Raw genomic sequence first — 63,895 nt, forward strand, 5'->3', positions numbered from 1 at the left:
TACTGTGCACCTGTATGGTGCCGCAGTGCTCACTGCCATAACATCGACACTGCCATAAACAGCGCCCTGCGCACAGTTAACGGATGCCTGCGTCCCACACCATTGGACAATTTTGCCATTCTCGCTGGCATCCAACCCGCTGAGCTTCGTCGCGAAGAAGCCACTCTGTTTCTTGGCCGACGGGCACTAGAGCCAAACCATCTTCTCCACCACAAGATCTCTGCTCCCCCAAACCAGCACCCCCGTCGACTGAAATCAAGACACCCATTTGTACCAGTCGCTCAACTTCTGATCAACGAATCAGATGAACTTCATCTTGCGGCTACTTGGGCGGACTATAAATGGAATTCTGAATGGAAGTCAAGTACCACCAGACTCCATTCGTTCATCCCCGACGCCGACACATGCCCCATCGGCCTGACACTACAAAGACAAGCATTAGTGCGCTCAACCGTCTTCGTACGGGCGTTGGGCTTTTCCGCTCAACCATGCACCAATGGGGAATCGGCCTCTTCCTCCTCCTGTGATTGTGGTGCCGAGGAACAGACCGCAGACCACATCATCAATGATTGTACCATCTTCAAACCACTTAACGGAGTGGAAGGTCTGCGTGTCGTGGATGATGAAACTAAAGACTGGCTGCTCTCTAGTAGCCTTCCAGTGTAGTCCGGGAACATCTTGAGTCTGGGGCGGTAAAAAGAAAGAGTAGACCCTCGGCCCAAGAGGCTTGCACGACGACGACGACGACGAATCACACGGTTAATAGGTCTACCCGCTTATTAAGCCCAACTTGGTCCATTCTGGAATTACTGAAGGTATAGGAGTGGTAGAAAATTGCCCCCCGCTTAGTAAGCCAAAATCACCTGGTCCCTATGTGGCCTTAATAAGCGGGGACGACCGTATTGGAATTGATATTACTTTGCAAAGTGTTTTGCGCAAAATCATGTACTTCCGAAACATTTGGGTCGCCAAGATTTCGAACGATTATTTTTTGGGTCGCACCAAAAAGTATTTGCGGACCCCTGCCATAAACCACATGCTGTCAAAATTTTATTATTTACTAAATTAATACAAAGACAGGCAAGACACAACAATACCATAGGGTTGAGCATTACAACAGTATATTTTTTACATATTTACAAGTAGTTTAACAGTCATCAGTCATTCAAAACGTTTGCTCGTAAAATCGGACAGTTTATGAAAAATAAATTTGATGTGGACGTTTTTCCTATTTATAAAACATTTAAAATTAGTTCGTATTTTCAACTAAAGTCCCAGACGCCTTCGCCTCTCTGTTCAAATGTCGTATACAGGTTTACAAGTCCGAGTGATTCGGCATTGACGTACATCGGTATGTTCACCAGACATTTGACCACGAGAGTACGAGAGCATTTGAACTTTAGGGCTTAAAGAAAAGTGCCATCAAAGACCATATCATGGAGTGTTCTTTTTGCACAGATGGAAAATTCTCTACAGACTCTTACACAAAGGCAAATCCCAATTTGACACAAAAATTCAGGAAGCGCTGTTAATCAAACGCTACAACCCAAATTTAAACAAACAATTATTTGAGGGAAGCGCCTCTATTCTTCGCAACATTTACTATTTGTATCACGCACCCCATGGTGCAAATTCCTTTGTAACTTCATCATGCAGTTGCCTTTTTCTTAATGTAATTTGTTTCCTGTCTGTCTGTATGTTTTTCACACTATTGCTTTTAATCGTTGCGTGTTTCTTGATGCTTATAGTTAGTTGTTTAGTTAGTTAGTTACGGTAGTTACTTTCAAGAAGTTGAAATTTATTGTATTTTATAAATATTTGCAGATTCCTGATGAGGGCTTAAGTTAAGCCGAAAACGTTTGACTGTTAAACTATTTGTAAATATGTAAAAAAATATACTGTTGTAATGCTCAACCCTGTGGTATTGTTGTGTCTTGCCTGTCTTTGTTATAAAAAAGCAAACTCTCTCCCGAAACTAAATTAATACAAATCTAGCAACCGCTTGAAAGTGAAGTTTTTCATAAAGGTCAACTCTAAAAAAAAACAATAATAGTACAAAACAGGCAACCGCTCGAAAGTAAAGTTGTTCATAGAAGTCAACTCTAAAAAAAATAATCAAGAAAATGAAATATCTTCTGACAGGTGTCAAACCCATAGCAATGCTTGATATGAACGGCTAGGTTACATGTCTTGTAATACCAACAAATTTATTTTCACACGGGTCAGTTCAATCTTAAACAGCTAAAAGTCGATTTGGATTAGCTAGCAGCTAGATCATCTTCAGTTAAGCTATAATCTTAACTAAAGATGATCGAGCTGCTAGTTGATCGAAATCAATTTTTAGCTGTTTAAGATTGAACTGACCCGACGTGACCCGTGTGAAAATAAATTCGTTTGTACTAAAAAAGATAATAATCATACTTTGCAACTAGTATGACAACATAGGCTTACAGTTCACTGCAATTAGACATGAGTTATATTTGTCCATTCCAGAGAAAATTGTAATTTGAGCAAGTACAGTTTCCATCAATGTGCATGGATTTTGATCAACTTGTATGAATTTTTTTGTATCAAAATTTAACAAAGAAATATAAGTAAAACGATTTCAAACCACCGTTGGAGGGCGATCGAGTGGTAGGTGAAGTCAACGGAAAGATAAAACGTGAAAACAACCAAAACGAAGCCAAGACAACATCTAAACTCAACTTGGTAACTCTAGACAAGCTTGTTCAAAAGCATGACTCATGGAAGCAAATAACCAATGTTAATGCGCAATCTACTTGAAGAGGCGATGGTGACTGAATAAATCTCTTACCATCCGAGACACATAAACTCAAAGTTTAAAAAGCAACAAAAGAATAAAGTTTTCACTGAAGAAGGTGCCATTAAAAAAATAACTCAGTCCGCCCCGATAACTCAGTTGGTTAGCGCGTGACTTCTGGTACGAAGAAGTTCGACTCTCGGATTGTGCGCTTGAGCAACGCAGATTAAGGAATGCTCTCCATTCAGCGGCATCTAATGGATGGAATAATTCCCTAGCAACAAGACTTCAACAATCGGAAACTTCACTCTGTCAATCTCGGTGACCGAGCCTGCGTCAGTGATTCAAAGCCTCTACAAGTATGCGAAACTGTCAGGATTAAGCTCTGCAGGAAGCTTTCCAAGTCTGAGGATAAAAATTCAATCAATCAATCAAATCATGAGGTAGTCAAGAAATAGAACCCATGTTTAAATGATCTCATGAATTTTAACACGACGCGCATACAAATCCATACATTTAGAAATATTTGCAACTAAAAGCTCAAGATCTGAATGACTTGTCACGAGATCAAAAAGTGAGGCTCAGTTTGGACATTCAATAATTTCGGAAAACGTATTCGGAAATTCAGAAAACAACTTAATTCCAGTTGAAATCGGATTGTTTCTTCTTATATAAGAGCGTTACCATAGCTGTCAGTACAATGAGCACTCATTATATAACAGCAAATATTGCGTTTCTCTACTATTCCTTTACGTTTGGCTGCCGACAAAATTTTGGTTCTTTCTGTCATTGTTGTACAAATATTGCAGACGGACGCTATGGTCTATAATACTGTAGCGTTGAATAGTTAAATTTCAAGCTTTTAAATTCTTGTAAGTGATTTGTTTGTATTTTGCACAAGTTGGTTCCCAGTTCCTGAATCCAACGCTCATTTTATCGCAGCAATGATTTGACAATGTTATTTACAAAATGTGCCTGTTACTATTCAACTTTTGGCGGAATGTGAGCAAACGGTATGCTTTTTTGCTTTTTTGTTTGTATCACGACAACAAAAGCAGTAGGAACAGTTAGAAACAGAAAAAGAAACACCAGCAATAGGCTACGTACGTAAATAGAACCTGACAACTTTATGTTTATGTGTTGCGAGCATATTTGTTGTAGTAGGCTATGCCAGCTCCAACCTTACAACGGAATAGTTTTGCAGCTTTAATACCATGATCATTGATTAATGCCGTGGCAAAGTCACATCTACACCACGTTATTTATGGCAAGCCATGCACATAAACAGTAGCGTTGAAAGGAGGAGGGGGGTCAGGGGGTACTTTTGGTTTCGGGCCTCGTATGTTCTGTCGATACGAAACAAATCTTTTGAAATGTTTTTTTATCGAACAGCCGAACCATTTGGTTTTGTTGAATTTTGTAGTGTTTGTCTACAATAAACTTATGATATTAATAATACACTGATACAAGCTGTCTGCAAGTAATTTACAATAATCGATATAAAGGTATAAGTAGGCTATTAGATACTTTAAGTAAATATTATAAGTAGGTTTTTAGATATTATAATAACTTTTTTAGGCTTATAATAACTTTTAGATATTATAAGTAGGCTATAGGCTATTAGACTTTTAGAAATAGACTTTTAGTTGTCGAAGAAAAATTTTCAAGATAGTTTTCTTTCAAACAGGTTTACTAGCTATTAATTAGAGAAGTGTGATTAACCAATGCAATCGGAAATAAGCTATAAAAAGCAGTTGACTGATCATTGCAACACGATCACAACCAACAAATGAAGCATTTTGCATTTTGTCTGTCCGTGCAATTACGACTACCTAATTATTTGAACAAATCATTGGTAACATCTTTGTCAGTGTCAACAGCTTCACTTAGTGCCCGGATATAATCTGCACGTGCCAAATATAGGCAAACATTCGGCTGGGCTACTACAGTATTTCTTTCTTTAGTGAATCAGAATCGTGGTAGGCCAGGCCTACAGGTATGAGTCAAACCTGACAAGTTGAAACTAAATTTTTGGACAAAATGAAAGTACGAAAGATTGAAATGAAAAAGAAAAATTGAAAAAGCGTTTCAAAGTGAAATGAACTTCTTCACAAGAAATAATGCGAACCAAAATAAAAGAAAGAAACTTTGCCTGTAATCGGAAAATATTTTGCAATACAATTATTTCAAACCGTCATAACACACAACTTTCCTTGCCCTATTGCAGTCACTTTAATGGAATACACTTTGCTAATCGTTGTTGAATTCTCGAGGGCTGTACATGCTCATGCACCAATAATTCTACATGCTCATGTACCTTACCTGATTAGCTAGATTTTCTATCCGACTGGCTTTTGCTGTAATTAAGCAACTTTAGTTTTTATTGAAGTTACGGTCATTCATCTACGCCATGCCAAACGAAAAGAATAAACTCAGTTCTTTTATTGCCGCAATGCAAAACCAAACACGTTGTAGCAGCAAAAACCACGAAAAACAGTTTAAAAATTTGGACTACTATATATGTCAATTGTATGGACACAAAATGTGAAAGATGTGTAAGATAAATAAGTCTTAGAGAATAAAAACTTTCAATTTTTTTTCAAATACTTTCTTTTTTGTCGTAGAAACTACTAGTCATTTTTTATTTTGTGCCTGTTGTCATGAGTACGCTGCAAATTATAAATGCAACCAGTAACGTTTACGAAAGAGCCAAAAGGCCTGAGAAATTGAAGAAAGCCCAGCGTATCTTTTTTTCAACGGTGTCTTGTTTTTGGGACAAGGAAATGTCGTTGGTATTGGGGCCATGTTAGACTCTCAACAGCCTCGAATGCACAACGGCAAAAATCTGAAAGCACAGAAAGAAGATTTTCAGTGGCTATGATAGTTACTACTAAATATATGTGGTTACTCTATGTCAGAGGTCACCAAACTACAGCCCGCGGGCCGGAACCGGCCCGCGAACTGATTTCATCCGGCCCGCCACGTGCTGCGGAAATAACAGCTGCACTACAACTGTTAAGGAAAAAAAGCTACCAAACTTTTTGTAAAGGACTGACGTTGCTGTTGAGCTACCATCACATTGCACCTTTATCATTAGGCCACCAGAAATGGGGACAGCCTAGGCCAAATTTGGAAAGATGTATTGTTTTTTCAAGAGCACGATGCCCTGTAGTGCATCACAGCAGGGGATAAATTTTCCAGCAACCTTTCGATTTTCATTACAACTTTGCTATTCCAACGCTGACTTTGTTATTTATTGTGCTCAATTCAAGTCAATGGAGATTCTAAATAGTTGTATAGCCTATCTATTCGCAATTTGCATCCGGCCTGCAGCTGTTAATCTCGCAGCAATCCGGCCCTCAGAGAAAAAAGTTTGGTGACCCCTGCTCTATGTCATGCTATGAAGCGTTATTACGAGACACAACCGCTTGCTCTGGGAGGTGTCGAACAGGCGTCCATCGAGCACCGCACATGCGCTGTCACCACTCGACCATAGGGTCAGCTACCGTTTAAAGTCATCCGTAACTCAGCTCCTAGCTTGAGTTTCTTTTTTGTTTGACTAAAAGCATTAAACATGGCGATTTGAAGTAGCCGGATACTGTAACACTTTGAGATACTGCACGACAAAGGGAACATTGGAAGAATTTACGAACTGAGCATCTAGTTCATCAAAGGCCGCATCGGCTATGATACTGTAGTTGTAGTAGTGACGTTTTTAATTTAATAATTATGAAAATGCATTTTGTGCATGGCTTTATTAACTTGCGTGCGACTTATATGTAATGGATTATAGTCTGCAATCGTAAGGTAAAAATTCTGTTTCAGAAAACTTTATTAATTTCATTTCAGGCTTGCAATGTTGGACTTGCATCAATGCAAAGAACAGCTTCGACTGTTTGCACAACGGGAAACTGCAAGCGTGCATGAAAAAGGAGGTTGCTATAAATATTCTTTCACATTTGTATGAATTTTAAGTCATTTTGTCACACATCAACCCAACGCGATGACGATGAGGCATTTTTCCATGCTAGTACCTTGTTTAAAGTTTGTTGCGAACATTCATAAGACAAATAAAAAGAACCTATAAGTATATTTATCTTAACCCTCTGTCTACCGTGGGGTCCAATGGACCCCAAAACAAATTTCGCTCTGCAATTTCTCAGGACATATAGCAGATGCGATATTGATATGCCTTGACTTTTTACAGCTTTGCTTGATCTTTAGGACAATATAATAATTATTGATCTCAAACAAAATTTGGTAGCATAGAAAAAAATAATAGCATTTTGTACCGGGGAGTCCGATGGACCCCAAGCCTACTGCATTCGAAGTAATCTTGTATTACAACAGCACTAAAAGAGGAGTCGACACTATTGGCAGAATGTTTAGGAAATACACTTCCAAAAGAATGACGAGAAGATGGCCGATAGCTATATTTTACAGTACAATATGATCGATGTCACTGCTGTCAATGCTTTGTGATATGGCATCAAGATTACAAAGCGAAAATAGCAGCACAACATTGAAGCATGTATGCATGAAACAGAAGAAAATTTTAGATCCAACCAGGAAAAGAGCTTTCTGGATTACCAACTTCGACTTCAATATCAACAAGACATTTAAATCCGCAACAAAATAAAAGAAACAGCTGTTGAAGATCAGGCGCCAAATCAAAGAAGGCTATAGATGCTATCTTTGCGAAAGACACAAAGACCAAAAATGCAGACAAGTCTGTGCTACTTGCAAAATCAACGTTTGCCAAGAACATTCGCAATTCTTTTGCAGTGAATGCGATAATATATAAACTCACAATATTTCACGTGAACTAATATGTAAGCCTAATATGCCTTTTTTAGCCAAATCTCTCAATAGTTTTACCATTGCTCAAGAAAAGACCAATTTCGTATCAGTTTGGTTTGTGCATGGGCTACTGTATGATTTCTTTGTAAAATTTCGAGTATTTTTGTTTTTTCTACAGTGTTTATAAGTTATGATTTCTGTAGTCTGTTACGCCCCTTCCTATTGAGCTTTAATTTCATCCTCGGAGCTGATTTTTTTTTGTCCGAAACAAGTACTTTGAAATTTGGGGTCCGATGGACCCCAACAGTAAAACTTGCATTTTTTTTCGGTAGACAGAGGGTTAAGGAAACGCTTGAACAATGTTGAGAAATTATTGTATGCTATTCCTGAAGAGGACATCATGTGATGTCGAAAACGTTTGATGTGAAATTTGTTTCAATCTATTTTTGTTTTCTGTAAATGTTAAAAGTAAACCTAAATATGTTAAACCTGATTACGTTATTCGGCTTCGTATGCCTATGGTAGAACAAGACAACTTCTTTACCGAAACCCTAACATTTGAATGAAAATGATAACAGCAATTTTAACAAAAATAAATTTAAGTTTATTTAGCAATAAATGCCTACAAATCAATTTATTATATTGTCGTTGTCATGCATTATATCAAAAACCTAACGTTATTTTATTTATTCATTTGAGTTTAGAAAGCATGCCAAAACGAAATAAGAAGAGAAGCCACTGGTTTCCAAATAATAAAGAGATGCGCCCAAGAAGAATCTTGCACTAATAATCGAATTCAAGCATGGTCAATTCTGTCAAAAAGTGTTTATTTCCAGTTTATTTCATGATATCGATTGTTTTAGTCAGATGTAGGCTACAAAACTCTCATAAAAAAAAACTTTCAAGACTGCAATTGGATTTAGAAAAACAATTGTAAATAGGCTGCAAGCAATGTTAAAATGAATCCTGTAAGCCAGGGGTCACCAACCTTTTTTGCATGCGGGCCACTTTGACACTAAGGAGAGCTGTGGCGGGCCACACTAATAAAATGTTAGGTAGGTTGACTCTTATGCTAAAAAAGAACGCATTTCCTACCCAGTATCCAGCGTTACATGTTGTTCATATTTATGTTAGAATACCGCAGCAACAAAATTGATCGAACAACGCTACTGCCAGGCCAAGCTCCTTTTACAACACTTTTGACTTTTTTTTTAACAATGCCTAATAAACGAGGCCACTTGTTTTGCGCACTTATAGCGAGGCGAGCGGTTTCATCAGAATATTCATCGCCAAGCAAGAGTGGTGTTGTCACTTCGCTTCACAAAAGATATCTTGCAATTAACAATTTTAGTAAACAAGGAAATGTTTGACACATCGCAATACAGGTAACAATAGTGACCTACAAACATATCAGCGAAAAATAGGCTCCAATAACAGGGAAAAAGAAGCCAGGCACCATGAAACAAATGCTTGTAGAAATCACCCAAAAATCGTAATTCTATCTATCGTAATTCATGAACAATCTTCCCTCTAAAAAAGCAATGAGTTGGTTTTTCATCCTTTTTGTGAGAGTCTATAAAACCGTCTTTCTTTTGTTATAGACAACTGTCACTTGCGATGCTTATCAGCGTGGCAAGAATTTGTGGATTAACAACATTTTGCAGAACTTGTTTCGGCATAAAGATATACTAAAATTGGAACGATACAGAGAAGATTGCGCAAGGATGACACGCGAAATCGTGAAGCGTTCCATATTTCTTTAAAAAATAAAGAAAAAAAAAAACATTTTGCAGTACTAAGCTAAATATTTTCATAATATAATCAGAAAAAGTCTTTAAATTTATATATAATATTTTGCCAATTTATTATAAATTGAGTTAGCACACCGATCTATTTTGCCAACATAAACTTGCATAAAGAGAACACTGGTCGTGAAACACCATAACGGTGAAACGCACATTAGTGTTTACATGACATAGTGTGGCTGGACATCGCATTGGAATAGCTTTGAGCAACCCCCACCTATAGAACTATATTCTGATTGGTCGGTCGGTGGAATCGTATGCAAAGCGAAAATATGCTTCCCGGAAAGCATTTTTTGCCTTCGTGCTCTTTAACTCCTCAAGAACAGTAATTTTGGTTATACTTGTACGCTGATACTTCCGCGGGCCGCAGCGATACAGCGTGGCGGGCCGCATGCGGCCCGCGGGCCGCCATTTGGTGACCTCTGCTGTAAGCTACCAGGGACAGAACCTTTGTCGGAAAAGTCAAGTGCAAACAATTAAAACTGTAAACCAGCTTGGTGGCTTAGTGGTTAGTGCGCTGCCTCTGAATCGGTAGGCATGGGTTCGATACCCTGTCGGGTCATACCAAGGACTTTTTAAAATTGGTACTGAATTTAATTCCTGCTTAATATTGAGCAATGGAATGGATTCGGGTAATAATGTACTTAGTTGCGCCTCTATACAGCTGCATTGACGCTTTGTAAAGCACTGAGGAGCAACGCATTCTGCCATGGATAGGCTACAGCGCTATATAAAAACAAGCATGCGTAGGGTGAATTTGCTTCTAAGCTAAAAACAAAGGCTTCCAGGGTTTTATTAGAAATGAGCCATTAATCTAACGCATTCTCAAAAGAGGTTCCGTCAACACGTCAAAAGATTTTAATGTATATCACATAATAGTGGTTTTGTCTATACATAGATGAACTTACTTAGCAACGTACGCAGGAGCGATGACAACAATTATTAAGTAACAAGAAGTTTCCAAAGAAAGCTACAACATTTACAACCTACAACAACGATAATTTGATGCCTAAAAGTGCAAAACTGATTTGCATAGTCTTACACAAAATCAAGAAATGGCAAAAATGTATCAAAGCACATTACTAAGCAATAATATTCCATCAAAATATTTTACATTCATTACGGGAATGTTTAATTAAGCTTAATGATGGGTCAACTTACTGCATGAAATTGAAACGATTGAGTGAATAAATGCATTGCAGCAAGAAGAACAATGAAAAGTTGGGCTAAAAAATTGTTTGATCTACAGTACAATTGTGAAACAATAAAAACATACTTCGATTTGCGACATACAAGCAATGCTATATGGCCAAATACATCATTAGTGAACATGAATAGTGAGAACAAGCAAATGAAAAAAAAAAATCAATAAAAAATACAAATAGACATTAACTTCCGTCAAAAATACGTAGCTGAATAAATTTTTGAGCATTGGAGGGTTGATAATACAGGTGAGATTATTTATTGAACCATTTGTAAGTTAAAGCTCATGGAGAAAAAATACTTGAAATAAGTTTAGTAAACTACTTAAACAACAAGCTGAAAAACCTGGTTAGCAGGTGACTGGTTAGTATTTGTGTGATTGTATCAAGCAGTCCTAAAGTGATTTCATTTCCGGTTAACTTTATTTAACACTGTTAACCCTAAACCTAGTTACACCGGTTAATGCCAACCCTAACCGAAACGTAAAAACGACAAGTTTTGACGTTTTTGTTAGTAATTTAATGTTGGTTAAGGTTAATTCGTCACAGAACAACAATATGATCCAAGCATTGCAAACATAAAAATTATAGAAATGACCATGTGATAAAATGCCTTGGCTGGCACAATGAGACAATGCTAAAATAAAACATCGTTATTTTGCGACAAACAATGCAAAACTTAAATCTTAAAAACAAACTAAAATTCATTTAATCCTAGATTTACGTAGGAAAACTCACAGCAAAATCTTCACTCATTTAAGTTGTTTTCATGTAAAACAATATCTTTTATAGTTCACAATGTACAGTAAATACCAACGACCTGTTTTAGCCTGAAGCTGCGAGTTGAAAAGGAAGGAAAGAATCGCAACATCATCAACAACAGTGCCTCGCCGACGTTGAATTTGCAATCATTTAAAGAGAGAACAACGTGGTGCAATTGCGCTTCAAAGACGCCATTTTCATAAGTAGATTGAGTCCAAAAATCAACTACCGTGCTGAAAGGGAAGAATTACGTCACCTAATTTATTAATCAACTGATTCGACAAAGTTTTACAATGACATCGCCTGACAACACATAAACTCAACAAACAGCAACCATAAACCAAAGAAAAGAACCGCATAAAACAACAACACACTGACTCTAACACCATTTGTTAAAGCACAATAGCAGTGAACTGTGTTCTGAAAGCTAGTGCAATTTGCTCTTACCACAGAGAACTCGCAGCATCAGTCTACAATCTACATCATTAAGTAAGCAACGATGATGCTGCTAAAAGCGAAACTCAATCTATTGCAATATCAGTTAGCTTAAACACAAAACAAAACTACAATACGATATTACTTTTATAAGATTAAAAGCTATCATCAATACAAAATACATAATGAGTAAAAGTAGAATTGTAATTTTTTTTTATCATAATCAACAAAAAAGTAAAAATTTTGACATATATATTGTTCAATTTGTGCAAAAAGACATCATTGAATACTACAATTTCTCTAAACAGACAGTTGCTCAGCGCAATTGCCAATAAGACGCAGCAATTCTGTAACAATTTCATTGTTGTTTTTTCGAGTTGACAAACATTGTTGGATGCTCAATGATTTTTGAAAATAATCCATGGCTTCTTTGTATTTATTTGTGTTTAAGCAACAGCGACCAATCTCGTGTAGAGTCACAGCCACACTTTCATCGTTTTCCTCATCTATTGACACTCGCTTTGTGATTTCCAGTGATTTTTGAAAATAATCCATGGCTTCTTTGTATTTATTTGTGTTTAAGCAACAGTTACCGATTTTGTGTAGAGTCACAGACACACTTTCATCACTTTTCTCATCTATTGACACTCGCTTTTTGATTTCCAGTGATTTTTGAAAATAATCCATGGCTTCTTTATATTTGTTTGTGTTTAAGCAACAGCTACCAATCTGGCCAAGAGTCACAGCCACACTTTTATCGTTTTCCTCATCTACTGACACTCGCTTTTTGATTTCCAGTGATTTTTGAAAATAATCCATGGCTTCTTTATATTTATTTGTGTTTAAGCAACAGCGACCAATCTGGCCAAGAGTCATCGCCACACTTTCATCGTTTTCCTCATCTATTGACACTCGCTTTGTGATTTCCAGTGATTTTTGAAAATAATCCATGGCTTCTTTGTATTTATTTGTGCTTAAGCAACAGACACCAATCACGTGTAGAGTCACAGCCACACTTTTATCACTTTCCTCATCTATTGACACTCGCTTTGTGATTTCCAGTGATTTTTGAAAATAATCCATGGCTTCTTTGTATTTATTTGTGTTTAAGCAACAGCGACCAATCTCGTGTAGAGTCACAGCCACACTTTCATCGTTTTCCTCATCTATTGACACTCGCTTTGTGATTTCCAGTGATTTTTGAAAATAATCCATGGCTTCTTTGTATTTATTTGTGTTTAAGCAACAGTTACCGATCTCGTGTAGAGTCATGGACACACTTTCATCACTTTTCTCATCTATTGACACTCGCTTTTTGATTTCCAGTGATTTTTGAAAATAATCCATGGCTTCTTTATATTTGTTTGTGTTTAAGCAACAGCTACCAATCTGGCCAAGAGTCACAGCCACACTTTTATCGTTTTCCTCATCTACTGACACTCGCTTTTTGATTTCCAGTGATTTTTGAAAATAATCCATGGCTTCTTTATATTTATTTGTGTTTAAGCAACAGCGACCAATCTGGCCAAGAGTCATCGCCACACTTTCATCGTTTTCCTCATCTATTGACACTCGCTTTGTGATTTCCAGTGATTTTTGAAAATAATCCATGGCTTCTTTGTATTTATTTGTGCTTAAGCAACAGACACCAATCACGTGTAGAGTCACAGCCACACTTTTATCACTTTCCTCATCTATTGACACTCGCTTTGTGATTTCCAGTGATTTTTGAAAATAATCCATGGCTTCTTTGTATTTATTTGTGTTTAAGCAACAGCGACCAATCTCGTGTAGAGTCACAGCCACACTTTCATCGTTTTCCTCATCTATTGACACTCGCTTTGTGATTTCCAGTGATTTTTGAAAATAATCCATGGCTTCTTTGTATTTATTTGTGTTTAAGCAACAGTTACCGATTTTGTGTAGAGTCACAGACACACTTTCATCACTTTTCTCATCTATTGACACTCGCTTTGTGATTTTCAGTGATTTTTGAAAATAATCCATGGCTTCTTTATATTTATTTGTGTTTAAGCAACAGCTACCAATCTTGCCAAGAGTCACAGCCACACTTTCATCGTTTTCCTCATCTATTGACACTCGCTTTGTGATTTCCAGTGATTTTTGAAAATAATCCATGGCTTCTTTATATTTATTTGTGTTTAAGCAACAGCGACCAATCTCGTGTAGAGTCACAGCCACACTTTTATCACTTTCCTCATCTATTGACACTCGCTTTGTGATTTCCAGTGATTTTTGAAAATAATCCATGGCTTCTTTATATTTATTTGTGTTTAAGCAACAGCGACCAATCTCGTGTAGAGTCACAGCCACACTTTTATCACTTTCCTCATCTATTGACACTCGCTTTGTGATTTCCAGTGATTTTTGAAAATAATCCATGGCTTCTTTGTATTTATTTGTGTTTAAGCAACAGTTACCGATTTTGTGTAGAGTCACAGACACACTTTCATCACTTTTCTCATCTATTGACACTCGCTTTTTGATTTCCAGTGATTTTTGAAAATAATCCATGGCTTCTTTATATTTATTTGTGTTTAAGCAACAGCTACCAATCTTGCCAAGAGTCACAGCCACACTTTCATCGTTTTCCTCATCTATTGACACTCGCTTTGTGATTTCCAGTGATTTTTGAAAATAATCCATGGCTTCTTTGTATTTATTTGTGTTTGAGCAACAGACACCAATCTCGTGTAGAGTCACAGCCACACTTTTATCACTTTCCTCATCTATTGACACTCGCTTTGTGATTTCCAGTGATTTTTGAAAATAATCCATGGCTTCTTTGTATTTATTTGTGTTTAAGCAACAGCTACCAATCTCGTGTAGAGTCACAGCCACACTTTCATCGTTTTCCTCATCTATTGACACTCGCTTTGTGATTTCCAGTGATTTTTGAAAATAATCCATGGCTTCTTTGTATTTATTTGTGTTTAAGCAACAAACACCAATCTCGTGTAGAGTCACAGCCACACTTTTATCACTTTCCTCATCTATTGACACTCGCTTTGTGATTTCCAGTGATTTTTGAAAATAATCCATGGCTTCTTTGTATTTATTTGTGTTTAAGCAACAGTTACCGATTTTGTGTAGAGTCACAGCCACACTTTCATCGTTTTCCTCATCTATTGACACTCGCTTTTTGATTTCCAGTGATTTTTGAAAATAATCCATGGCTTCTTTGTATTTATTTGTGCTTAAGCAACAGCTACCAATCTGGCCAAGAGTCACAGCCACACTTTTATCACTTTCCTCATCTATTGACACTCGCTTTTTGATTTCCAGTGATTTTTGAAAATAATCCATGGCTTCTTTGTATTTATTTGTGTTTAAGCAACAGCGACCAATATCGTGTAGAGTCACAGCCACACTTTCATTACTTTCCTCATCTATTGACACTCGCTTTTTGATTTCCAGTGATTTTTGCAAATAAATCATGGTTTCTTTGTATTGACTCGTTTCTAAGAAACAACGACCAAGCTCTTGAAGTGTACCAGCAACACTTTGCAAATTTGAATCCTTTGTTTGCTCTTCCTCAATTTTCAACAGATGCGTGTACGTTTTAATGGCATCTTCATATTGTTGTGCATTGTAATAATCGTCCGCCATTATTTTAATAACTCGCATTCTTCTGGATTCTACTGTAGTATCATTTGTTGCTGCATTTTCAGCCAACATCAGATATTTTTTGCCATAATCCAATGATTCTCTATGATGCTTGTTGTTGTGTAAAATTTCACATATGTTTAAAAATATATCAATTTCTTCTTTGAATTGCATTTCATTGGTTTCAATTTGAGTTTGTTCAACATTTCTGTTTATTCGTTTCAAATTCTCTTCTAATGAACGAAGACTCGTTTCAAAATCCATCAGTCTTTCATCAGAAGTTGGATTGTTAACAAATATTTTCATTAGATTTAAAGCTCGATGTTTTAACTTGAGAAAGTCGCAAATTTGAACATTTAGCAAAGTTATGTTTGGATAAAAATGTAACTTTCTCATTTCAAATTGTTTACAGATGTCACATTGCAGAGAGTATGCAACTTGAAAGAAATTGATGCAACTCCTTTCTCCAATAATTCCAACCAAAGAAGTTATATCGTTAGTCGAAGAGTTGCTCGAATTTGTGCTTTCTAAGAAGTCGATTTGCCTCTTGTTCTTCATGTAAACTCTCAATCGTATCTCACAAGCAGTAGCGATTGCAGTTGACAATTTTTGTTTTGAGTACTTGCTGATGACGTGTTGTTCCTGAAGTTTAGCGACAATATCAAAACAAGAATTTGCTGAAATGTTGTGTAGTTTTTTCAATGCTGATAAAAACAATGTTATACTTCGATACACAACTCGCTTATGGTTAAAATCGTTTTTATCGTAAGATGTTGAAAGACTTGGTTTAGTAGCAAAGTTTTCCAAATCTTCTTTGATTTGTTTGATGATGCTATCTCGAAAAGATTTGTCTGAAGTGGAATGATGTAATAATTTTTGCACTCCATCAAAGAATTCATCGTATATTGCTTTTTCTCCAGCAACAAAAACAGTTTCAGTGAGAATATCACCAAGGTGATACCCATTTTTCAATGATTCACTGGTGGTTAGGTAATGCAGCATTTCAGTGACCGGCTTTATGAGCTCAGTCTTCCAAGGTTTGTTTTTGGTGAGTTGTTGTCGACCCAAAGGAAATTTGCAAGCATGCGGCATCATGCCATCAAAAGACACTCCCCTGGTTGTGATAGCATCAAAAAACCAATACTTACCTGACTTACTTTTTAAACAGTCAATATCTACACTTGGTAATATGGTTTCTTGTAAGTTGATTATAATTATTTGATACACAACTGTAAACCAACGGAAGTATTCCAAAATATTTTCATAATTATCAAAATTTTGGCAATCCTCTTTTAAAACAATAACGTTTTCAAAGTCCGAGAAAGGAGTGATTTCCTTTCTCGCCAAAGATCCCATTCCTACGACAGCATAGCCGCAAGGTGGTTTTCCCATTACGGATTCGCAATAGTCACTGATGTCTTTCATGATTGATGTATATTCATCACTTATCATGTCTTGAATGGATTTGATGTTTTCTGTTTTTTCAACTTCTAGTCGGTGCAATGCATCATCTTCAACAACGTTTGGAATTTGTTTCACTTCAAGCAAAAGCCTGTCTACCGATTCTCTTAATTTTGTGAAGCTTGTCTTCACATCTCTTGCTTTTTCAATCAAATCTGCATCTTTCTTTTCTGCATTAGCTTGATGAAGAATATGTGAGCACAATGTTTTTAAATCAGTTTCTATTCCAACCACATTATCAGGTTTTCGCGCAATGGAAGCATTCAATAGAGCTGCACTTTGTATCAAGCTTATTTTATGTGGAGTCTTTTTTTGGTAAAGCAGTCCTAATTGATGTAGAATATTTGCTGATTTTGAAATGTCTATTTCCTTTCCATTAGAAAAGCAAGCTTTAAGGGCCTCAGCAAGTTCCAATTTTTCTGCTTTGGACATTGTTTCATTCGCACTTACCTAAAACACATGCTCAATATTGACAAGTATTTTTTATCATTTTTGACCAATTATTTTCTAATGCATTAAAAACATTTTTTAAAGTTACGTAGCATGCAATCCTGAAATGAACAGCAAGTCTGCTTTCGTTAGCTGTTGACATCATTTTGTTTGTGTTTGTTCATAGTGCAACCTAATACTCAACAAAAAATTATCATATCTCAATATGTTTTGTGAATGTAAGTTATGTAAAAGCGTGTGAACTGTGAAGTCTAACGCAATGGGAAAACTGCATTAAAGCATTCTTTATAAAAAGAATGTAGATTTTGTGAAAAAAGATAAAAGCGTTTGATAAAATATTTTTGCTTCTGATAGAGCTTTAGGCTTCCTCGTAGCTTTGTGGAGGCATTATAAATATCTTGTGTTTGCGTGATTCTTTGTTTTTCAAACATTTAGCCTTTTTTTTAAAGATATTGCATTTGAGTCTCAGCAAAATTTAGCGTTGCTATAAATACAAAATGAAAAAAATCAAGAAATCTTATTAAAGTTATTTTTAAATTTCTTTTTCTACACTTTTCGAAATGTACTGTTATCATTTGAAATCAGAATAAGATCAAGAAAGCTTTTTCAAAAAACGCTGTTATAGACTTATATTTCAATGAAGAACATAAATCTACTAATTTGAACCTATTTCGTTTCTTTTGACATTCCTTTGACTTTTGACATCAAGTTAATGATCTAGCACAGGGGTCACCAACTGGCGGCCCGCGGGCAGCATGCGGCCTGCCACGCTGTTATGTGCGGCCCGCGGAAGGTATCAGAGTACAAGTATTACCAAAAATATTTTTCTTGAAGAGTTAAAGAGCATGAAGGCAAAAAATACTTTTCAGGAAGCATATTTTGGCTTTGCATACGATTCCACCGACCGACCATTCAGATTGTAGTTCTAGGTGGGGGTCGCTTAAAGTTATTCCAATGTGATGTCCAGCCACACTGTCCTAGCGGTTGATTAAAACGTCTGTTTTCCAATTTCGAAATTGTCTGTGAGCATAGGGCCGCTTATTTTAAGTTTATAAATTTCATGTAAACACTAGTGTGCGTTTCACCGTTATTCTGTTTCATGAGCAGTGTTCTCTTTATGCAAGTTTTTGTTGGCAAAATAGGTCAGTGTGCCAACTCAATTTATAATAAAGTGGCAAAATATTATATATAAATTTAATTCTGGTTGTATTCAGTGGCGAATTCAGAACGTAATTTATGGGTGGGCCTAGGAAATATCTTGGTGGGCCATCACCAATAATGCCACGGCGGGCCAGCATACAAAAACTTAGTGTTACCGGAGTTTCTACGCAAGGCGGAGTCTCCTAGGTTTCGAGTTAAAAAAGTTGATTAGGCTATGTCATCATCATCCGAACTATGAGTTGTCTTTCAAAAGACAAAACTGTCAAGTTGTTAAGGTGTCCATCAGTCAGCAAGGATGATCTCAAACGCGTTTGGATCCTGTTTGTTGCAGAGAAAAGTCTCTCAACGCTGCAGGACTGGGAAGGCAGTGTTATGATATGATGGTCCTTAAAACACTGTTCATGTTCAGGAAAATGTCAGCAGGGCAAGCAGCTGTCCAGTCTTTCCGTTAATGTAAGAAAGTTTTCCCGATCTATTTTCCGTCTGATGTGTTGAATGAATACAGCATGCTCAATTGCTCGGCATCTGCGATCTCATTGCCATACAGTGCACATAGACCATTTAGAATGTTTTTTCGCCAAAATTGGCAGATCCAGGAGCGAAAGAGGCCGCTGCTCTCATTAATCCATACGTGTCGCCCATAAAGCGGCAGTTTAACTCCGCTATCTGCCTGTCAAGAATGCAGTTCCACAGCACCCTTAAATCCTCATTGCTCTTGACAGCCGACGTTTTTCCCAGCGTTGTGGTGACAACAGACAGGGGCGCCGGAACGATTTTTGACTGGGGGGGCAAGATTACAAAAAAGGGCACTTTTGTTTACTAAAAGGCCAATTTTTTTCAAGTTTTAGGATAAGATATAGCGGTAATGCTAATCTATCAGCTCACTATGTAGGCTATTGAGTAGGCTAATGATAGCCTACAAATGTCCGGTATACAAAGAAGGGCATCATGCTATGTTATAATGAAGTAACCTACTGTTAAGCCTTAAAGCAGCCTGCGGCCACGGCCGCTAAGTAGTGCTTGAATGACCGGCGGTGCTACCTCCTCAATCGCCCAAGTTTGGCCGCCGGTCTCTCTAGTCAATTATTTAATTTCGCAATAGAATGATCGTGGATTAACTGTCGAAAATATGTAGTATCAAAGAGTGACGCAAAATTAGGTCAGCGCGTCATAATCGCCACTGTTGCATTGTGCGGGTATATTTGTTATTGATGGAATATATCCATCTGCGATCACCAGCGCTGTAAGTCTTGTTTGTAATTCCCGGCGTTTATTTTAACAAAGTCTTAATCCGAAGTGCTAAATCGGCTGGCAATATTGTCGTTTTTATGTCGATTCGATGTTGTCGGACATTGAATGGTTGTTAAAAAGGAGAACTAGGTTAGTTGACATCCGAGGGGAAAAATTTTTTGATCATAAGTTACTTTGCAAAAATTATGCTTCTTTTAGTAATGTTCTTCACATCATTGAAATACTTATTTTATTGCCTTGCGTCATCGTCAACACATGTCGAACGTTGTTTTTCGTTGCTAAAAAGAATTCTAGGGGAGTGGCGAACTTCTTTAAAATCAGCCACATTGGAGACACTCGTGCGAGTGTCGTTAGATGGTCCCGCAGTACTGGATTACAATCCCGATAAAGCAGTTAGCCTACTGCGTGGTGCAACGATTCTATTGTAGGACGTCGCCCAGGCCCAGACTTCACCAACGCTAAGTGATCATTTTAGCAAGTTTAATTTTATTTACTTGTGCTATCGTTATTTTTATTTTGTATTTTGACCTCCAAGCACGCAGATTTGGCAGCCGAAAAGGAGCTCTCGGTTGGCCACGATGGCTGCCGAAAAAAAACGAGTTTTAAGGCCTGTATTGTGTTGCAGTTGCAAAATTTTGTGCCGTAAATATCATTTTGAGGCAAAAATGAAAGATTATAAATAGGCTAAAAGCGAATAGCAGAAATTGTTATATTGCAAAATGTCCAGTAACAGACTTGTGAAACTTCGAAGGCAGTTTGCTTTCACGAGAAGCAACCACGTCCCAGTTAGTTATCTCATGTTTTACCATCAGTTCTTCTGTCATTGAGCACGTCACCAAAGTTACCCTTTGAATCCTCGCGGAAAGTTGCATAGGCTATGTAGCTTTCAGTGTGAAATAATGATGCCACAGATAATTCAGTACCACTTAGTTGTTCTAGTGTGGTGTTGAACATTAATATTTTTTTCATGAATCTGATTTTGGGTGGGCCCACTGTCAAACTGGGTGGGCCTGTACCAATCAGGCCCACCCGGTAGACCGCCCCTGGTTGTATTATGAAAATATTTATCTTAGTACTGCAAAATGTTGTTAATCAACAATTCTTGCCATGCTGATAAGCACCGCAAGTGACAGTTGTCTAATAATCAAAGAAAGGCGGTTTTATAGATTCTCACAAAAAGGATTAAAAACCAACTCATTGCTTTTTTAGAGGGAAGACTGTTCATGAATTACGATAGAAACGTTTTTTCGGTGATTTCCACAAGCGTTTGTTTCATGGTTCCTGGTTTCTTTCTCCCTGTTATTGGAGCCTAATTTTCGCTGATATGTTTGCAGGTCACTATGTTGCCAGTATTGCGTTATGTCAATCATTTCCTTGTTTACTGAAACTGTTAATTGCAAGATATGTTTTGTGAAGCGAAGTGACAACACCACTTTTGCTTGGCGATGAATATTTTGATGAAACCGCTAGCCTCGCTATAAATGCGCAAAACAAGTGGCCTCGTTTATTAGGCATTGTTAAAGAAGTCAAAAGTGTTGTAAAAGGAGCTTGGTCTGGCAGTAGCGTTATTCGAATAACTTTGTTGCTGCGGTATTCTAACATAAATATTAACAACTTGCAACGCTAGATACTGGGTACGAAATGCGTTCTTTTCTAGCATAGGAGTCAACCTACCTAACATTTTATTAGTGCGGCCCGCTACAACTCTCCTTAGTGCCAAAGTGGCCCGCATGCAAAAAAGGTTGGTAACCCCTGATCTAGCACAACGGAAAAGGTAGACAAATTAACAATACGTAGTAGTGTATGATTTCCGCAGTTTACAAAGCAGACAGCGTCAGCGCACCCATACCATGTTGTAGCAAAGCATATTATTACCCTGAACCCATTTTCGCTGCTGAGTACCATGTACTGAAACGATTCAGTAGGCTACTACGTTTTAAAAGTCTTTGGTTAGTAAAGTCTAAGCTTTTGAAAACCGACAAGGTTCCAAACATATTCAAAGGAAAACGAATCACCAATTCAAAGGAAAACAACCTAACCACTGAGCCATCGAGGTGGTTTAATGCCCTTGTATAATTATAAAAATGTAAATCGGTAGCAAGTTAATAAGTATCCTACTTCATGATTTCACGAATTACCAGCACAACAACGTCAAAAACAAAAATGAGCTCTATTAACTAGAATACCCAAATTTACTGAATATGACATCACGATTATTGAAGTAAGCAAGATGCATACTCGTCAATGTTTACATATTACAGTACATTCAATAAAACCTAAAATTGCGTTAAACTATGCCGGATTGGTGACTGAAAAGAGCTTGTAAGGCCATAGCCTACTCTACATGAAATAAAACAACAGAACAACTACAACAGACTTGAAAAAACATCCAAAGCAGAGTCAAGTTTTGAGAACTGCAGACAAGACTTCTCAACTACACTGCATCGTTGTTAGCTTCATAATCATCAAAATCCATTATTTTTGCATTGATTCATTGTCTGCAGACGTTGAATCAATGTAATGGAAGCGAATTTTACTAGCTAAATTTTCATTTGTTCATTAACATCCTCATTTTGCGACAAAACGCTTCATTGCGCTCAACGTACTGGCGTAATGTCAAAGATTATCTAGATAGCACAGATAAGTAAACTTCGCTCCATGGTGGACATGCCACAAAACAAACGGAATTGCTCGCAAAAACTGCACCTTTATCGCTCTTCCTATTCGGAACAAGCTTACCTGGCACATTATTGTCGGTGAAGCATAGGTTTGTTTGATCAAAGCAGTCCAAAGTCAAACTTGTTTGTAATAACAGCAAACAAACTGAAGTGGCTAAACACTCATTAAAAAGTTTGAACGTTTACAGTGGTGCCATAAACCACATGCTGTCAAAGTTTTATTATTAACTAGTACAAAACAAGCCACCGCTCGAAAGTGAAGTTGTTCATAAAAGTCAACACTAAAAAAGACAATAATCATGTTACATTTTGAGTACATTGTGACAACATAAGCCTACAGTTCACTGGGATTGCAGATGAGTTATATTGTTCTATTCCAAAGGAAATTCTAATTTGAGTAATCAAAGTTTCTATCAATGTGCATTGTCATTACATGTACATTGTCATTTCATGTACATTGTCACTGGGCCGGGTTAACAGCCCTCTCAACCCCTGGCGGAGGAGGGGCACGGTTGATTAGGGGCCCACTCCTTTTAATATGTGTAATGTTTTTTGACTGTTAAAAACATAAAAAATTACTACAGAATCTCAATACCCTAAATCATGTAAGGCCGTCTTTACTGTTTTTCAAACCTCCGACTTGGGTCTACATCTGTCTAGGGACCACTCGTGATTAGTTCGTGCAACACTTTCGGTTTGCCATTTCACATTTTGATGTACCAGTAATGTTTAACATGCACTTTTTTCCATTTTGTAAAATAATTCTGCTAGCTTCGCTCGCTCACCCACATTTTGTTCAGTTCGGCGATATTGAGCAGGCATAGTTGGGATTAACACCTAAGGGCATAGCCGTAGGAGATGGGGGGGCAGGGGGGGCGGTCGCTCCCCCGCTGAAAAAAAAACGCCGCGAATTTGGGCAAAAATCTGCACTTATTTGGGCAAATCAATCTTATCATGATATTTCGACATTTTACCAGTTTAGAAACTTTACGTAATTGTTATAATTTATGAGATATATACATTAATATTTTTCAATCAATGTAAAATGCATTTTCATCGATTTTGAAAATTGTTGCATGTGGTATTGCAATTTGGGCACAATGATAAGTTTCGATTCAACACCACCTGCAAAAAGTAAAGTGTAAAAGAACATAATTGGCAAGCAAAGTTAAGCTTATTAGTACCGATATTCACCAGCATGTACATAGGCTGCATTTCTTCACAGGTGAGATTTCTAAGCTTGCTGGGTAGCCTGCTAATAACCTTATGAGGTTTTTGCTTATTACTTTATGTGCATTTTGTATGTAATATATACATTAACATTTTTCTTTAAATGTTAAATGTAGTGTCATCAATTTTGGAACTTTTGTATTTGTTATATTGCAATTTGGGCAGAATGTTAAGCTTCGATTCACGATTCAGTATATATCTGCAGAGTGTCAATGTAAAAAAAATGCAATTAGCAAGCAGAGGTACCGGTAAGCTTATCACTGAAGTTCATTTGGAATTAGGATATACACTACGGTACATTTTTTCGCTGGTGGAATTTTGAAACCCTGCTTTGTACTAGTAATCTTATGAGGTTTTTTGCTTCTTTCTCTATATTCTACTAATGTATGATGGCCTATTTATTTGTAAAAATATTTGGGCAAAAATGTTCAGTTATTGGGCAAATCAATCTTACCATGAGTTTTCAAAATCTTTCTAATTTAGGAATTTGTTTATAGTGTTGCATTTTGTATGAAATACATTAACATTTTTTTTAAATGTTAAATGTAGTGTCATCAATTTTAAAACTTTTGTATTTGGTATATTGCAATTTGGGCAGAATATTAAGCTTCGATTTAGTATATATTATATATGATATATCATATCTGCAAAATGTAAAATAATGCAATAAGAAGGCAGAGGTAAGCTATTACTAATAATCATTAGGATATACACATTTCTTCATTGGTGGAATTTTGAAACCCTGCTTTGTACTGGTAATCTTATGAGGTTTTTTGCTTCTTTATCTATATTCTACTAATAAATTTATTTGTAAAAATGTCCAGTTATTGAGAGAATCAATCTTACCATGAGTTTTCAACATCTTACCAGTTTAAAAACTTTGTATATTGTTATAGTGTAATATTTTGTATGACATACATTAAAATTTTCCCATGAATGTAAACAGTGCCATCTTCAATTTTGGAAAATATTGTATTTGGTATGTTGCAATTTGTGGAGAATGTTAAGCTTCGTTTTAGTACCTGTGAATTTTCCAGTGTTTGATTTCATGTTTTTGTGGGCTACAGTTGAATTGTTTTCTATAAAAAGAATTTTTTGTATTAACTGCTGTTTGTGTTTACTGGTCCTAGGGTTGATATGCTCAGCTATTTACCATGAATGACACAGTATTATAGCAATCAATGATCAAATATACAGGCAAGTGTTATGTTGTTTTGGCATCCAATTCATGCAGTTAATATATCGGGCAATGTAGATAGTATGATATTGATGATGTTGTCTGTATTTTCTGGCAAGGATTGAGTTTGAAACTATTACCTATAGGATAGGCCTATGAGTTGTTTTAGTTCAGTGCCTACGATTTCAGTAGTTGCTTCATCATGAACTTAAAATATCTTGGTAATGATGTTAATGAAAAAACATTGGCTACAACTTCACTGTAATGAGATCAATATTCATACTAATTAACAGCAACTTAGCTTTCTTCAAAGGTGCAAATTTGATGCTCATAGTATGATAAATTGTCGAATTCTTTTCAGGGTGCAAGGTTTTAAGTAGCATGGAGTAAGTAATGTTACCGTACTTTAGTTTGATGAGTAAATAGGTTGTCATTTTAGATTTTTTCAATGCAAATTTACAAACCTTGAGTCTTGAGATTTTGAAATGATCTGAGGACTTGGATATTTAGCCACTGCTGTCCAGTTATTGTTGTTGAATCCAGTTAGGCCTGTATATATATATGCATATTTTTGTGCCACAAGAAAATTATTTCAATTTGATGGTTTATCAAGTGTAAAGTTAATTCAGCCTTGTTTTGCTGCCTGTGTTTTTATAGTACACTGCCAAGTTGATGAATGTTTTTTGAATTTGATAACTTATTTCAATTTGATGGTTTATTTAGTTTAAAGTTAATTCAGCCTTGTTTTGCTGCCTGTGTTTTTGTACACTGCCAAGTTGATGATTGTGGAGTTCTTAGACTACACTATCTCAGAGGTTGTGAGTAATATTGTGTTTTTCACAATATGTTTGCAAAGGCAAAATTTGGGCAAATTTTGGAAAATTTGGGCTAATTTTGCTCGCCCCCCCAAAATTTTTTACTCTCCTACGGCTATGCCTAAGGGAGTGAAAAGTTTTCTGTGTCCCTAAAAAATAACAAAATGATGCAATATTTCAAAGTAAACACTGCTCACTCAAATGGCTTAGTTAATTAACAATTAAATTGATAACTTCCAATGTTAATTGAGATAGCTTATAAAATGCTATCGGCTAAGGTGGGGACACCTCAGATAAATTTTCGAAGGTCTAGCCTGCTGAAGGCTAAACCACTTTCAAGGCTATACAAAGTTTCAAGAAACAAATTATTGAAATTATCCTTCTGTGGTCGTGAATGTTTTTTTTCAAATTGGAGGCTAATTTACAGTAATTATAAACCAAGTCAAGTCAAGTCAAGTCAATTTATTTTGTTTTAACAGCGCCATATATTAACAAACAATCAGAGTAAAATGTAGTTGTCAAAACAATGCATTGTACAACTGTTGGTTAGATTATGGCGCAATCAGGATGGTAGCGAAAGACCATAAGCAGTCATCTAGTCAGCCACCACCCCGTCACAGTAAATCTAACTACACATTCATACAGTTTCATACAGTTACATTCATTCATCCAAGTTTTCTACCCCAATCCAGTTTTATTTTGATGAATTTGATTGCATACAAAGTGTCCATCATAATTACATACAAAGTGTGATTACATAAAAAGTGATAAAAAACATTAGCCTACTGCTCATAAAAATTCCTAAAAGTGATCAAAACAAGATTATATTTGTCAAGATTTTCTGGGGTGCAAGCCCCACACACTCCCTTTCAGTCCTACTTTTGCGGACAATAAGTTTTACATTGTTCATTTATGTTATAAATTTTGCTTTGTTACAAACTCTGGTCCTTTTCCAAATTTTTTCTAGATCGTCTACTGCAGGGGTGTCCAAAATCCAGCCGGGGGCCAATTCAAATTGAACCCATTTCTTCTGCTGAGTGCCACGCACTAATAAAATTCAGTAGGCTACTACGTTTTAAAAGTCTTTGGTTAGTAAGTCTAAGACTTTGAAAACAGACAAGATTTCAAACATATTCATAGGAAAACCATCAAACACCACTGTTTTTACATTGATTCATTGTCTACAGACGTTGAATCAATGCAATAGAAGCGAATTTTACTAGCTGGATTGTTACTTGTTCATCAAGTTCCTCATTCTGTTACAAAACGTTTCATTGCGCTCAACTTACTTGCACAATGTCAAAGATTATCTAGATAGCACAGATAACTTACCTTCGCTCCATGGTGGACATATCACAAAACAAACGAAATTGCTCGCAAAAAATGCAACCTTTATCGCTCTTCCTATTCGTCACAAGCTTTCGTGGCACATTATCGTCGATAAAGAATAGGCTTGTTAGTTCAAAGCAGTCCAAAGTCAAACTTGTTTGTACCGGTAATAAAACCAAACACACTGAAGAGGCCAAATACTCATTAAAAAGTTTGAACGCTTACAGTGGTGCTATAAACCACATGCTGTCAAAGTTTTATTATTAACTAATACAAATCAAGCAACCGTTTGAAAGTAAAGTGTTTCATAAAGGTCAACTCTAAAAAAAAAACAATTTGTTTGTCGTATCCAGGCTTACACCCGGTGGTTGAAGATTTAGTTTAAGTGGAGGGAAGGCAAGGAAGCCAATCTTCGTGACCATCTTCAGGCATGCCTTTAAGTGTCCTGCCAAAGACACAGCCGCATGCTCTTGAGCGGTGTCGAACCGGCGCCCCATCGATTGCCGTTCCATGGCTCTCACCACTCGGCTATGCACCTGAAAAAAAACAATAATAGTACCTACAAAACAGGCAACCGCTCGAAAGTAAAGTTGTTCATAAAAGTCAACTCTAAACAAGATAATCAAGAAGATTAAATATCTTCTGACAGGTGTCAAACCCACAACAATGCTTGAAATGAACGACTCAGTTACACATCTTGTAATACAAACGAATTTATTTTCACACGGGTCAGTTCAATCTTAAACAGCTAAAAATCGATTTCGATCAGCTAGCAGCTAGATCATTTTCAGTTAAGCTATAATCTTAACTAACTTAACTTTGTAGCCCTACAGTTCATTGCAAATAGACATTCACATGAGTTATATTTTTCCATTCCAGAGGAAATTCTAATTTGAGTAAGTAAAGTTTCCATCAATGTGCATGGATTTTGATCAACTTGTATGATTTTTTTATATCAAAATTTAACAAAGAAATATAAGTAAAACCATTTCAAACCACCGTTGGAGGGCGATCGAGTGGTAGGTGAAGCGGAAAGCTAAAACGTGGTATATAACCAAAACGGAGCCAAGACAACACCCAAACTCAACTTGGTGACACTGGACTAGCTGATTCAAAACCATGACTCATGGAAGCAGATAACCCATGTTGATGCGCAATCTACTTGAAAAGGCGATGGCGACTGAATAAATCTCTCACCATCCGGAAACATCCGGAAATCATAACCTTAAAGTATAAAAAGCAACAAGAGAGTAAATTTTCTCACGGAATAAGATAACTTTACAAAAAATGATGAGATAGTTATGGAATCGAACCCATGTTTAAATGATCTCATAAAATTTAACACGACGCGCATACAAATGCATACACATTTGCAATTAAAAGCTAAAGATTTGAATTACTTTTCACGAGATCTAAAATTAAGGCTCAGTTTGGATATTCAATATTTTCGAAAAACTTATTCAGAAATTCAGAAAACAACTTAATTCCTGTTGAAATCAGAGTGTTTCTTTTTATATAAGAACGATATTCATAGCTGCTGTCAGTACAATGAGCACTCATTATATAACAGCAAACATTTCGTTTCTCTAGAATTCCTTTACGTTTGGCTGCCGAGAAAATTTTGGTTCTTTTTGTCATTGTTGTACAAATATTGCAGACGAACGCTATGATCTACAATACTATAGCATTGAATAGTTAAAATTCATTCTTTTAAATATTGTTAAGTGATTTGTTTGTTTTTTGCACAAGTTGATTCCCAGTTCCTGAATCCAACACTCATTTCATCGCAGCAGCAATGTGACAATGTCACTTACAAAATGTTCCTGTTCAACTTTGTGGCGGCATGTGAGCAAACATTTCGTTTTTGTTTTCTTTTTTGTATTACGGAAACAAAAGCAGCAGGAACAGATAGGAACAGCAAAAGAAACACCAGCAAAACGTCCCGTAAATACAACCTGACAACGTTATGTTATGTGTTGCTAGCGTAATTGTTGTGGTATGCCAGCTTCAACCTTACAACGGAATAGTTTTGCAGCTTTAATACCATGATCATTGATCAATGCCAACGTGGCAAAGTCACATCTACACCACGTTATTTATGGCAAGCCATGCACATGAACAGTAGCGTTAAAAGGAGGAGGGGGGTCAGGGGGTACTTTTTGTTTCGGGCCTCGTATGTTCTGTCAATACGAAACAAACCTTTTGAACTATTTTTTTATCGAACAGCCGAACCATTTAGTTTTGTTAAATTTTGTAGTGTTTGTCTACAATAAACTTATGATATTAATAATACACTGATACAAGCTGTCTGCAATTAATTTACAATAATCGATATAAAGGTATAAGTAGGCTATTAGACTTTTAGTTGTCGAAGAAAAATTTTCAAGATAGTTTTCTTTCAAACAGGTTTACTAGCTATTAATTGGAGAGGTGTGATTAAGCAATGCAATCGGAAATAAGCTATTAAAAGCAGTTGGCTGATCATTGAAACACGATCACAACCAACAAATGAAGCGTTTTGCATTTTGTCTGTCTGTGCAATTACGACTACCTAATTATCTCTACAAATCATTGATAACATCTTTATCAGTGTCAACAGCTTCACTTACTGCCCGGATATAATCTGCACGTGCCAAATATAGGCAAACATTCGGCTGGGCTACTATTTCTTTCTTTAGTGAACCAGAATCGTGGTAGGCCAGGTCTACAGGTATGAGTCAAACCAGCCAAGTTGAAACTAAATTTTTGGACAAAATGAAAGTACGAAAAATTTTTGCTCCATGAAAAGCGTTTCAAAGTGAAATGAACTTCTTTACAAGAAATAATTCGAACCAAATTAAAAGAAAGAAACTTTGCATTGTAATCAAAAAAATATTTTGAAATATAATTGTTTCAAACAGTCATAACGCATGACTTTCCTCACCCTATTGCAGTTAATTTAATGGAAAACACTTTGAGAATCGTTGCTGAGTGTTGAGGCCAATTTAAACATTATTATTTTATAACAGTTACATAATATGATGAACCCACTTCAAGTATAAGTAACATAAGCTTCTGTAGAAGCTGTGAAAATAGTTCTACATGTTCATTGCTCATGCACCTTATCTAATTAACTATAGATTTTCTGTCCGACTGGGTTTTGCCCTAGTAAGGCAACTTTGGTTTTGACTGAAGTTGCCGTCATTGACCTACGCCATGCCAAACGAAAAGAATAAACTCAGTTTTGTTGTTGCCTCAATGCAAAATCAAACACGTTGTAGCAGCAAAAACACGGAAAAAGTTTGAAAATGTGTACTATATGTCAATTGCATAGATACAAAATGAGAAATGTTTGTAAAGTAAATAAGTTCCAGAAAATAAAAACTTTCAACTTTTTTTCGAATACTTGTTTTCTTTGTGGTAGAAACAAATAATCATTTTCTATTTTGTGTCTATATCCACAAGTAGGTTGCAAATTAAAAATGCAACCAGTAACGTTCACGAAAGAGCCGAAAGGCCTGAGAAATTAAAGAAAGCCCAGCATATCTCTTTAACGGTGTCTTGTTTTGCGGATGAGGAAATGTCGTTGGTATCCGGGCCATGTTAGATTCTCAACAGCCTCGAAGCACAACGGCAAAATCTGAAAGCAGAGAAAAAATCTTTACAGTAGATATCAGTCACAATAGTTACCATTAAATATGTGTGGTTACTCTATATGTCATGCTGTGAAGTGTCATTACGAAACACAACCGCTTGCTCTGGAGAGGTGTCGAACAGGCGTCCATCGAGCACTGCGCATGCACTGTCACCACCCGACCACAGGGTCAGCTACCGTTTAAAGTCATCGGTAACTCAGCTCCTAGCTTGAGTTTCTTTTTTGTTTGACTAAAAGCATTAAGCATGGCGATATAAAGTAGCCCAACAGTGACAAAAATGTTAAGACATCAGCAACCAGTGTGAAAAAGTTCTGGGATTTACTTATTTGGAAGATATTTTCCCATTCAGATATTAATCATCATTTGTCAACCACATTGTAAATTGTCGTAGTCTACAATGCTACAAGGGCTTGCAATTTCCTAATTATGCAAACAGCATTTCGAATGTGCGTACAATGATACGCGTGCCAAATCCTTTTCGCAGTTATGGCACAAAAAAGATTTTCAAAACTCCAAATTTTGAATTTCAGTTATCGCTTGTCATTAATGTGATTCTATGATGCAGCAGTTTATGAAGAGCCCGTGTCGGTTTGACGTCACTGTGACGTCAATACAACAAACAACAAGTCTTTTATCTTTGCGTAAAACAAAACAAAGCGAAATGCAGAAGACGCACTGTGGCATAATATTGATAACGTATTTGAATAAATGCGTCACTTCACTCTTCGTGCTGAACCGGAAAGGTAATTTGAAAAGTCTCCATGTTTGCAATAATGAGATTCATTATAAAACTTTCGAAAACCGTGGGATAATAAGTTTTTAATTAACACGACAAGAATATATAAAGACTGACAGTTCAGTCTTCTACACAGTTCTCAAGGGTAGTGCTATATTGTATTTAACAAACTGTCTCTACAAAAATTGCATTAGCAAAATGAAGATAATCTTGATTGTTTTATTTTTCTTTCAAGAGTGGAAAGCGATTCAAAGTGAGTAAATCAAAATTAATATTTAATTTAAACGTCCAAGACGATTTTCTTTTAGATTAGAATAATCAATTATTAACAAACATTAATCTAATAAAATAAGCAGAGTGATTAAGAATTATGATAAAGAGCGTGGGATTTGCGTTGGTAACTTTTTTTCCAAAACATGATTTTGTGAAAGTTAATGGACACAGCAGCCTGGCCTGTCTTCTGACAGAAGCATAATCTCGTGTCTTTCCGCAAACCAGGCTTGTAACTCTCAAATCGGTTTGACAATTTCACTGAAAAAAGCTCGTAATAGTGATTTTGCATCTTGGTTATATGAATTTCAAAATTAAACATACTTAACAGTTTAGATTTTCCATTACGACCAAAATCTTAATTTGAATGGAAATTTTTAAGCATAAACAAGTTTTTAAAGTCAGTTGTGACATTTTTAATTTAATAATTATAAAAATGCATTCTGTGCATGACTTTATTAACTTGCGTGCGACTTATGTGTAATGGATTATAGTCTGCAATCGTAAGGTAAAAATTCTGTTTCAGAAAACTTTATTAATCTCATTTCAGGCTTACAGTGTTGGACTTGCATCAATGCAAAGAACAGCTTCGACTGTTTGCACAACGGGAAACTGCAAGCGTGCATGAAAAACGAGGTTGCTATAAATATTCTTTCGCATTTGTCTGAATTTTATGTTATTTTGTCACACATCAACCCAAAGCGATGACGATGAGGCATTTTTCCATGCTAGTACTTTGTTTAAAGTTTGTTAAGAGCATTCATAAGATAAATAAAAAAAATCTATAAGTTTATTTATCTTAAGGAGACGTTCGAATAATGTTGATAAATTGCTGTATGCTATTCCTGAAGAGGACATCATGTGATGTCGAAAACGTTTGAAGTGAAATTTGTTTCAATTTATTTTTGTTTTCTGTAAACGTTAAAAGTAAACGTAAATAGGTTAAATCTGATTACGTTATTCGGCTTCGTATGCCTATGGTAGAACAAGACAAATTCCCTACCGAAACCTTAACATTTGAATAAAAATGATAACAGCAATTTTAACAAGAATAAAACTTTAAATTTATTGAGCAATAAATGCCAACGAATCGATTTATATTGTCGCTGTCATGCATTATCAAAAACCTAACCTTACTATATTTATTCATTTGTGTTTAGAAAGCATGCCAAAACGAAATAAGAAGAGAAGTCACTGGTTTCCAAATTACAAAGAGATGCGCCCAAGAAGAATCTTGCACTAACAACCGAATCCAAGTATGATTAATTCTGTGAAAAAGTGTTTATTTCTAATTTATTTTATGACATGGACTGTTTCAGTCAGATATACAAAACTTTCATAAAAAACTTTCAAGACTGCAAATGGATTTGGATCTTATAGGATACCACGGACAATATCTTTGTCACAAAAGTCAAGTGCAAACAATTAAAACTGTAAACGACACACAACCTTAAAAAATCGTGAGAATATTTTTTTTATAAATTGAAAAGGGATCACAACAAAAAATATTGAAAAGCGTAGAAACTTTGGCATTGTGAAATAAACTCTTTTTACACGCAGAATCCACGACATGCTTGGCTGCCTACGCAATGCAATGCTTTTGCTTCGAACTCCGTGTGCAGATGCTGTTGTGGCTACGATGGTTGCAACAAAGAAAAGCTCTCTTGTAGCAGTAGTAAGCAACAAGTAGCATATTTTAATACTTTTTAGTGAATGATTCGCAATTGTACGGAACGTTGATTGTTTATCTCTATTACAAAAACGTTTTGCATAGAACAAAGAAAAAACAACAGCAGGTAGGCTATGCTGTAATTACGAAAATAAATATTGCAGCATATGAAAGTTATGCTACACTTTTCTTTTGGTATTTTTGGTGAAATAAACAATGATTTAACTTGATAAAACCATTGTAGAGCCAAGCTGTCCACCCATGGGGACTCCTAAATTCGGAAGGAAGTTCTGTCGTTTCTCTGGAAATGCCGAAGAAATTGGTGCAAACTGTCTATTTCGTTGCAACAAAGGTAGCTTACCGATACCATAGTTTCCATTGAGGATTTGAAACTTATATAAATAATACTATTTTATTTGATAATAATTTCTTAACTTGATTGCATAGCGTTATCAAAATTTCCCTTAAAATATATGAATTCAATACGAAAACATTTCCGCTCATTTTGTATTTGTTCATTATCCTAAGCAAAAGACTTTTTGTAAGCTAGTAACTACAGGAATTAGGCTTGTTAACAATGCAATGATTTTTTTCTGTACTTTTACTGATGCAACAGGCTACAGATTGGTTGGCGCAAGACGAAGCCGATGCGTTTTAGATTCTGAACGAAATGTCGGATTTTTTACCAGAAAAAGTCCAAGATGTGTATTTAAACGTAAGTATTCATCATTGACAATTCTTCACTAATCAAGTTGTTTTTCAACTCAAATCTATTTTCAATCAAACAGCTTGGAAGTTATACTTTTATCAAGTTAATGCTCATCAAAGAACTTTGTAATATTTTTTTAAATATTTATTTGATTACTATTTGTATATTCAAGTTTATCATTCTGCATTTGCGACATTGCACATTATTCTACCAAACATTACAACAAAACCAATCACGCTTTTTATTTCAGCTCCTCCTACATGTGGTCGCCAGCGATCCCCAAGACACGGAAGTGTGAGCTGCTCAGATGGAGTTAAAGTGGGAAGCGTGTGCAAATACGCATGCGATGACTTTCACGTATTGGTTGGAACAGACACTATAAGATGTGGTAAGGCTTCTATGCCGGGTCGCTGAGTATCATCGAAAACAAGGATCGATGTCCATATACACGCAAAATAGCTGCTTTTTTTGTTTTTTTTTTAATTTCCTATTTTTGGCCTTTTATCCATCCAGCAAATAAGCTGTTTTTAATTCTATTCCACGCCTGTGTATCGTCTGAATGTTTAATCAATTTAAAAAGAGCCTGATTAAGTGACTGGGATGAGCTATATTTACCCAAAAACAATGCATTGGTAACAATAAATATGGATTGCATTCAATTAAGATTTTCCACATCTTTCCACGTCTATTGGACGTTACTGATGTTCTAGAGTTTAATCAGAAAGGCGAAATCCTTCCAGTAAAAAGATTATATAATTTTAATAATCTCCATTTTTCAGTAGTGTAACTTTGTAGTGTAACTGTAGTGTAACTTTGTATTTGCATTGCTTTCAGGCCGCAAAGGCAATTGGGATGGGATTCCACCCGCTTGTATCGCGGTAACTTGTCCTGATCTTCTACCCCCAGACAACGGTAGCCTATCGTGTACATTCGGATTTAATGAAGACAGCAAGTGCACGTAAGGTTTTCTCTTTTAAACTATTTATTTTTGATCAAATTTATCGATTTCCCAATGTACAGTAATATGATTTTTTACATTTTTATAGGCAATATATCACAAATACAGCAGTTGAAGAAATTTATTAAAAGATATGTTCAAGGCCAGAGAGAATCAATTTTTTTAGCAGCCTAAGTACAAATTAGCAGAGCAAACAAAATTAGTAAAACCTCATGCATTTATGTTTACGTCATAGTTTCAGTTGCATTCCCGGATATAAAGTTGTGGGAGCAAGATCCTCTGTTTGTGTCCACTTTTCAAAAGCTGGTATTTGGTCAAAAGAAGTTCCTAGATGCGAGCGTAAGTTAACTTCAATTGTAAGAATGCACTTGACTGGCAAAAGCAACGATCGAAAACTCTGTGTCATGAATTAGTACAATGGCACACTGATGAGCGCAAATTCTTGCTACGATCGACTGCCGAGAAACATTTGTTGATTGGAAGAGTCTTGATGGGTAGCTTAAAAGCTAAACCGGTATGGTTAGCAAAACGCAATGCTCGCTGTTCTATAGTGAGTAGCCAGGTAGTGCTAACCCCAGGAAGATCACTCTTTCAGAACAAGACCAAACTTGTTGGCAACTGTAATTATTTTTTGCCACGGAAGCAATCTTATCGCAAAGAATTTATAGGCCTACCATACAAAAATAGTTTCCGAATGTTTGTTGGAAGTGCAATATTTCATCAGTAGAACTAGGCCTATGTCTGAAAATAAATTTTTCACCCGCCATTGCTTAACTAATTTTCTTCATAGATCTTGCTGCATAAGGTTAGCTGTAACCATTTCAACACAAACCAGTATCTAACGTTTCGATTAAATTAATTTGTTGGTCATGTTCAGGGGTGGTGCTCATATGGAAATATTACACCTTTAAAGAATAACTTTTGTAACTAGTAGGTCACACAGAATAATAAACATTACAACTACCAGGCGCCAAGCCTCAGTGCATCAATGCTAACATTTTATTCCAGCAAGCTGCGTTTTAATTCTGAGGTTTTATCCAGGTATAAAGTGCCAAAGCTTACCTCCGCCAATAAAAAACGGAAACTATGTATGTACTGACGAAAACTTCCTGAACTCCGTTTGTGAGTTTTCTTGTGAGTCTAGATACAGAAGGGTAGGACCCTTGTACAACACGTGTGTTGAAAAAAGACGTCAAAGAACGGTTTGGGACCAGAAACCTCCAAAATGTGAAAGTAAGCAAAAGATTACACAAAAAATCTGATTAAAAAATATATTGTGATAAAACATAGACTACAACACTTACTGTCTATTTATAAACTTAATTTTTCATAGGGTTCAAGCAACTCTTAGGACTACATTTTTTGTTAATGCTGCAATTGATGCAATCTTTTTGCAATGTTTTCTTTATCACTACTGCAGCCTACATCATAATTTGTTTTCTACAGAAATCACATGCGAGAGCCAAGGGTCTCTTCGGAATGGCAGATTGACTTGCACGAATGAAAATGAATTGGATTCGGTTTGCTCATTTGAATGCACAACAGAAGATTTTAACTTGAGTCCAGCTGGAATCACCAGCAACATCTGCCTGAACGATTCCACTTGGAGCTTTCCTAAACCATGTTGTTCAAGTAAGACACAAGAAAGCATGAATGCAATGCTTTTTAATATCTTTGTTACAAAACGATTTTAAAGTAGAACTCTTCCACATTAAAAAAATCATTTGCAATTTAAATATTTATGAAACACTGGTAACTTAAAATTATAATAATGTGGTGAATGGGATGAAACTCTTCTTCAGCCAATCTATGTATTTTGATGTAAAATAGATGTTTACTTTGCTTGTCTTCACATCCACAGGAGTGTGTCCACCTTTTACTGTCCTTGATTTGGTCGTCATCATAGACTCCTCGTCATCAATAGGAAGATTTAATTGGAGAACAATCAAACGCTTTGTTAGGGAATTAATCGAGTAAGAAGTTTTGTATTACGTTGTAGTAAGAAAAAGGTTGCTTTATAAATTTGTTTGATTTATTTTTTTAATGACCTCGCTCAGCTATAGCAAAACTCGTGCTTTTTTTTCATTTATTCAATTTCTACAGACGTTGAATCCTTGTAGTTTGAACAAAGTATCTGTGAATGAATCTTCATAACAATAAAATGTGAAAGTCGATGATACATTAGTATCAAAGATTCAGAGACGGGCAGTAGCGCCCTACAAGCCATTTTTCAGGCTTTTTTTCAGACAGAAGCAAGTCTTTGAGCTTTCCTAGTGCAGATTTACAACGTCTCTTTATTAAATACAACACCCCCCTTGCAGTGGAGAGGTTTTTCTGGGCAGGACTCATCACATCGGGCAGGACTCAACGACTCGCATTTTGAAATGCTCGTGTTTTTGAAAGATGCACAACAATTAATTTCACCTAGATCGTGTTTTCTATAACGACGTTAAAATGGCAGTGTAAACAAATGATGTCATTCGTTTTCAAAGTCATTTTGACGTCACAAAGTGCTTCCTATGTCAGTGACAAAAGTATCGGGAGAAGTAGCAGTAGCGCCGCTACTTTGGCTCGAGTGGCGATAGCGGGCTACTTTTAAAGTAGCAGATGCCCACCTCTGGGTAGTGTATATCAACTTTCTCAAAACATCACTTTATATTTTTCTGTTTGACAACAGTGAATACAATGTTACAAATAGTCCAATAAACTTAAATTGTTCATTACTTGACTTTAATTCCTCACTGCAACATTGATGTGATTTTCTTGTAAGGATGCACCTTTGAATAAATTTTGATATTCCAAAATCGATTTGCTTTCTAAAAATCATGCAACTAGTTTATATGCTTTTAAAAATCAATTCCTGCCTATAATGTCTTTCATGTGACTCAGTGGAGTTTTTCGTTATTTTACGTTTAGTTGTTGAAATAAGACAACCTGTAAACATATTCTTTTCTTGCTAGCACTTTCGAAATCGGAGAAGATGCTGCAAGGATTGGTGCCTTCAGATTTAATAACAAGATAGACACAAGGAGCCAAATTCTACTGGGGGATTTCCCAAGGAATAAAGAGGGTCTTCTTCGTGCTTTTGATAACATACCCTACGATGGATCAGGTAGGTTTGATTAAATGCATCAAAATGTCTGCCCCGATAGCTCAGTTCGTTAGCTTGTGACTTCTGGATCGAAGAAGCTTCAAAATCAAGCGGGGCTGGTTCGACTCTCGGGATGTGCGCTTGAGCAACGCACAAAGGACTGCTCTCCATTCAGCGGCATCTAATGGATGAAATAATTCCCTGGCAACAAGACTTCAACAATCGGCAACTTCACTCTGTCAATCTCGGTGACCGGGCCTGTGTCAGTGATTCAAATCCTCTACAAGTATGCGAAACTGCCAGGATTAAGCTCTACAAGCAGCTTTCCCAATCCGATCATAAAGATTCAATCAATCAAATATAATCAAGTTTTTATTCAAAGCTACTGTATATCCTTATTTGCAACAGGACAGCAACTAAAATTTTGTTACAGAAGAAACGTTTTGGGATTTTTGTCGTTTCGTTTATTTTGTTGCAGACAGTCCTACCAAAGTAATTCTTGTCATTTTAACATTTCTATATAGAAACATCAATTGCAGGAAAGTCATTGCAAACTTTTACAAATTGAAGACGTAACTTTGTTGATTTAGGGACAAAAACTGGGAATGCCTTGCGTCATGCCAGGAATGTACTTTTTGCGCCTCAAAATGGAAATAGACTCGATGTTCCTGATTATGCAATCGTGATCACTGACGGAAGATCAAATGATGGTGTTGCAGATATTTCCAGACGATTACACGACGATGGCGTTCATGTAAGTATTCGCAAGTCTTTAGTGATTTCATTACATCTCCTATGTCGAAAGCAAGCAGAGTCGCATAGGTTTGAAGAAAAATAATTAACAACAGCGGTTCTCTATCAGTGGTGGCGAAGTTTTTCATAAAGGAGCTCAAAATTATTTATTTTTTTGAACTTTTCCTGTATCCAAGTCAAACAAAAGTTTTTATCGTCATCCTTTGACATACTTCATTGCCATAACATTTTTTTCATTTTACACGCAATTGGCTAGCAAATGGTTTGAATACGCTTTGCATCTGCAAGAAAATCGAAAGCCGAAGTCAATCAACTAATTAATAAAGTAGGCCAAGGTGCATATAAGACGCCTTCTGTCCAGCATTAGAGCAATCGAACATCGTAAAACCAAACATTAATTGGGCTATTGACCGACTAAACAAAATGAGGTTTTCTATTTACAATAAATTACACGCAGACTGCTATGTAGTTGTATTAATCGTTTTCTTTATTTTGACCCTTTTTCTTATAATTCGTTTTGCTACAATAGGCTATTTCATAACAACATGCCTAAACAAACTGATAACAAAAGTTAGAAGTTAGCTAAAAGAGACATTTTAAATAGAAGCAACGGTTTAAGGGTTTAAGTTATAAACTTACAAAACTTGCTGATTTTACTTTGTGAGTGTTGGTGGGTTTTGTTGCTTGTTATTTTTAACGTCTTCAACATGCAGGTGTTGGCAATTGGTGTGGTTCCACAAAGAGGTACCTTGGACATAAAACAACTGAACGACATTGTCAGTGACGCGGATGACCTTGTGATCGCCAGGGCTGGTTTTCAAGACCTCACCATTAATCTTTTTCACGACTTAGTGCGAAACCTTTGCACCCCAGGATGCTTATGAGACCATGTCTAGCCTTTGTCAAGATGACTTGTTCACCAAGCTTCGTGATATTTTGCAAAGTTTTATATAACAAATTGTGCAGTTTTTTGTTCGCTTTGAATGTTAAATTGTATAATTTTATGCTTCTAAAAACCTAACAGTTAGCTGTAGCCAGTGGCGTAGCCAGGGGGGGGGGGGGTTGGGGGTTACAACCCCCCTTTGGCATGTCAGTGACGTCACGATATTGAAAATGATGCTTTCAGTCTCTTCATGTTTGAGAATGATGCTTTCAGTCTAAAAAAATGCCTAATTTTAAACAAAACTGCATTAAAAGAGCGAGTTTTGCCAATACCAAACATTCAAACATCTCAGCCAAGAATTAGCAACAAGAAAACATAGAGACTTATAGCTTTATTTCCGAAAAATGCCGAAAAAACATGATCTTATCCTTTTGCTATGCCACCGGACAGCACCATTTTACAGGAATATTTATACCCACATTTTTGTTGAAAATGATCTCAGAATGCACCAAATTTAAAGTTATTTTTCAAATTTTTCTGGGGGTGGCTCCCCAGACCCCCTCGCCGCTGGGTTGTCAACCCCCCCCTCCTTTCAAATTTCCTGGCTACGCTACTGGCTGTAGCCTATAGCTTATTCTTACTCAGTAAAAACAAATTTATATATTTTTCAAACTTATTCTCCTTTTATTGAAACCTCAGTATTGTTACAGTTATACAGTACTTGTAGTTATGTCTCATGTTTATATCAGTATTCAAGCCTGTAGGCTACTTATTTTGTGTTTGTAGTTGCCGGTTTGTTTTCACCTGTTAAATGCCCTGTGTGACCAAAAACTTAACCCAGCATGAAAGTTGTTATATTTAACGTTACCTATCTTGTGGCACCTCTTTATCGCTTTTTTATTGATGGTTTTCAACATTTCAAATATATTTTGCTTTTGGTTACGAAAACACTTGTTTTGTTGTCAGTGCAATATTTCATGCTTTTCAGTTTTCACGAAACAACCAGAAACGATATTCAGCATAAGAAAATCTTCTAAAAACAGAATATTCTTAAAGTTTAGCTGATTTCTATCAGTCGGCTTAATTATGAAGTCTTTTAGACTCAGTACGTTGTAAGTTAATAGAGAACTAGATCTAGCCATGGCTATCCTTTACAAAGCCAGCATGATGTAAAAATGTAAATAAGACAGAAAATATCAAATCCAAAGCGTGGTGATAAATAAAAAAAAAAATACAATAATACAAATAATACACCGAGAGTTGAACACCCTATCTTGAACAGATTCAGCACAACAAAATCAAGTGGGCTTGATTTAGGGCCGAGGCTTGAGAGAACACAACCAGACACAAAAGTTAGATTTTTTTCCAGTGTTGTACTCGTCAATGAAATAAATTGACGGCGTCAGCGTCAGCGCAAATTGCCTAAAAACTTTACGGCGTAAAGTATTGCGTAAGCTCTTAAAGAAATTGACGGCGTCAGCGCTAATTTCTAGCGCTATTTTAGCCAGGGTCTCACAAAACGGAAATATTGCAACCAAGTTTAGGCGAACAACGGCTATAAATAAAGAGCAGGTTTTATGTTTTGAGACGGTATTGTAATTAGTTGCTTAGCTTATTAGTTATTTACTTGTAGAAACACAAGCATTTCAAAACGTTTTTCTGACAATCTGCTGCGTTTGGGACGCATAATGTCCTTTCCAAGTGAAAACATGCGTTCCACAGTAGCGCTGAATGGTATTGGTGTGTTGTATTTCAAGAACAAGTCTTGAAAACGTTTACTCGGAAAGGGATCACTGTTCCAAGCGTGCTGTGATAGTTTAACATATATAAATCTTTTAACGAGGTCCACTGCACCAACATCGCAGTTTTCAAGGGTATAGAGCTCTTGAAATAATGTATCTTCAACCTCCGCGATGACATTCATTGATTTTCCTCTTTCTCTCTTTTATCCCTCCTTCTCGATACTGCTCACGATATGAGTGATCACCATTTGGCGAACTTCTTCCGCTTGTATTTTCCAGGTAGCCATTCCAACCAACGCGAAAACGGATAATTCGGTTGAGTCGCGATGGCCAGAATACATCGTGAAACTCTGATTGTGAAGCGAGATTTTCCATGAAAACAAAAAATGACGCACAGCGCTTGACGCTTAAAATCGGCCAAATAATTGACGGCGCTATCACTTCCGTCAACTAAAAAATAAATTGACGGCGCTAGCCTCAGCGTCAACAAAAAGTTGACGCCGTCAAATTGACGGCGTCAACGTACAACACTGTTTTTTTCATAGGCTAAAGTCTATTGTTTATTTGTAAAAAAGCAAATTGCCATCAGGGTAGGTTATGCTTTGTCTAATAAAATGACATTCAAAAGCTTTTTTCATAGCAGACTATTGAAAAATAATGGCAACAACTATACTACAGTGTCCTTAAACACTTGTTGGCGCAACCCAAAAAACAATCATTTTAAAGCTTCGCGACACAAACGTTTCAGAAGCATTTAATTTTGCGGAAAATATCAATTTAATATCAATTTCAATACGGTCGTCCCCGCTTATTAAGCCCGCATTGGGACCGGACGATTTTGGCCTTATAAAGCGAGGGACGATTCTCTGCCACTCCTATACTTTCAGTAATTCCGGAATGGACTAAGTTAGACTTATTAAGCGGGTGGACCTATTAGCCGCTTTATTAATAAGCGGGGACTAGGCTACTACCATTGAAAGTATAAATTTTTTTGTAGGCTACAAAATTGTATGAAACTTGTCACATCACAGAGTATATGATTGTATTTATTTTAGCCAAACAAGTTATGTTGATAGTAAGTTTAAACTGTTTTGCGACCCACAATGGATGGTCTCGCGACACAAATTTGGGTTGCGACCCACTATTTGCGGACCCATGCTCTAGTATATCTTATGGATAACTAAGTATAAACAGCTGCATTTCCGCTATGTCAACTAATTAATTTTATGCAAAAAAACACGCATTTATCTTGAGAAAAACGTTACAAGATGCATTCAATGACGCCGAAAGAATGTTTGTGTTTTTTGAGTTTACCGTATTTTGTATCTTAGAATGATAAACACAGGCACGTCAAAAACTGAACTCATTTATATAATTTAATTTCCGGTCCTTCTGTCTGTTTTTCGTTTATCGAAACCTAGCGGCAATGAATACAAGTAGTTTGATTAATAGGAAAGCGCAAATCGTGTCAGTCACAGTAAATATTAATGAAGTTTCGAAAAACTACCGATGTAATGCGAGACAAGTGATTGACAGTATGCATGATGAGTTGACAAATAGCTTGTAATGGCGTGATCCATGGAGTGTCAGAAACACGATTGAAAGTCGTGTAAATGTGCCTGCTACGTACTTTGTCTGAGCTACTTTATAAAAAGAAATTCACTGTAGACATTTTTTAAGTAAACAGACAAGACCTTTTAAATAAAGGTAATCTATTTATAAAATTCCTCACGACAAATTTTAGTATTTTTTAAATGGAAACACTTTTGTTATCAAAAGGTTTTAGTGACACGACGATTTTGTATATGAATTAAATTTTAAATTAATTTTTCACACCAAATAAATGTAAACAAAATCAACATGTCAAAGCGGTATGATTGTTGGTCCTCTATCACTTTGTGTGTATATAATTTTATAAAAAAAAAATACATTAAAAGTGTTCACAGCACGTAACTCCATAGAAAAGTTCACATCATAAAACGTTTGCTGTTTGGTATTAGCGAGCAAGTTCTGAAGTACATAAATAGGACTTCAGGTGAAATAAAGAAAACATTACTAGATTTATATTCCTGTGACTGCAGGGTAATGGTTAACACAAACATGAAAAAAACGGCCGCCCTTTTCTGGTAGGCCAAGCGTAAAAATACATCCTTTATTGTAAATACTTGCGTCAAAAACAATGCTTTTGCATCACAATTTTAATTAGAAAGTTTATTTCAGCCTTTTCCTGCAAATTTCCAGTTGCATCGCTGCCAAGATTTGATTTCTGCTTAAACCCTCTCAAGATTTTGCTTAGAGCTGCCAAATGTTTTATTTTTACGTAGTACAGTGCAAACATTGGATGATGCAGTACACCAAGTTTGCATCGCCATAAAGCGAATCCAAAACAACAAGCAGTCCAGATAAAAGATCTGAAAGAACGAAAAAGAAATCACAGCATTAACTGAAAACAAATGGCTGGTCTGACGTCACAGTGATGTGTACCGAAAGTTCAAATTGAAAATATTTGGATTACATTTCGTTTTAGCATTTAATCAAGTATGTTTGACGTCAAAAAGCAAACGACAATGCAGTTAAAGAGCTGTATGATGTTTAGGGCGACTTTATAATGCAACAAAAACAAATTAGTCTACTTCCGCTGACGCAACAAAAATTATTTCTAATGTCACCGTTTACACAATAATGAAATTGCATTATTTTGCTTACAGGATTTACACTATCTGCAATCAAGATTAAAAGTAAAAAATTTCACCTTTGCAAAAATGTATATTTATCCGGATAGTTCAACAAATTTTACTATCTGGATAACGGATATATTCACTGATTTGCAATATACAGTTAAGCAAACTTTAAACATCCAAAATAATTGTATATGTTCAAATGTTCAATTAAAGTAAACCTATCATCACTACCGTTTGTAATCTTTCGGCGTTTACTTAGCTATCGCAGTTTTTGCTTCTACCCGAATTGTACCTTTGTACACAATTTATAAATAATATATGTTAGTTGAATATCTTTGTAAAAGTAAGAGATGTAATGTACAAAAAAACATGGTTGACGTTGCTTTTTGATTATTAACTTTTATGAACTCTAACTTTTAACAAATTATATAGAACAACTTAAAATATTTTGGGTAGCTAGTATAGGCTTGTTTTTGCACATTTGGATAACCAAGGCCTGGCCAGTGTATGAGTTTTCAATAGGTAATTTTAAAATATATTTGGAAACAACAGTGACACTGAAAACATTTCGTTAAGATTTTAGTTTTTTTATTTTATTTCTCGACTAAGTAGTGCGTAATACGTAATATTGTAATAGCATAGCAGTGCAATGCATAATTTCAAAATATGTTGCTTTTTTAAGAAGTTGTTTTTGATTTTCCTTTTCTTACCACGATTGGATAAATGCCAGTGTTTCTACAATTGCTGCACAGACTTTTGGTGAAACGAAATTGACTAGAAACAAGATGTTCAAATGTTCCTGTTTTGATCTTTTACCAAACTTGGCACCGTCACAATTGCGATACAAAATTAACACTAATTCAGACGTGTCAGTCAAAAGTTGACAATTTTAACAGTTCTTTACAACATTTGTCAAGAAAGCACTTTTCACTTCCGAGTTAACGGCTATTACTCTTTGTTGACAATGCAATTAACTTTTTGTCGACAACAAAATGTTATGTAACTATAAAGTAAGTTATAACAATACATATGCAAAGAAATTAGGCTAACCTTCTTTCTGAGCACCGCAGGACTGGATATAAAAGACCATGTTGCCAATGTATATAATTACAATCCTACACTAAAAATCGTCCAATACAGTGCTCTTCGAATTTTTAAAGATTATGCAGCTTTTGTTACTTTTTGTTCAGGTTTACTTTATGTTTATGTGCGCGGAAACAGAAGGAGGTAAAATATTTTTCTCTATATTTTTGTTCGATTTTTAATGTTGGTTAGTCCACCACAAAAATAAAAAAGCTGGTAGCTTCACGTTGCTTCAACAGTTTGTGATTGTGACGTACCTAGTGAACAAAGGTGTCATCATAGTGTTGCACAAAGTTCCCAGTAAGAAAATCAATCCTTTTCTACATTGACAATGTGTCTGCAGACGTTGAAATGATGTAAAATAGATCTGATTTGCTTGTTGGGTTGTATTTCGCTTCTAATTTTTCATTAAATCTTCTTCTACAGCTCTGCGATGCTGGACGTGCATCGGAGCAAGAAACACATTTGAATGCCTACGACGAGGAAGAATGCAAACCTGTTTGTACAACCAGGTAAAGTGAAACGGGCAAGCTATATAGGCTATAGTAAGTGCATGTAATTCCGATAGTAAACTTTAAAGTACGTACTTTGACGAGATTTTTCTAGTTCTTCAAGTTATCGAAATAGTCTTTTAATTAGTTAATAGGCTACAAGCTAATCTTATATTTTAAGTAGGCTGGCAACAGTGCAAAAAAATTAAAGCATCCGTTAAACCACTTGAAAATATTATGTTGACTTCTTTCTATAATTTAACATCTCCTGTTTTTTGGCTCGATATTTTGAAAAAACTCATGTTTTTTGCTCATTGCCCTATAATTGTTTTTCACATGATACGCGCACTCTGGCTTTGGAGCTGTTTTAGCTAGGCTTGTCTGAAACGAAAATGTTTTCAAATATTTCGTTTCAACACAAACTTTTTGTTCTAAGTTTGTTTCGTTTCGTTTCTAACTAAACTTCAATGTAAAGAATTGTGTTTCACATCGTTTCGACAACAAAAAGTTGTTGAATATCCATTATTTGGTAAATCATTTGCGGGTCTCAAACTAGAATTTAAAATCATTACCTTGCAATGACAGAATGCTTGTCAAACGGAGACCAGAAGAGGGAGCAATGGCATTCAAATCACGAAGAGATGCAGTCAAGGTCACTCTTGCAACAACAATCAAATTCAAGTAGGATTATGACTGTTTTTTGTATTTTCCTGCAGTAATTTTTGTTTGAGCCATCAGGAGCTACAATCAACAACTATTAGCCTACCTCAATCAGTAGCTGGGGGGTCCAGGAAGTACGTTTGGATCCTCGCCACAAATGATTTTAGCTTTATAAGTCTAAAAAATTTCCAAGAGAGTCGAAAACTTTTATAAAACATTGTAGCCGATATTTTTTTAAGTCATTTTTTGACATAATGTGTTTTCATCTATTGAGTTTTATTTTTATTTGAAATATAACTTATTTTTAGTGGAAAATTACATTTTTCTTAATAAATACTAATAGGCTAATAATAATAATGGTGTGGTTTATTTGTTCTCGCACTGCAACGACTGAAGTCTTTTAGCGACAGTGCTCTTTTTCAATTTTGTATTTTATTTACAATGTAAAGAGAGTATTACCCGACGTATCTACACTACGTGACGCAGAAAAACACAATTCGCACCATTTCAAACGTCCTTGCTGTAAACGGACCCAGGATCAAACCCAACCAGTAGCGTAGCCAGGAATTTTGAAAGGGGGGGGTTTTGACCACCCAACGGCGGGGGGCCTCCCCCAGAAAATTTTGAAAAATTACTTTGAATTTGGTGCATTCTGAGAGCATTTTCAACAAAAATGTGGGTACGAATATTCCTGTAAAATGGTGCTGTCCGGTGGCATAGCAAAAGGATAAGATCATGTTTTCTTCGCATTTTTCGGAAAAAAAAGCTAAGTCTCTGTGTTTTCTTGTTGCTAATTCCTGGCTGAGATGTTTGAATGTTTGGTATTGGCAAAACTCGCTGTTTTAATGCAATTTTGTTTAAAATTAGGCAATTTTTTTTTTAGACTGAAAGCATCATTCTCAATATCGTGACGTCACACGCCTGCCTAAGGGGGGGGGTTGTAACCCCCAAAACCCCCCCCCTTGGCTACGCCACTGAACCCAACCCTATCAGACTTACTGAAGGCGATAACCACTTGGCCACTGAGCTGGTGTTTTTCTTCTCCTTGATGGACTTACGATAATTTCCCTCTTCTTTAAAGCACTAGCCTACATTTTTTAAAGTGTTCTTTTGAGAGGCCCGTGCCTCTCGCTAATAACAGACACAAATTACCCTCTCAATGGCTCTTGTGTTTCTACTTTATGTTTCTTGGCAGCCGATTGTAGCAAGAATTGACAGCAATAGGCATCGTGTTTCACCCATGAGCCCACTAGTGAGCGCTCAGCTTTGTGCTGATAACCGGAAAGAACGCTCCTTTCTTCACAATGCTCTGACCTTAGTTATCACAGATCAATCTATCAGTAGCACAGACAGCGCATGTTGTGAGAATAAAGATACCAATAGTTGGCTAATCTCTGGTGCTCTCTCAATGGGGTTCTACAAAGTATCGACACCTTTGTGTTGTAATCAATGTGACATTGGTCCCAGAGGTTCGAGTAATAGAAAAGCGTACTGTATTGAACAGTTTGTAATTTATCGCGCATCACTGTCTGTAGACATTGAAGGCTTGAACTGGTGCAAAAAAGCACATGCCGTTTGAGATTGAAGCCGTTTGGCGGTTAGTTTGTTTAAAAATATATTGGAATAATTGAGCAAAGTTTTTCCTGCCAGATTGCTACGTTTCCTCTTAAAAAATAAGATCAAGCTAAATGCGCATCACAACTTGAAAGTTATAAAACGGCTGCAGTGATTATTAAGATTAGAGGATCATCTAAGTTTCGGTCTCCATACAAATTCAACCTTTGAACGAATTTCGATTATTGTAGGTACCATAATAATCATCTCAGCAGCATTATATTTTTGTTTCATTTCACTTTTTTGAACAGCATTTATAGAATAGGCTTAAAACTTTATTTTATTAGGCCGAAATAATATTTCTACTAAATATCTGTAAATAGTGTTGATGAAGAAAACTTTTTGCAGAATCCACGAGCAGCTTGGCTGCCCAGTCAGTGCAACCCCATTGCTCCCAGCTCTGTGTGTAGATGTTGCTGTTTTTACGACGGATGCAATAGAGATGTGCTTACTTGTAATAGTAGTAAGTCAGCTTTTGATATTTTATTTGAATGCCGTGCTTCTGCAGCATGTTAAAATAATCGACAACAAAGTAGTTGCGATGAAAAAATTTATTTAAACTAGATCCAAACAAATAAAACAAAAATCTTCAAACTTTTGAAACAACTTTTAAAAAAATATTGTGTTTTTTTCAAATTTTTCATCATCATCATCATTTTGTTCCTTCCTCGTATGGAGGGTTGGATACAATGCGCCATTGTTCTCGACCATGAGCTGTGCGTACTGCACATTCATAAGTTAAATTTGTCCATTTTGTGATGTTTGTTGTCCAAATCATTCTTGGTCTGCCTTTACTTCTTTTACCGTTTATCTTCCCTTCTATTAACTTCAAATTTTTACCAGATATTTAATCCACACTAACCGCAGTGCCTCAAGCTTATAACATGAACAACTGTGTAGCTCTTTGCACTGTTGAGCCTGATTTTTAAAGCTCACATTCATGTATGTTGCCATGCATCTTTCATGCACTTTCTTTGTGCGTAAATTTTACTAGTTTTTGACAGTTGGTTTTTGCTTGCAGACCCTTCTTGTCAACCGTTACCAGCACCTCGATTTGGAAGAAAATACTGCAGGTTTTCAGAGCGATTGCACGAAGTGGGAACATCATGCTGGTTTCGCTGTAACAGAGGTTAATACAGAAAAAGTTTTTCTAGCTGTTGGCACAATAACAAAACACTCACTAGTTTCCCTCATGTTGAGTTTTCTTTAACCGTAGACTTGAATTGAAAGCAAGCAAGGCTACAACAAAAACTAAGGCTACAAAATTAGAAGATTTTTAGGTGTCGAAAAACTGCTGTTGAAACCGGGCGTTTTTTTATCCAACTCCATAGGCATGTGTAGAGTTAGAATCTGGCAAATTTAAGGTTTCAAATCGGACACAATGATGAGATATTTTTGTCCAACCTCTCCTCATACCAAATGAAAATTTATTTAAAAAGCAAAAAATGAAAGAGCATTTCCGGTTGGAACAACTAGGCTACAGGCTTCCATTATTACATTAGGCTACAGTACAGCCACATTACTGATGCAATCGTTCAAAAAATTATCAACTTTTAAGAAATTAATCTTTTCAAAGTTGTAGGCTTAGGCTATAATAACCTAAATTGGAACATCATTCTTTTTTTGTCAAACAGGTTACAAAAGAATAGGTCCAAGACGCACAAGATGCGTTTGGGATTCCAAGTTGAAACAGGGATTTTACAACCGACGCACGCCACGGTGCGTACCAAAACGTAAGTTGAAAAGCGCCCAAGTCAATAAAGTAAGTCTGAAAATCATCTGCGTCAAGTTACACATCGTTTCATAACCTGCAATTTTGCAGTTTAGCCTTTTACAACATCTTAAACAAGTATTAGACAAGCTTCTTGAAAAGATTAGTAGTCCCTGATGTAGCCTATGATTGAAGCACTCTTATAAGCTTACATGTAGATTATCACACAGACCCAAAATACCTTGAATAGCCTACATAAAAAAGAAATAATAAGAAGATTCCTCCAATTGGTATACTGCTAATTTGCAATCATCACATATCTTGAAATAGTTACATTTGTCTGTGTATAACCTATTGGCAACCTGTCAATACATTTATTACACAGCGTCAGAATCGATTTCGCTGTAGCAATTCCATCTTCAGCTTATTCAAACAAAATCAGAAAACGCAGACAACTAAAGTCAACTCCGCAGCCGCATTTTTATTTCAGCTCCTCCTACGTGTAGTCGCCAGCGATCCCCAAGACACGGAAGTGTGAACTGCTCAGATGGAGTTAAAGTGGGAAGCGTGTGCAAATACGCATGCGATGACTTCCATGTCTTAACCGGCCAAGACGTTATAGAATGTGGTAAATATAAATAAAATGTTGTAGGCTACTGGATTTTGCACACTGCACTTTATTTATTTTACAACATAAACGACATTGCATCAACAGCTAAATTGATTTTTCAAAAAAGAAAAGCAATAAATTTTTTTTATAAATTAGAAAGGTTTGCATAACTTTGTAAACAACTTTAATAAAATGTACGAAACGCACCTGAAGGAAGATATATAGGCTAATCTACTTGCAAACTTCACTGCATTTTTTTTGTTGTCGCAATTAAGACCAATAACTTGTAGATAGATTTCACTGGTATTTTATTTTGCCTGCAATGAGTAGATATGTAGGCCTACAGAATGCAAAGCCAATGGCTTTTTAATGAATAAAGTAGCCTATGTAACTAGAGCATTGTGGGTTGTAAAAAAAACTGTTGAAGGAAATCGTCATCCAACATGAATTGTGATGGTTTTAAAACTTTTTAATAGTGATTTTTTATAGGGGGAGGGCAAAATGAAGTTGTAGGAAGGTGATTGCCCCCAGCTGCTACGCCCCAGAACTAAAGTAACCTATAGTATTGAGACGGGTGCCAAAAATAAGTATTTCGGTTACAATTCTAAAAATTTACTTTTGTATGATGTTATAAATGACGTATTTTTCTAGAAACGTTTTGCAGAATTATACGCACACTAAAAGAATTCTGCATTGCAGATCGTAAAGGGAAGTGGAGTGGGACGTCCCCAGCCTGTGTTCGTGTATCTTGTTCGACACTTTCACCTCCTATCAATGGAAATGTATCTTGCACTTATGGCAACTCTGAAGACAGTGTCTGCACGTAAGCGTGGACTAAGACAAACCTTATGTTAAATTTTTTTAACTCAATAGGAAAATTACTTGATAATATTTTCAAGCATCAGCATAAAATCTAGGCGAAGCAAAGGAAGAAAAGCTCCACTGCCATGGTTTTTAAACTTTTATATACAAAAACAATGCTGATGTAACGCGTATATTTAACTTTTGCTAATATTTCTTTTTACCTGCTGTTTCTAGTGAATTAATTGCTTTTCTTTAGCAGCAGGATCGTTTAGCTATGGTTTTGCATAGAAATTACTAAACAGAAATGCAGACATAATCTTGTTTTCGTAGGTTTTTTTTTCAAACGGTGTTTGTTTAGATATTGCATCTGTATTTTGCACGTGACTTCCGATAGAAAACTATTCAAATGTTCCAATACTTTTGACTTATAAGTTTTTGTAAAGTGAGCAAAAGTGGCTAAAACATACCAAATTAACATCTGAAGGACACTATAGGCACTGACTGAGGCTATCTTATAGTTAAAAGAGCAAAATCGAATTGGTAGGCTATATTTTTTTCTACATCACCTTTTTTTTTCAGATTTAGCTGCGTTGAGGGTTATGAAGTGGTGGGAAAAAGATTTTTAGTTTGTCTGCATACCCATGACTCTGGTGTTTGGTCAGAAAACGTTCCACAATGTAAACGTAAGTAAAGTTATATGGCTTATATCCAGCTAATTTTCGTTATTTTGTGTATTTACGTATCTCAGGGATCCGCAAATACTTGTTGGCGCGACCCAAAAAACAATATTTTTAATTCGTTGCGACCCAAACGTTTTGGAAGCATATAACTTTGCTCAAAATACTTTGCAATTTAATATCAATTTCAATACGGTCATCTCCGCGCATTAAGCCCACATCTAGACCTGACAATTTTGAGCTTATTAAGCGAGGAACGATATTCTGCCACTCCTATAATTTCAGTAATTCCGGAATGGACCAAATTGGGCGTAATAAGCGGGTGGACCTATTAACCGTGGGCTTAGTAAGCGGGGTCAAGGCTACTACCATTGAAAGTATAATTTTTCTTGCACGCTACAAAATTGTATGAAACTTGTCACATCACAGAGTATATGATTGTATTTATTTTGCCAAACAAGTTATGCTGATAGTAAGTTTAAACTGTTTTGCGACCCACAATGGATGGTCTCGCGACACAAATTTAGGTCGCGACCCACTATTTGCGGACCCCTGAGTCTTATCTTACCATGACAATGAAATTTGCGTAAAAAATCCAAGAAAAATAAAATTGAAAACATGTCAACCTTTTGTGACTAAACGTATAGGTAGCGTGACCGAAGTTGGGGGTGAGCCCCATAATTATATGGGTCCCGATATAGCAGAATTAAACGAAAATACGCTCTAACCTGCCTTTTTGTCATGTCATAGAACAGAAGAAAATCTCTGAACATCAAAATGTTCAAGTGCATGACTTGTCTGAAATGCTACAAAATAGCAAAGTAGACTAATATTGCTTATATTCTTATTTTACTATAAAGTCTTGTCTTGATCCGTGCTAAAGAGAAACAAATTGCTTTTTGCAACAGGAAGCCAATGCGGCAATTTACCTACAGAAGTTGAAAATGGCAACTACTCTTGCACTGACGATAGATTCTTTAATTCCGAATGTATCTTTTCATGTAATTTGAATTACAAATTGATTGAAAATTCGCGCTCCCTTTGCACAACAAATAAAAGAGGAAGGACAAATTGGAATAAAAAATTTCCAACATGCCAAGGTATTGCATTATCAATGACAGAAACCTTTTGCAATTGTTTCTGATTGCTAGGCTGTGTTGTTGGTAGATAATTTAGTGTAGCAAACGCTAAAAAAGTATAAATTAATTTGATGGCGAAAATCTGTTGATTTTCTTAGCTTTCAACTCTAAAGAGCCTTTTTATTTACACTTTAAAGACTAGGGAGTAAGAGTAGGCCTACTAAGTACTAAGAGTACTGTAGCCTACTAAGAGTCAAGACTAGGAACTGATAAGGCTGTATTAATTAAAAAAATAACATATTTATTTCTTACGGTACGTAGAGACTACGCTGCATTAAATGCTTTATTTATGCAACAATCCAGCCAGCAAACCCAACTGGAGCCCAGTGAATATTCAAGTGGGCATTTGAGCTTGTGGGCATTTCATGTGGTTTATTTATGGGTCATAAATGTGCAATACAATTTGGGTAGAGAGGTAACTCTTTTAAACCATAAACAGACATAACTCAGCAACACACTACATTTAACATTATAAAAACAAAAAACAAAAAGCGAACGTTTTCGGCTAGTCATATAGCCCTTTTCAAGCTTATAAGAAAATACATTTTTAAAAGAAATGCTAAAGAATCATATAGTATCACAGCAAAAATATGGTCAAATCTAAACATTTGAGAAACTGCCTCGCTCACACAAAATGATAACTGAAAATTACACAGCACAACGGGTCAAGTATTTCAGAGGTAAAATTAATTGATTGTTCAGACAAGGACTCAGGCAGATTACGCAAGAAAGACAGAAGCACAAGAGATAGTGGCACAAAACAAAGTAAATGCGAGAAACACAAGACGTGATAATTCAATCAAAAACTGCTAAAAGGTAAGAAGCTCCGCAAGCAAATAATTGCCTGTTGAGCCCTGGGTTTAAAGATTTGATGATCAATGCCTCGTGAATCTTGGTGTCGAACTCGGACAAACACTTACGAACAATTTTGAAAGACTGCAATGACTGTTTATTGTTAGAGCACGATTGGCAGTTTCTAATATGGTCTTTAATTGCACTGTTTTTATTAAAATTAGCTAAATTCAAATGCTCTCCCACTCTCCAGCTTTAAATGTTTTATAAACGGGAAAAATCTTAACGTTAAACTTCAAGGCAATAAATCTGGACAAACTTGTGGCAAAACGTTTAGATTCCTTGCCAACAGCCGAAAACGTTCGCTTTTTGTTTTTTGTTTTTATAATGTTAAATGTAGTGTTGTTGCTGAGTTATGTCTGTATAAATGTGCAAGTCCAATAACACAAGTCCAATTTTTTATGTTTGCGTAATTAATTGCTACAAAACGAGCCCAATCTTTTAATTTCAAGCAGGAAGTTGTAGCACTAATGTGGGTTAAATCTGTGTAGCCCAGTTATAAAATTATCCAAACATGAGTGGTAGATGTGTTGCCCAATATTAAAAAAATGTTTTTACAAAGAAAAAGTATTATTTGTCTATGGTTCATAAAATATTTTTATTGGCTGCAAAAAAACAACTTTGTCGATGTTTTTTTAAACTGCTAATAATTATTGCAAGGGCTAATGAAAGATCTCATGTGAGTTCAGTCTGGGCAGCCCATTCGCACAACAACATTTTACAAAATTTAGGCTGAGTTGAATTTCCCACATTAGTTCAGAATATTAGTAACTTAAATTAATCCATCATTTGTTGTAATGCCAACATAGGTATTTTACGCGTTTTCTGCTTTCACCCTCTCCTCTACAAAGAAAAAGTGCTTTTATTAACTCTGAACTTAAATCTTTTCGGCGTGAGGTTCAGCGGCACATCACATGCGTCTGTTCTCTAAATTAGAAAGGAAATCAGCTCGACACTGCTTGTAAACGTTTTTATGTAACCATCTTTAAACTGGGCTGCCCAGTTGGGTGGAAACTTGAGCCCGCGCACAAATATAACTGGGCCCTATATATGCCCGTTTGGTACACAGGTGGGCCCCAGTTGCCATTGTTGGCTGGGAAGTGCTCTAAGTTTGAAATTTTTTATAACCTACACTAAATAATCTTAAAATATTTTAGCACTGAACTTAAAGAAAAATTTTAATTTAAGAATTTTTTTTATTTATTAAATGTTTTCAAATTAATAGGCTATAGTTTTTATATTAATTCAATGCGTACTTTCTAGAAATAACCTGCAACGACCAAGGGACTCTGCCCAATGGACAAATCAAGTGTACAAACAGCAATAAAATTAATTCTGTTTGTTCTTTCGAGTGTGCAGCCACAGATTATAAACTTTCATCGATTGATTCAAGCAACATTTGCCAAAGCGATTCTACTTGGAGCTTTCCTAAACCTTGTTGTGCAAGTATGAATGAGTCTGTACGCACGTTTGTCAGCAGTTTAATTTCTATCGAGACTAGTTAACAGCGCTCAGGAAGCGCTGTTAATCAAATGCTACAACCCAAAGTTAAACAAACAATTATTTGCAGGAGGCTTGTCCATTCTCCTCAGCATTTACACTATCACGCATCCGGTGGAGCAGATTCTTTTGTAGTTACGTAGTTGCTTTTTCCCAATGTAATTTCTTTTCAGTCTGTCTGTCTGTTTTTCACACTATTGCTTTCAATCGCTGCGTATTTCTTGATGCTTATAGTCAGTTAGCTACCTTCAAGAATTTGAACTTTATTGCACTTTTATAAATATTTTCAGATTGCTGATGAGGGCTTAAGCCGAAAACGTTTAACTGTTAAAACTATTAGTAAATATGTAAAATATAATGTTATAATGCTCAACCCTGTTGTATTGTTGTGTCTTGCCTGTAATTTAAAAAAAAATTGTTAAAAAAAGTGCTAAAGTAGCTTTAGAACAAAACACATGCTTGCCATTATTGTAAGGTAAAGTTATTGAAAAATCAGTTTTGTTTTTCAAGGAGTGTGTCCTCCGTTTACAATGGTTGATCTTGTGATCATGATTGACTCTTCTTCTTCAATTGGAGACGAAAACTGGACAACAATCAAAAGTTTTGTTAAAGAATTAATACGGTTTGTTTACAGTAGCCTACTATTGTAAACTGTAAATCTGCCGCTAATCACTTGTTTAATTCCATCTGTGGAGGATATCAATGGTTGATAACCAACAATAGCCTGTTTGTAGAATAATTTATCCGCCGCCAGGATTAACCGGTGAAACGGACTACATGACGCCCCTCACCGCAGCTATTTTGTCTGTTTGTTCTTGCTTTAAACTGCTTTTGGCTGGCTCATCAGAAATTACCAATTTAGGTTGAATGAAATGTACAGTAATGTAGGCTACTTGAGACCAAACTGAAGGTCCTAAAACTAAAACAGGAACTCTCTCACCCTTGCTGGCAACAACAACTAGATTTAGTGTTTAGATTATCATAAAGATATAGACCAAAATTAAGGTAGTCTTAATATGCATTAACTTTATAGTTATTATGCTTTTTAAAGGTAGGCCTATTACATAAAATGCTTCTTGTCTTCAGCACATTTGAAATTGGCCGAAAAGGAGCTGGAATTGGAATTTTCCGATACAACAGTGTGATTGACGAAAGAAGTGAGATCCTTTTAAGTGACTTCCCTAATAACAGAGAACATCTTCTTCAAGCTTTTGATGAAATCCCATACGATGGAACAGGTAAGCTATAATAGAAGGAACTTGTACAACCACGGTTTGGCAAACAGGTTCATAAGGAACAAGCTTCCTTGGTCCTCTAAGTTGTATTTCTTCTCATTGTAGGCTACAAATCGCAATTGAAAAGTTGATTTTTAAAAGTGCTTTAATTTGGATACATTTGCACAAAATATTAATGAGGTATGAACATATTTTCAAGATAGCCTTTGTGTGCATGAAAAAACTACCAATGTCTGGATAAGAAATTTTCTTGATGTAACCTTTCTAAATATTTTGCTTATGTACGTATATAGAGTTCATTGTAAAATTGCTTACAATGCTCTGAATTTATTTTATTCAAAATTTTAAGTTATTGCTTGCAGCTCGTGCCAGGCGTAAGCTAAACATCTTGATGGGCACAGAATAATAGCTTACTCTCGATTGTTAGCAGATAAAATATACAACATGATGTGTCTTTTTTATGTTTATATTTTGAGTCGAAATGAGACATTAGGATCTCAAACGAGGCCAGTTGTTTTCAAATTATAAAGCTATAATGGATATAATTAAAGTAAAATATATGCTGTGCCTGTAGACTTTTTAGTCTGTGTTTTCCGCATATTCTAATCGCTAGCTTATTTAAAAAAAAAAAATTAAGAAAGAAAAAACATACCAAGCCGTCAGATAGAGCTAATGATTTTTCTTGACTTTACATAAATTTGTTCTATTTGTACGGCATATCGTTGTTTTACAGAATTTATTATTCAATCAGCTATAGTAATTCGGCTAGCTAATCAATCATCTAACGGTCAATCAATCAACCAATCTATACATTGCCGTGAGGGTTAACTATCATACAAGTAGCCTATTGTTTCTACTCATACAGGAACTTACACTGGCAGAGGCTTACGGCATGCTCGATTCGTTCAATTCAGTCGAAGAAATGGAAACAGACCTGATGTACCTGATTACTTATTAGTTATCACAGATGGGTCATCTGCCGATGGCGTAGAAACGGCTTCAAACGGCTTGCATGCTGATGGAGTCAATGTGAGCAATTCATATTTGGCCTGAAATCAACGCTAACTAGCCTACGATAGGGATTAGTGAGGCTAGCTGTCACCAGGGCCGTTGGTGCGATATTTTGGGCCCGGAACAAATGAGATTTTTAGACTCTAAATCAAGAAATTTTGTAAGAAAACTCACCGTAAGGTATCCAAAGAATACGCGGTGGTTTTTCAATTAACCTCACTTTCTCGTGGGCTCGGGCGCTAGGCTATGTTGCAAAAAGACAAAGTCATAATAAGTTAGTTAATGTACTCTTTATGGGAATGGGATGTAGGCCGAATTACAACCCTAGACATCTGAAGTTGACTTTATATCTTTAAAGTCAATACTTTGCCTGTTTGAAAAACAAGCCGAAGCCTAGCCTACAGATCTTCCAAACATCTGTTAAGATCCGCTAGACCAGAGGTAGGCAAAATACGGCTCGCGGGCCGCATGCGGCCCGTGACAACTTTCTGTGCGGCCCGCGAAAGCCTGAAGCAAATATATAATAAAATAATCCTAAAATTGCTTGAAAATTTTAATTACTCCAATGACCTAATTAAACTTTTTCTTTGTATATTTCATCTTGATAAAGATAAATTATAGTCTTTTGTCGCATTGTAGTAGTTTGTTTCCCCAGCCACATTGTGATCTTGCATGAATGGATGGCTGTTATTAGTGTCAAAGCAGCCATTGCTAAACAGATGATTACGTCACAATTGAAGTTTTTGACTTCGGCCTGTCGCATCATGAGACTTTCTTTTTCGTTTTGGTTTTTCTGATTATGTTAATTCGCTCACAGATGTATTCTGTTTAATTCGCTCAAAGTGCGTCTGGCAAAATGTTATCATGATGTGGGTTGTATTCAAATAAATAATTGAGACAAACATTTTTTATATCTTTTATGTAATACATGTACCGTATATAAAATCTCCGTTTCTATCGTCACTTTAAAAAAATAAAAGCTTGTGTTTTGACTATTTTAGATTTGATGTTTTGGCTTATAACCTTAATTATACTACACTGCGGCCCTCGAACAAATTCAGATTCTGAATGCAGCCCTCAAGATAAAAAGTTTGCCCACCCCTGCGCTAGATTACTGGTTTATCGTAAGATCTATAGGCCTACAGTAGCCTACAGTCCTACACCATGCATTGCAATTACCTATATAGGATATTTTGTTCGCAGGTTTTAGCTGTTGGTGTTGTACCAAGACGAGGGCGCTTGAACTTGAAGCAATTGGCTGGAATTGTGAGCGAACAACAAAACTTGGTGATAGCAGCATCAGGATTCGATGATTTAAACATTAATTTGTTTCACGATTTGGTAAAAACTTTGTGTATTCCTGGTTGTTCGTAGGAGCCTATCCCTATGGGTGACACGTTTCACGAAGACTTGTGCAAAATGCAACATACTGTAGCCTATTTATAAGAATGAACCTCACGTGCCCTTGTCCCCTACGTTGACAATCAACACTCTTGATAACGCACCACGGTTGACCAACATTTCAATTGTCTATCTTGTGTTTTAGGCCTATAGCACCTATTTTTTTTTTTTTTATTTGCTTTAATTTTTCAATATTGTTAAGGTGTTGCGATCGTGCCAAAATTCTTGTAGCCTATTCTGTAAATCCATATTTCTCGCGAGCATGCTTTAAGGTTAGCATTTGTCGCTCTTAGTAGCCTACGTTATTCCAGACTCCTGCTATGTTATGGAAACCGGGACTGGTATGGAAAGTGCCTAGTCTATTGCTTTTTTGCTTTTAATGGTCGAAAAAAAGAAACATGAACGACTGGACGTCTTGTCGATTTGATGATAGGCCAATTAAGAGGAATGATAGCAGTAAAGATAATAATCTTCCAGGTGGCTGTTATGCTTATGGCAAAAACCTCTTGTTTTAATTCTTCACCGTCATAGACTTTTTGCCACGGAGGTGATGGTAGATATATGCTTCAGTGTTTGATTGATAAAGTTTTGGTAGAGAGTTTGCTTTCTTGAACCATAGACAAACAAAACAAAGCAATTTTAGCGGTTTTAACATGTTTCATTAAGTTACAAAGAGATATCATATTTATTTCATTGATATTTGTTTGACAATCAGTTGTAGCCAGATAGGTTACGCCACAAATTCATGGGAGTAAAACTAAAAAAATTTGTTTGTCATGGCCTACACTTGATTTGCTTTGTTGACAGAATAATTTCTAAATCTTTTCTTCGTTTAAATTTTAATTCAAATCGCGTTTAATGAAAAAAACACATATATTTCTGTAGTCCGACGCACGTGGTGTATGCTTGAACAACGCATTTTAAGGACTGCTTTTCATTAACGGGCTATAACCTAGGCTACTTTAGGCCAGTGATGTACGCGCATACAAAAAATATTGACGCCGTCAGCGTAAACGTTCGAAAAACCATACGCCGAATGCGTCAACATAACTTGTAAAAAAAGTTGGCGGCGTCAGCGCATAAACTAGCGTAAACATGGCTTGAGCGTAAACTAATTTTGTTTGCTAGGTGCCAAACATTCACACGGTATAGCCTAAACCACTCGAAACAAACAAGTTTCATTTTGAATTTCCACGAAGAAGCACAAGCATCTGAAAGTGTTCATCTGACTTTTGCTACGTTTTGGTTTCAATATGTCTTTGCCCATTGAAAACATTCTTTCAACTGCAGCGCTGGAAGGTATTGGCGTGTTATAGCAAAAAAAAGACATTAAAAAATATGCGTTGACGCTATATGCGCTAAAAAAACGCAAAAACTTTACGGCGTAGCCTCAAACAACAACTATCCAAAAAAAATGAGGCCGTAAGCGTTAGCGCGAACAAAAAGTCTACGCCGCAAGTCTACAGCGTAGAATTTGCGGCATAGGCCTAGACGTACATCTCTGCTTTAGCCTTAGGCTATAGGCTAGCTAGTGGATCAAATAATTCACACACAACAGGTTCAACAACACTTCAGTGGAAAATTTTCTCGGTTCAAATTTTTATTTATTTATGACCATCATAAAGAAAAACAATAGGCCTAGGCTAGACTTATGCCAATTGCCAACCATAGCAGCAGGGCCGGATTTAGCTGATGGGGGGCCCGGGGCACTTTTAGATCGGGGGGCCCCCCTGCAAAAAAAATTGTTCGCGCCTACGGCGCGAAAAACCACCTCTACGTCTACAATAGCATTAATCCAGCACTGCACAGCAATTTGCAGAGACTTTAAAGGCTGAAAGGAAAAAAAATAACACAAAATCAATTTTTTTCCGCGTAGGGGGGCCCTTCAAAAAAGGTAGAAGCGGTAGTAAACCGCAAACTTTGTGGCTTGCTATGGACTGAAACAGGATAGGTTTAGTTTGGTTTTGGTTTTTGAATCTTTATCCTCGTACTGACAAAGCCTTGATAGGTTATTCTTGATAGTTTGTAGAGGCTCTCGACGCGGGGCCGGTTACCGAGATTGGCAGAGTGAACTTTTTCGAGTGTTGAATGTTGTTGCCGAGGAATTATTTCATTCACTAGGTGCCGATGAATGGAAAGCAGTCCTGGAATGCGTTGCTCAAGCGCACACCCCGAGCAGAGCCACAGTGGCTCTGCCCCAAGAGCCAAACCAGCGTTGCGTGATCTTGAGCCGGGTGCGTAACGACAGAGCTAACGGGGCGGATAATTAGTATAAAATTTGTCACGCCCAAAAAAACATTCTGTTGAACTCGATGACCAGTGAGTATATGAAGGCTATTAGGAAGAAGGCTCTCAAAAAAGCTTAAAATAAGTTGACTTAACTTTCTCAGTCCGTGTTCCGCGGACAAACATTCCCACAATCAAAATTCTTTGTTTGGAATTTGTTTGAATCACTGGATTGATTGATTAATCCGCTCCGTTAGCGCAGTGATAAAGCGCCGGTTTCAAGAATCAAGATCAAGCGGCGCTTGATCGGCTCTCGGGGTATGCGCTTGACTGAGCCACCCATTGCAGGACTGCTTTCCATTTAGCGGCACTTAGTGGAAGGAATAGATCACAGACACAGTGGTGCCGAAGTAGGGGGGGATGGGAGGTATATATCCCCCCAATATTTTGGCAACATCCCCCCAATAATTCAGAAAAAATATTTGCTATAAAGTTGTAGGCCTACTTCGATTTAGTTGTTTGCAAGCATCTCGAATTGCTGTTGTTTTTCTGTTATTGATGTTTGATCACAGTTCTAAATTGTCTTGGATTTGACGTTAGACAATGAAGGACCTTAATTCATTGAAGGTATTAAGGACGAGTTGGACCAGGCCACTGCACTGCAGTACAGTAATGAAGAAACTGCAGAAACATATTTGGACTTGTGCTGATTTTGAAGCCTTTGGCACTTATACAGCAATTTAGTACCGTATCAACACTTCAGTGTTGCGAGAAGAAACACGTTGCGAGGAGAAAAGCTTGACATTGACTCTTGTGAAGAGCTGTTTCAGACCTTGAAAATCACTCGAGAGAAATATCGTGATTCGGAGTTTGAGAACAATTACAAAAATGCAGTTTCACTTCTGGAAAAATTTGCTGCTAATTTTATCACCTTTGCAAGCACCACGGCAAAGAAGAGTCCCTGAAAGATTGGGTGGATGCTCGATGGCAGCTACTGCAGACACTCAACTGCATTATAAAATACTTTACAATCAGTTCATGGACAGAGTTATCTCTGAATTGACCAAACGGTTTGAAAGTAGCCTGAATTCCGATTCGGCAAAGAATAAAGAACTTGCACGAATTTTCAAGACCGGCTTAGTTCCTGAAATGGTCAAAAATTATCCAGAGCTGAATAGCAATCGATGAGTTATAAAATTGATTCATTCAGCAAGGTAACAGAAGCAAAATCTCTGTACGATGCTAAAAGAGCTTACCAGGCATTGTCCGAGTTGGAAAAACCTCTCTATTCTCAAATACTCCAGCTGATTAAGATCCTCTTAGTTTGCCCGGTAAGCTCTGCTGCTTGTGAGAAGTCGTTTTAGAATCTTCGTAGATTGAAAGCCTGGCTGAGAAATATTTTGGGACAGGAAAGGTTAAATGCTAGCATTGTTTACAACATTGACCAAAATATTCTTAATGACATCAGCATAAATGACATTGCTAATGAGTTTTCAATGCGTAGGCTACTACAGGGATATCTAGAGAAGGGGATATGAAGGCTCGCAGCGATCGCTTATTCTAATGACACTACCAGAGCGGTATGGTAGGCTAGTTTGTAGTGCTTTAAACATGTGGTTCTTTTTAAAATCAAAGAAAGTTTTGTAGTGCAGCTGGTACAATGAGCTAGCCTACAGGAGACAGTTAGCAAATGTTACGTAGAGTAGCCTATATTTAAAGAATACTTGTTCACAAAGACAGTTGAAAAGTTACCAGTAAGCTGATTTTTTTTTAACAAAGCCTTTGCAGTAGGCTAGATGTAAAGCAACTGTACGGGTAGGCTAGTTGTGGGCTAGGCCTATTAACAAGCAACAATGAGCATGCTGTAAATATCAAGGCCTGATACTAATAGCGCAATGCAAGTTATCATAACAAGATTTATTAAATTACTATCGGTGCCAATTGTCATTTTACGCTAAACAGAGATTATTTAGGATAAACACAAGCCCTTCTATTGTCACACAAAATAAAAGCCTTCGTATCCCCTCCTTTAGATATCCCTGGCGTAGCCTACTACCGTAAGACGCAATATGTTCGGTTGTAACAAGTTCTTGTGATGTGTTTGAAAGTTAGTAGTTTTTTCATAAATTTGCAGATGTTCTTCTGTAGCATGGGTTGTTTTCAATCTTTTGACTAGTGACTTTGTTCTAATATTGCACTAAGTATAGTGATTTTAGTAGCCTAAAGGAGAGGGCAAGAAGAAAAGTATAACCTCTTTTTTTTTTGAAAAAACTAAATATTTATTGGAAGGTCATAGGTTCGAATCCCGCCGGAGGTACCAATTTTTCTTTGCTTGTTTCTTAATCTTGCAGCAGTCATTCACAAGAGCAAGCGCTTTCATCTCCATGATTTCTTGTCTGTAGGCTATATGCTGTTAGCAGGTAATTTACCGAGGTCCGATGATTATTTAATAAACTTAATACAAGTACCACTAAAATTGTGTATAAAATTATGCATCCCCCCCCCCCAATGTTCAAAATCGTATAAAATTTGATAAAATTTTGATTTATCCCCCCCAATTCTCAACTAACTTCGGCACCACTGCACAGACAACAACACTCTGGCTCGTTTTCATCAGGTTTTTTTGTTGTTCGCTGTTTCACGTTCCCCAGTCTTGACAAGCAGTTGGACTGCAGGCCTACTTCTAACAATCTGTGGTTTCAAATTTCCACGAGCTCGGTTTCATAACTTTTGGATGGTTTATTTCAAGCAAATAAGGTTTTTGACCGGAAATTTAAAAAGTGTTTGGCAACGCTGGTTGTCACTGTCAA

The 63,895-nt window shown here is 36.4% G+C and overlaps 2 protein-coding genes and 1 pseudogene across 2 annotated transcripts; all 3 read left to right on the top strand.

Moving 5' to 3' along the window:
• The first annotated feature begins 9,227 nt into the window (after positions 1–9,227).
• Positions 9,228–9,320, top strand: LOC145771449 (U6 spliceosomal RNA; annotated as a pseudogene).
• Positions 9,321–31,456: 22,136 nt separating this feature from the next.
• On the top strand, positions 31,457–39,705 carry LOC145771117 (P-selectin-like). Its single transcript, XM_082582857.1, has 14 exons — positions 31,457–31,568; positions 32,136–32,221; positions 32,746–32,841; positions 33,146–33,260; positions 33,499–33,606; positions 34,214–34,351; positions 34,798–34,921; positions 35,157–35,260; positions 35,963–36,154; positions 36,368–36,553; positions 36,783–36,894; positions 37,882–38,033; positions 38,603–38,766; positions 39,479–39,705. Exons 1-14 carry the CDS (start codon positions 31,514–31,516, stop codon positions 39,647–39,649), a joined length of 1,803 nt encoding a protein of 600 aa, XP_082438983.1. The 5' UTR covers positions 31,457–31,513; the 3' UTR covers positions 39,650–39,705.
• An 11,920-nt stretch (positions 39,706–51,625) lies between these two features.
• Positions 51,626–59,384, top strand: LOC145771325 (matrilin-1-like). The gene is made up of 7 exons (XM_082583072.1): positions 51,626–51,727; positions 52,630–52,821; positions 54,976–55,158; positions 55,723–55,834; positions 56,299–56,450; positions 57,313–57,476; positions 58,662–59,384. The coding sequence occupies exons 4-7, from the start codon at positions 55,743–55,745 to the stop codon at positions 58,830–58,832; spliced, it is 579 nt and encodes a 192-aa protein (XP_082439198.1). The 5' UTR covers positions 51,626–51,727; positions 52,630–52,821; positions 54,976–55,158; positions 55,723–55,742; the 3' UTR covers positions 58,833–59,384.
• Positions 59,385–63,895: the final 4,511 nt, after the last annotated feature.

This window comes from Aplidium turbinatum, chromosome 5, assembly GCF_918807975.1.
Source record: "Aplidium turbinatum chromosome 5, kaAplTurb1.1, whole genome shotgun sequence".
NCBI lineage: Eukaryota > Metazoa > Chordata > Ascidiacea > Aplousobranchia > Polyclinidae > Aplidium > Aplidium turbinatum.

Excerpts from the sequence above, each read along its gene's own strand:
- LOC145771117 (XM_082582857.1), top strand. The coding sequence starts at position 31,514 with ATGAAGATAATCTTGATTGTTTTATTTTTCTTTCAAGAGTGGAAAGCG. Across the intron at positions 34,922-35,156 it reads AATGAAGACAGCAAGTGCAC|TTTCAGTTGCATTCCCGGAT; the intron begins GTAAGGTTTTCT and ends TTTACGTCATAG. Across the intron at positions 35,261-35,962 it reads AGAAGTTCCTAGATGCGAGC|GTATAAAGTGCCAAAGCTTA; the intron begins GTAAGTTAACTT and ends GGTTTTATCCAG.
- LOC145771325 (XM_082583072.1), top strand. The coding sequence starts at position 55,743 with ATGGTTGATCTTGTGATCATGATTGACTCTTCTTCTTCAATTGGAGAC. Across the intron at positions 56,451-57,312 it reads AATCCCATACGATGGAACAG|GAACTTACACTGGCAGAGGC; the intron begins GTAAGCTATAAT and ends CTACTCATACAG. Across the intron at positions 57,477-58,661 it reads TGCATGCTGATGGAGTCAAT|GTTTTAGCTGTTGGTGTTGT; the intron begins GTGAGCAATTCA and ends TTTTGTTCGCAG.